The sequence below is a fragment of the Hevea brasiliensis genome, chromosome 2, assembly GCF_030052815.1.
Source record: "Hevea brasiliensis isolate MT/VB/25A 57/8 chromosome 2, ASM3005281v1, whole genome shotgun sequence".
NCBI classification, from domain to species: Eukaryota; Viridiplantae; Streptophyta; class Magnoliopsida; order Malpighiales; family Euphorbiaceae; genus Hevea; species Hevea brasiliensis.
The window spans coordinates 3,836,551-3,908,639 of record NC_079494.1 but is presented as its reverse complement, the minus strand read 5'-3'; the positions used below and the strand labels follow the sequence as shown (position 1 = coordinate 3,908,639).

General features: G+C 33.7%; 2 protein-coding genes and 1 pseudogene across 2 annotated transcripts; 2 read left to right on the top strand and 1 right to left on the bottom strand.

Annotated features, from left to right (window-relative positions):
- Positions 1–14,069: 14,069 nt before the first annotated feature.
- Positions 14,070–23,387, bottom strand: LOC110638106 (sugar transporter ERD6-like 6). Its single transcript, XM_058132644.1, has 18 exons — positions 22,956–23,387; positions 22,665–22,727; positions 22,498–22,587; positions 22,351–22,410; positions 22,183–22,248; positions 22,025–22,090; positions 21,823–21,898; positions 21,042–21,106; positions 20,841–20,933; positions 20,628–20,708; positions 20,436–20,520; positions 16,872–16,918; positions 16,686–16,748; positions 16,534–16,593; positions 16,341–16,406; positions 16,195–16,254; positions 14,577–14,691; positions 14,070–14,335 (listed from the first exon to the last, which is right to left on the bottom strand). The coding sequence occupies exons 1-18, from the start codon at positions 23,148–23,150 to the stop codon at positions 14,223–14,225; spliced, it is 1,464 nt and encodes a 487-aa protein (XP_057988627.1). The 5' UTR covers positions 23,151–23,387; the 3' UTR covers positions 14,070–14,222.
- Positions 23,388–34,179: 10,792 nt separating this feature from the next.
- On the top strand, positions 34,180–39,839 carry LOC110638098 (alkylbase DNA glycosidase-like protein mag2). The gene is made up of 2 exons (XM_058132643.1): positions 34,180–35,563; positions 39,548–39,839. The coding sequence occupies exons 1-2, from the start codon at positions 34,410–34,412 to the stop codon at positions 39,567–39,569; spliced, it is 1,176 nt and encodes a 391-aa protein (XP_057988626.1). The 5' UTR covers positions 34,180–34,409; the 3' UTR covers positions 39,570–39,839.
- Positions 39,840–40,648: 809 nt separating this feature from the next.
- On the top strand, positions 40,649–69,826 carry LOC110638111 (uncharacterized; annotated as a pseudogene).
- Positions 69,827–72,089: the final 2,263 nt, after the last annotated feature.

The following is a 72,089-nucleotide window of genomic DNA, read 5'->3' as shown; positions in this document are numbered from 1 at the left end:
TCTTTTTTTTCTTCAAGAAGATTTTTATGCAAGATTTCTTGAATGTTAGTTTTTGTTGTTTTTTTTTTTCAAGATCTATGCCATGTAATATTTAATTTTATACTCTTTGTGTAACATCCCTAATTTTCAAATAATTATTTTATATATATATATATTTTATTCTAATCCTAGTATTGTGGACTTCGCGTATGTACTTTCATTTTGTGAAAATTCGATCGTCGCCCAGATCTGCAATTTCGGGCCGAGCAGATAAACTGCTGGAACCATTTCAGAACCGAGTTAAGATTATAAGCTACCCCACCATTTTCAGACGTTCTGGACGCATTCTAGTTGTCAGATTTGGCATAGGTAATCTCGAACTCTACATTACTCAATTTTTGCCTTGTACTGTATTAGAATAAAATTTATAAAATATTCGTTGATGATAAGAAAATTACGATTCCTATTGCAATAACCTTATAATATTGTTAAGGACCGCGGGGCAGGTTTATAGAATTTTTAAAGTTAGTTTAGATAGTTTTTGAAAAATATTAGTTTTGAAGTCTAATAATTGAGTTGTCTGATGTTGTGATTGTTGACTGTTTTGATGGACCCAGGAGGAGCTATGTGATGTGATTGAGTTGTGGGTGTGTGGTTTATAGATATAGAAGTGCGTTTTAAACCCTTTTGCAGGTTAGGTAGGTCCTAGGTATAGGGGAGACTCTACCAGATTTTCGGCATGACTTAGGATATTTTTGATCTTTTCTTAGTTTGTATTGAGTCAAATGTATTAAATAATTATAATAAAAATTATCAGGTGAGCCGGGACAGCCTTCCTCCTCCGCCCAGCAGCCACAGTGACTTTGGTTAAGTCTGTGAGTAAAATATTAATTTTAATTGTAATTTCGATATTACTATATGTTCAAGTATGCCCATGCATCACTTATAAATATGTATCTATGTAGTTAAACACTAGGCACATTTTATATTGCATTCATAAATGTTAAAGTACCATGGATGTTGTTTGTGGTAATTTGGAGCAGTGTGTGTGCATGGCGTGCATGTGGTATGGTATTGGATATGGACAGGACGGGTAGACACGGCTTGAGAGATACTCATTAGGACTCGGTCCTTCGGGGTAGACACGGCTTGAGAGACACTCGCTGGAACCCCGCATTTGGTTTATTAAGCGAAAGTCCGGCTTGAGAGACACTCGCTGACAGAGGTTGGATTAAAAGGGCTGTATAGGAGATCAACTCCCATATATGTATTGTTTGACAGTGTTTGGTGTGTGAGTGCTCTAAATTCCCTTTTTGATGTGATTTGTATGATATTTATGACGATGTTATATTTCACTCCACATGGTGCATTAGCTTTAAATAGCTATAGAGATTATAGTTAAAATTGATATTTTACTCTCTGAGTCGAACGCTCACTCTTGTTCATCTATTTTTTCCAGGCTACAGGAGGATTATTTGTTATGGCTAACATGCTCTTCTTCTTCGCAGGTCCTTTGATAGTATTTAATATATTTTGTATAATTGAGTTAAATTTTTAGACTCCGCATGTGTTAGAAGTACTTATTTTATTTGGGCCTGTATTATAAAAGTTATGTTAGACTTGTAAAATTATTACTGTATGCATGATGAAATTGGATGAGGGAGCTGAGCTCCCATTTGAGTTATGACTTTTTTTTATTATATGGAGGGTGAGCTGAGCTCCCCAATTTATTATATATTGTGCTTGCAGGTAGGGCGAGTCAAAAACTCTCCATTAAATGGTCCATTTTATGGCCGGACTCTGTCTGGTTGAATTCTTGAAATTGGGCCCAAATGGGCCTTAGAGTTGGGTTGAGGAATAGTTAGGTTTACTACGGGCCTCGGGGGCTTTAGACTGGCCCAGGTCCTAGTGCCGGTCCTGCCCAATTAAAGTTAGAATTCTCAAAGTAATGGAACTAGTAATCAAGATAAGACTAAGAAATTAAAAAAAAAAAAAAAAAAGAAAGTTAAAGTTGATAATGGGATGGACATCCTTGTTCCTTGAAGGAAAATTTATAAGGGTGAGATAGGACTAAGATTAAAGAATAAGTACAGCATGTTGAAAAGATATCAATGATAGCAGAAATAAGAAAAGAAAGTGGATAAGATCTAAAGGACAGAAAGAAAGCTCGGTAGAGCTAGTTATAATGATGAGGATAAGAAGGAATATGTATGCTAGGAACACACTAAGAGATGTTTGAAACAAGTTATTATGAGATGATAGATTAAAGGAGCAGTAGAGCCTCGATCTAAGTGCCAATGTGTCAGAAGTAGGCCACATACTAAGAAGCTTTAGGAATAAGTCTAGATATTTACATTCCATAGAAGGAGTGGGAAATGATAAAGTTGCATTAACTGGGTTGTCAGGGAATACAAAAACATTTGTCCTATAAGAGAAGAGACCCAATTCACTTTCCAATATTGATAAGTGGTGTAGGGTACGCTTGACACTTGGATGGAGCTCTACATAACTAGTTACATAAGATGGACAGGAGCTAGTCTAAGGAACTTAGTAATGACACAAAAGAGATTGAAAATTTGAAGTATCATGAGAGTGAGAAGATTTATAGGTATTGACCATTGAGGTCATAGGACAAGTAAAGATTTCGAATGAGATGTATATGATAGGTGCTATAGGAAAGCATTTCATAGGATACTATAGGGTAAGGAACATAAGTCATGTTTTGGGGAACAGAGATTATTGAAACAAAGGAATGAGGAGTGAAGTCACCAAGAGACACGTTAGGGCATAACAAAAGTGAGGTAAGCACCAAAGTTGATTAAAGTTATTAGATATCAAGTCGAGAGTAGTGGAGTTATAATGAGTACTAGAGATGATAAAAAAAAAAGAGAGGTAAACGAGTAGTTAGATGTGATGGTTTAGAATCAGAAGGAGGATGGTAGCTGGCATACTACGACAGGGGCAGATAAACAAAAAAATTTTTAACCATCCATGTAGATCCAAGGCAGAAAGATATAAAATTTGCAATGGGTGACCGTGTTCTTGAAGGTTTCTCCTATGAAAAGGGTTATGATATTTGGAAAGAAAAGGCAAATTGGCACTCCATTATATAGGACCTTTTAAGATCATTGACAGAGTGGGAGCAGTTGCTTATCAGTTAGAGTTGCCACCAAGCCTTTCTCATGTCAACCCAGTATTCCACATTTTCATGCTTAGAAAGTATGTTCCCGATCTTTCTCATGTGCTGTGACCAGACACAATGGAGTTAAATGAGAATTTGATCTTTGAGGAGCAACTAGTAGCCATAGTAGACTATCAGATGAGACAACTTTGGTCAAGGCAAATCCCTATGGTTAGTCCTGTGGAGGAGTTAATCTATGGAGGAATGCACTTGGAAGTTAGAGCGGGATATGCATAGCAAGTACTCATAAGTTTGATATGCAACTATGTGCTATTATTCTGCCTTGTATAAAATTCGAAGATGAATTTTCTAGAAGGGGGGAAGAATGTAACATCCTTAGTTTTTAAATAATTATTATATATATATATATATATATATATATATATATATATATATATATATATATATATATATATATTTTATTCTAACCCTGGTATTGTGGACTTCGCGTATGTACTTTCATTTCGTGAAAATTTGATCTTTTCTTAATTTGTATTAAGTCAAATGTATTAAATAATTATAATAAAAATTTTCAGGTGAGCTGGGACAGCTTTCCTCCTCCGCCCAACCGCCACAGTGACTTCGGTTAAGTTTGTGAGTAAAATATTAATTTTAATTATAATTTCGATATTACTATATGTTCAAGCATGCCCATGCATCTCTTATAAATATGTATCTATGTGGTTAAACACTAGACACGTTTTATATTGCATTTATAAATGTTAAAGTGCCATGGATATTGTTTGTGGTAATTTGGAGCAGTGTGTGTGCATGGCGTGCGTGTGGTATGGTATTGGATATGGACAGGACGGATAGACATGGCTTGAGAAACACTCGCTGGGACCCGGTCCTTCGAGGTAAACACGGCTTGAGAGATACTCGCTGGGACCCCGCATTTGGTTTATTAAGCGAAAGTCCGGCTTAAGAGACACTCGTTGGCAGAGGTTAGATTAAGAGGGCTGTATAAGGGATCAGCTCCCATATATGTATTGTTTGACAGTGTTGGGTGTATGAGTGCTCCAAATTCCCTTTTTGATGTGATTTGTATGATATTTATGACGATGTTGCATTTCACTCTACAGGATGCATTAGCTTTAGATAGCTATAGAGATTATGGTTAAAAGTGATATTTTACTCTCTGAGTCGAACGCTCACTCCTGTTCATCTATTTTTTCCAGGCTACAGGAGGATTATTTATTGTGGCTAACCTCCTCTTCTTCTTCGCAGGTTCTTTGATAGTATTAATGTATTTTGTATAATTAAGTTAAATTTTTAGACTCCGCATGTGTTAGAAGTACTTATTTTATTTGGGCCTATATTATAAAAGTTATGTTGGACCTGTAAGATTATTACTGTATGCATGATGGAATTGGATGAGGGAGCTGAGCTCCCATTTGAGTTATGACTTTTTTTTATTATGTGGAGGATGAGCTGAGCCCCCCAATTTATTATATATTGTGCTTGCAGGTCAGGCAAGTCAAAAACTCCCCACCATTTTACGGCTGGACTCTGTCCGGTTGAATTCTTGAATTTGGGCCCAAATGGGCCTTAGAGTTGGGTTGAGGAATAGTTAGGCTTATTATGGGCCTCGAGGGCTTTAGACTGGTTCAGGTCCTAGTGCCAGTCTGGCCCATAGGTTGGGTCGTGACACTTTGTTTTTTAATTTATCTTGCATGTTCATGTGGATCATGTAATCATGTTTAATTTGAGGGGATACACAACTCTGCACATATTCAGTTTTCTGTCTCTCATATTTTTATTATTTTTTATTATTTTCTGAATCTGTAAAAATTTTAGGAAAATTATATTCACATTCTTCATAAAATTCTATTAATTTTAGGCTCAAGAATTACTGAAAAAGCTTTTGTATTTTATAAGTTATGGCTATTTGAAGTTTGAGTTCATGCAAAATCTAATTTGCAGTATACCTAACTTGTGAAGCCCACATCTCTCTTATTTCTTAATAATTTTGTATGAATCTGGTGTCTAAAATTAATTTTGTAATCTTATGAATCTTTTCCAATTGGTTTCACATTCATATCTGTTGTGGTTAATGAGTTATGAATTTTATAAAAAAGTAGTAAAATTTTGTCACTTAGAAAAATTACAATTTATATAGACCATTCGGCTAAAGTTTTATTTGATCTATAAATTTTGTGGTCTTGTATGATATTTTATCTCTGTAATTTTTTTTTATAATTTTTAGGCATGTCTAACTATTTTTCAAAAATTAAATTTCTTACTACTGTTAATCTATCAAAATCTGAAAATTATATGTTTATGCATATTCTTGTGTGTTCTTGAGTTCTAATTGATATTTGATCTATTTTTATGTGTTCTTTTAATTTAAGAGGTGTTATGAAGTGTTTAAATCATGTTAGAAGACTTAGACTATTAGTTAATTGTAATTGATTAGGAATTTTAACCCCTTTATGAGACTAGAGTTAGAATTCAATGTGAATTGTTATTAGTATTTTCTTATTTTCTTTATTATTTTTAGTTTTTTTATTTTTTATTACAAACAAAATTGGGAAGTAGCCCTAAGGTAAGTACCAAAGAGGGCATTTGTGTAAAGCTTACATGGAGCTAAACAGGAGTAAGCCAGGGATATCATTGCCATACTATAAGAGGAGACCATTTTTTAAGGATAGCTTGCCCAACTAGCAACTGCAATTACTAACAAGTAAGTTATCTTAAATTCCCAGAATAACTATTGGCATGAAATTGTAGTAATAATAGGATTTTTATTTGGTAAATTAAAATTAACTTTGTTTTAAATTTAACTGACTTTTGCTTGTAATTAATTTAAATAAATACACTGTAAATTAAAACTAATCTTATTTATAAATTAAACTAACATTGGCATGTAAAATAAATTTGCATGTTAAAAATCTTTATTAGGTTGTAATTATTTAGGTCATATGTGATATTAGAATAAATTATATGTGTACATAATTAATTTAGTTTAATTATCCTTAGGGTAACTTGGTGAAAAATTAATTAATTAGGTTAAATAGAAACTTAGGGTTGCTTGAAATCGAATTTATTTGTAAATTAAAATTTCAATAATAAATTAATTTTAGTCATTCAGTAAATATCATTTAAATAATTAACAACCCCATAGATAGAAATTATTTGTGCATGAAAATTATTTGTAAACAACAATCTTTATATGAATTACTTGCATGTGTAGGATTAGAATTACATTTTTATGATAAAGTTTAATTGATGAATAATAAACAAAATTTCTAGAAACATTAGAAGAGGACTGACACTCGAATTAACAAGGTTAGACCAGACATAAGGGGTGCCTAACACATTCCCCTTACGGTACACTATCCCAAACCTAGATATTGGGCTATGATAATGACGGTTGTGAAAACTCTGTAAGGAGTAAATTGTCATCCATGACCCTCAGAAGAAATACTGAATATGTCCCAGTTATTACTCGGATGGCTATTCCTGTCTATCTATATTTTCATGGCATAAATTTTTATTACTGTGGTAATATTATGGGAAGACGGTACTTACTAGTGGTTTGATTCTATTAGGATTGTATGAAGTGCATGTCTAGAAAATGCTGTCTAAGGAAGTAGAACTTAAGTGATACCATTGTAACTCCACCATCTTTTCTGAGTATTACCTAGTGCATTTTATATAATTATAGTAGATGATATTTCACCTCGCCCCCAATCTCACAATGTTATTTTAAAAAATTTAAAAATACTATATAGAAGATAATGAAAATTTATGATTGCCGAAAAGTTTAAAAATTCAATTTTACGAAAACCCCAAAGAGTTCAAAAAATAATAATAATCAACAAGAGAAGGAAATAAAATTGTAGATAACAAATTAGGAAATTATATTGACTTTCAATTTTAGGCATAATTACAAAAAAAATTAAAACATTTATGTCAATTATCAGTTTTAATCGAATTTTTTAATTTTTCAATTTAATTATAACCTTTTCATATCATTTTCAATTTTAGTAATAAATTTAATTGAAAATAATTAAATTCATCAATTAACAAATTATTCAAATATTTTCATTTATATATTGTCGATTTTGGCTAATGTATTTAATTTAATTAATTTGTTCAATAATTTTAACATTTTCATTAATTTTAACAAACTTCTTATTGATTGAAAATATAATAATGGAATAATATATCTACTATATATTGTTATCTTAATTTTATTTTTTTTCTTTTTCTATTATACTTGTAATTTACATATTTTTCATCATTTTATCTCGAATTTAAGGTCTAACAAATAAACGAAAAATCAAATGTTTAAACATAAAATATTAATAAATAATATAAACAAAAAAAAATCTAATTATAACTTTCAAAACAATAAGTATTTGATTTAGTAAAATAATAGTTTTATTTAATTCATTTGAAAATAATTGCTATAATGATTAAACAAATTTAAAATGATTGATTAATTAAGCTTATTGCTAAAATTGCTAAAATTGATTAAGCTTATTGCTAAAATTGAAATTAATGTGAACATTTGAAATTAAATTAATAAAATTAAAAAATTTTACAAAAATTGAAAAAAATTGTAAATGTTTGAATTTTTTTTAATCATTTAGCCTTAATTTTGTTATTATTGTTTCTTGAATACTAGTATAGAATTTAATATTTTATTTTTGAGCATATTTATTATTATATTTGCTATCATGGTTAAATTCCTTCTAATAATATATGGTATATTTTAAATGCAATTATACCACAAAAATATTATATTATTATGAATGAATATTTAAAAAAATTTTAATCATTTAAAAATGAAATTTTAATTTAATTTAATAAACATATAATTGTTCAAAATTTAATGCAAATTTATATTGTATTTAATATAATTAAATAAAAATTTTAGTACTAACAAAATATAATAATAAGATTTTGAAATACAAAATATAAAAATAAAAATAATATGTACTGATTATAAAATATGATAATATCTGTACAGTAAATATCGTGTGGTAATATTAAAAAAAGTTATTTACATATATATTTTGGGTTAATTGCTAAAAAAATTTTGAAGTTTGGTAATTTTTGCAATTAAATTATAGGTTTGTATACTAATTAAACTTTCACGTTTAATTAATGTCTCAAATTAATTAGATCGTCAAAAAATCATAAGTATACTTAATGGAGTACCACGTCAGCTGCCATATCAGCACTGTAGAAGCCACATCAAAAACCCAAAATTATGGTTAATTATCAAAAAAATCATTAACTTTACTAATTTTTTTAATTAAACCTTAAATTTTGTATAATTACCAATTAAACTCTCACATTTGATTAATGTCTTAAATTGATTCAACCGTTAAGAAACTATTATTATAACTCTGTAATTTGCACCTTAAGAACATTTATCTGTTGAAGTAAATGTGTCAATAACTCATTTTTTGAGCCATTGCAAAGTAGATCAAATCATTAGAAAATATAACAGTCATTTTCCTTAATCAATTATCCATTAATATCAAAATAATTATAATATATAACTCTCAACAAACTTATAAAGTGTAACTCTCAATCAAAATAATTAAAAGAAAAACTATTACAATTATCTCTCCAGCACTATATATTAATAATTTAATTGGTCCATCCGTCCCTTCATCACGTAGATCTCTGAGACGGATTTAATAAATCTCCTAGCTATCTTTGCTTACCATCTTCAATCCCTTAAATATAGCGATCCCTGTTTTGGAAACAATCATTATTTATAAAAGATAACGCAAATGACTACTGTTTGGGAAACAATCATTATTTATAAAAGATTACGCAAATGACTATGTATTTTGCATCAAATAAAATGTTATTAAATCTCTGCGCAGAAAGTTATGCTACTAATTAATTTAATTTTCATCAGGCGAAATGCAATACAAGATTTTTTAATAGTATGGTTTCTCTAATGGTGTAAATTGGGTGCATTAATATTAACTCGATTTTATATGAAAATAAGTTTAATAATTATCAAATCAAATATTAATATAGAGTGTAACACCCCAAAATTTTAAATTTTATTATTTTATGAGTATTTTTGGTATTTTAATTTTATTTAAATTTTAAGAAATTATTTGAGAATTTTCCGATTTTAAAAATCGGGTTCGATTTTTCGAAAATATAAACTTTGATAATTTTTAAAAATTAATTTAAAGGCCACGTGGCAAAACTAAAAATATATTTGGAGTCTACGAATTTTTTCTGAGTTTTCTGAAATTTTTTTGGAATTTTTGGACTTCGTTTTCGGTCCCGAGGCAGAGTAAAAAATTTAAAATTTTGTATTTCGAATCGAACCGGCCGAATCGAACCGGACCAGATTGGACCAGTCGAATCGGACCGGCTCCCTCCTCTTTTTCTTCCTCCTGCGCGAGTCTCCTCCTCCTTCTCTCTTTCTCCCGTTTTCTCTCTCCTCCCGCTGACCCGGCCACCTCCCCGCCACCCGGCTCTCGGCGCCGTCCCACCTCCTTCCCCGTGGGCGCCCAAGCAATGGGAAAAGCGCGCGCGAACGTCCCTCCCTCGCGCGCGCGATGTTTCGACTTCCCGGCCAAAATCCGGCCAATCCGGCCACCAATCGGACCAGGTCTTGTGTCTAAAATCATCTACTCGTCGAGAGCTTTCCATAGACACTAAGAACGCCGAAATCCATCGAGCGGTTTGTCCAATTTTTGCCCGGGAAGTTTTAGCCCATTTTGACTTTCGGGCTAGATTTCTCGCAAACCGTGAATCCCACGAGAAAACCGAGAGTACCAGAGCGCTCCACTCGTCGAGAGCTTTGCGGCAACATAAATTTTGAATTTTTCCGACACCATTTTTCGGTGGGTCCCACGGAACTTCGCAGTGTTTTTTCAAGCATTAAATGAGCTTAGAAAATTCTGAAAAATTTATGTACTAACCCCCGTGTTGTGGGCTTCGTGCAGGTATCCTCAATTCGCGGAAATTCAACAGTTGACCGGGTCTGCAAATTTCGGGCCAGACAGACCCGTTACCGGAAAAGTCTCCGAATTGGACCGAGGTTTTGGCTACCCCCCATTTTCAGACGTCCTGAGCGCGTTCCCGAAGTCGGAATCGGCAAAGGTAAACCTGAACCTTGCTTTTTCGTAATTTTCTAGTACTTAAATAGGATTAAAAATTCATAAAATATTCGTGGTAGCTCAGAAAATTATGATTCTTTTTGCAATAGCCTAGTAATATTGCTAAGGACCGCGGGGCAAAGTTTTAGAATTTTTAGAGCTTGTTTGGGTAGTTTTTGCAAAAATGATCAATTATAAGGACTAAATTGAAATTTACATATTGTGATGGATGACTGATTTGATGGGCCCAGGAGGGGCTGTGTGATGTGATTGAGTTGTGGATATATGGATTATGAATATAGAAGTGTGTTTTGAGCCATTTTGCAGGTTGGGTAGGTCCTAGGTATAGGGGAGACTCTGTCGGATTTTCGGCACGACTTAGGACGTATTTGGTCTTTTCTTGATTGTATTGAGTCATTTGTATTAAATAATTGTAATGTAATTGTCAGGTGAGCCGGGACAGCCTTCTTCCTCCGAGCAGCCGCCACAGTGACCGTTGTCAAGTCTGTGAGTAAAATTTTAATTTTAATTTTAATTTCACTATTATTATATGTTCAAGCATGCCCATGCATCACTTATATGCATATATCTATATAGATAAACTTTAGGCACGATTTATGTTGCATTCATAACTGTGAAAGTGCCATGTATGTTGCTGTGGTAATTTGGAGCAGTGTGCGTGCGTTAGCGTGCGTGTGATGTGGTGTGGACTATGGATAGGACGAGTAGTCACGGCTTGAGATCTTCGCTGGGACCCGATCCTTTGGGGGATAGTCACGGCTTGAGTTCTTTGCTGGGACCCCCGATTTGGTTTATTAAGCGAAAGTCCGGCTTGAGTTCTTCGCTGGCACCAGGTTGGATTTAAGAGAGCTGTATAGGGGATCAACTCCCATATATTATGATTGATATCACTGGGTGTGTGAGTGCTCCAAATTACCTTTATGATGTTATGATGTGAAAACGTTGTTGATGTTGCATTTCACTCTACAGGGTGCATTAGTTTTAGATAGTTATAGAGATTATGGTTAAAATTGATATTTTACTCTCTGAGTCGAACGCTCACTCCTGTTCAATATTTTTTCAGGCCACAGGAGGATATTTTTGAGATTAACCTGCTTTCTTCCTCGCAGGTCGATTATTAACGTTTGTATAAACTTGTTAAATCTTAGAATTTCCGCTTGTGTTAGAAAGTTTTATTTGATATGGGTCTGTAAACTCAATTATTATTTTGAATCTGTAAACTCAATATTCTATGTATGTTTGATGGATTGGATGAGGGAGCTGAGCTCCCATTTATTTTTATGCTGATGCGTATGTGGAGGGTGAGCTGAGCTCCCCAATTGAGTATTTATTGTGTTTACAGGTCGGGTGAGTCAAAAACTCTCCGTTGAAAGGTCCATTTTATGGCCGGACTCTGTCCGGTTGATTTCTTGAAATTGGGCCCAAATGGGCCTTAGAGTTGGGTTAAGTGAATAGTTAGGCTTACTACGGGCTTCGGGGGCTTTAGGTTGGCCCAGGTCCTAGTGCCGGTCCGGCCCATAGGTTGGGTCGTTACATAGAGATTTATGTAAAATTTATTAAAGAGTACATGAATTTAAATAAAAATATTTAATTTAATGATTGTCAAGTTTATTTTCATGTATGTTCGAATTTTCTAGGATCATAATTGTATAAGGTATTTATCAAAGTTCATTTAATGCATTTTATTAATAAATGAATTTATAATTCTAATGATAAATGCATTCCACTAATATGAAAAAAATGTATATTTATCGTTAAAATTATAAATCTTTATATTAATTAAATACATTAAATGAATCTCAAAAAGTGTAAATTGTGCGTTAAATAAATCTTAATATAAGCATAATTACCTCCATTAGAAAAATGGAGTGTTTATGGAGGGCTCGAACTCATATGAGAATGAGTGTATCCACCGCTAAATTAAATTTTTATATGTAAATTCATGCACTTTATATATACACTTTAATTAATTATGTATATATATTAATACAAATATTTAATCTAATGATAATTAAGCTAATTCTTATATGAGTTTGAGCTTACATTAGATATGCCCTTAGAAAAATCCTAATAAATGGAATAAATTTTCTACTAATTAATCTCGTATAGTCATGTCTTCTATATGAAGATACATAATAGTATATTTTATGGTAAGCTATAATTTAGCTTTTGAGTTTTGAAAAAATTTATAACATAGTTTTTATATTTTTTAAACTAAATAATTTAATCACTGAAATTTGACAAAATCTATAACTTAATCCATGTTATTAGAATTTTAATTAAATTACCATTAATTCTAGCGAAAATGATCAAAATATCTTTAACTCAATTTTTAATATAAAAATAATTTAGTACTTGAAGTTTTATTTTAATAACAAATTAAGTGCAAATTCATATATTTTTTTATATATAACAATATAATATAATACATGAAAATATTATATATATATATATATATATTACAAAATTATATAACCTTATTTATAAACAATTATAATATTTAAGGATCAATTTGTAAAATATATGGATGATTTTGTAATTAATCAAAATTTTTAAGGATCTCAAAGTAATTAATATATATTTTAATAATTTAAAATTAAAATTTTTTAATTTAATGGGACCAAAAATTTAAAAATATGGAGAATAAATTATTAATAAAATAAAACCCTAAAAACTAAATTATTAAGAAAATAAAACTTTAGGAATTAAATCGTTTTTATATTAAAAATAAAGATAAATGCATCATTTTGATTAAAATTAATAGTGATTTAACAGAATTTTAATTGTAAAAACTAAGTTATAAGTTTTATAAACTAAATTACTTAGTTTTAAAAATATAAAATCTAAATTATAGATTTTATTGAATTTTAAAGATTAAATTATAATTTACGTATTTTATATATATTTGAAGCGGTGCGAACTGCGAATGTGAAATGCATCCATAACATTTCAATCCTATTATCTATTAGTAAAATTTGGAGATATATTTTTTTGCTTTTCTGGAAAGGGGCTAAAGTCCTAGAGTTTATTAAACAATTACCTGAATATAAAACTTCTGACAATATCATGAAAAAGCCAACTCAACATTTCAGCTCATGGGTCTTGAAAAAAATTGGACAAATGAAGATAATGAATTTGCATTAATTCAGATAATTCAGCTGGTTTAATATCATTGAAAAACCAGCCCAACATTCAGGAATCCTGAGTTAGGAGGTGAATGGATTAAGATTCTCGGAGTTTGGGTGAGCATGATATATCAACATGATAAGCTCTATTGAAAGATGAATATCATTCAAACATGCTAAGTTATATTTCTGTGAATACCAGAGAATCCAAATTCAGGATGAAGAGCAGCGAGCAGTGGGGGTGAGTAATGATGACTTGCTATTCCCCATTCAAAATTAATTCAACAGTCATATCCAACCCTAAATTTGAGGCCCAATAAGTTAATTCCAGGCCATTTCTCCAATAATTGAGCTTTCTGTATTAAGTCGTTGGGATAGCATCTTGAGCAATTAGCTTTCTGTATTCAATGCACCATCTTACCACCACCTTGTCACATACAAGTGTTCCACTCCCACAGCAGTCCAAGCAAAACCTGATATGATATTCTACTCCAAAGGCAATCCACAGTATTTATTTATTTGTGTTACAATTCCTATGAGACCATAGAACATAATTATGGGTCATTGCCTATTTTGGCAGGGAGCTCCTTTGCTTGTCTAGAGATATGATCTCATTTAGCTAATAACACAGTGAATACAGAGAAGTGAAGCCATACAAACCCAAGAAACCCAAGGTGCCAATAGGAACAAATGCTTCTTTCTTTAATGCTCCGAAAATTCTTACATGTTCATTCACGCAACTAAAGGACATTATAAATGGGAAACCCTAAGACTGGCTTTTTATGTTACAAAAAATGAATCTCATCAAACGAAAACAACGTCGCCTTCTCATCTGAAGGAACTTTGAATTTCTTCCAATGTTCTCCCTTTTGTCTCAGGAACCCAAATAGTTGTGAATGCAATAGTGAATGCACTGACAATCATGTAAATGGTAAACGTTCCTGTTGAAAGTGGAGAAAGTCCAGGTAAGATGGAAACAAATATAAAACCATAGCAAAACAGATGTAACAGAGTGCTCTGTTCTTTAGCAAAACCTTCAGGGCTACTCTTTAAATTATCAGAATATATATCCAACGAGTTGGTTTGGAGGCATGCTGCAAGTTCCACCTCATTTTATATATGCAGACAGACACACACACACACACAGAGACACATACACACACGAGTAGAAGAAGGCCAAACCTCCACTGCTCCAATTCAAAAGCAAGTTTGCAGTCATTGTAACCCCAAATGAAGAGAACCAATTGGCAAGTGTCGCCACGCTTCCAGCAAGGCCCTTAATATTGATTGGAAGAATCTGCATTCATGTACCAAATGTATCAAAAGCCACAGATCATGGTTATTCTTTCTACATATGAAGATATAAAGTGAGGAACGGATCAGTAGTCAATGCAGGAGTTTCAAAGCATGTCCACAGTAACATATTTAATGATTTCATAGGATAAATTTTGACAATTATCCCTGAACTTATCTAGTTGTAACATAACAGTCCCTTAACTTAAAAATGTAACATAAAACCCCATCAACTTTCAAATTTTGCAAAGTAAAATTCTTCTAATCTACAATTACCAGTTTTTTAGTTAGAAGCTGATCTGGACAGTTTCAGTATAGAGTTTAATCAGTATTTCTCTTTTCTCTCTCAAGTCATGCGTAAATTGAATCATTTTTTTCTCTATAGACAGAATAATTTTTCATGCATAAAGAGAATAATTTTACACTTTGCATAAGAGACGAAGAGAAAAGTTGATTAAGCACCGTGCGGGAGCTATTCACATCAATTTCTAACTGAAAAGTCAGTAATTGAAAGTCAGATGGATTTTACTGTGCAAAATTTAAAAGTTTATCGGGTTTTTATATTGCATTTTAAAGTTAAAGGACTGTAGTGTTATAACTATATAAGTTCAGGAATAGTTATTGAAATTTATCCTGATTTAATGTTTCAATTTGCAAGGTGATGAAATAATTACACGTAATTTGATATACAAGGTTATGTGAACACTTTTACATAGATATAGAATTATGGTTTACATTTTGAAGCAAGCATAAAATATGCCCAGCCCAGCCTTGTTGTAAATTAGTTGTCTATGGAAGGTTCTATACATCACAATAAAAATACCAGCTGTGGTCTCGCCAAAGCAGGGTCAAATAAGCCATAATACATAAATTGCACTCAAGTGCTGTCCTTTAATTTCTGGAGTGAGTGACCAGGCTTTTTATATATATATATATATAAAATCCAACAGCAGATCAGTGACTGAACTTCAACAGAATGTTGAAGCTTAGCAAAGAACTTGGCATTCAAGAAGAAGCGTCATCTTCAACCTATCCGTATCTTCAACCTATCCATAGCACTGAAGATCAAGAAAACATTGGAAACACGGCTACTACAAACTAGGGGAATTTTATCAAGAGTTTAATAGAAAAACTGCCATAGATTCAATTCAAAGTGTTGTTATTTTAGCCACTAGTCCTACCAGTCTGACAACAAGAAGCAAATAATTAGGGACTGTGCATTTGATCAACCAACCTGAAATTTTTATTAACCATAATTTCCAAAACTCACACTACTTAACTGAACAAACTCATATAACTTACATATTATTAATGAAATAAAATAATTGGTTATTTCTATTACAATTTTTAGGTAAACAAACCGAACTACGAATCAAAATTCCCTAAATCAAAATAATTGAATTTCATTAGTTTGCTTTAATTTTTAATAATGCTCACACAGTCAATATCACAGAAAATTGTGAAATTGCTATTGCACATAAATTGAATAGTAATAACATAGTGATACCTCAGACATTATAATCCAAGGAATGGGTCCAATACCCAAAGAGAAGGCAACTACCATCCCCTGCAAGAAAGAGTGGATAGGCAACACATGACAAAAGTTTGATTCAGACAAAAATATGCAGATAATGCCCCAGAAATACCACATACCACTACTCCAACTATTGATAAGATCCCCAAAATGTTATATACAGTAGATTCATCTGATACATAATCCTGGTTCAATTAACAAAATAGAGAAAAAGGAAAATTAGGCTGATGAATAACCATTGCAAGAAAATCTTTCATTTGAGTATTATGATTGCTAAAAAGTTGTAAGTTGGAAGACTCATTATGTACATGCCTGTACAAAAAACGATACTGCAACCAGTAGGAGGCTGACAGTCATCCCAGAAGAGGAAACCTGTGACAAAACAAAAGAAAACATCATTCTTTTCTATTCCTCCAAGTGGAAAATATTGACTCACAAATAAAAGTAGTTTTCGGACGACTCACAATAAGTAGAAGCCTGCGGCCTGCCTTATCAGCTAACCATGTAGTGACACCGGTAGCAATAACCTAGAAAACATAGATCATGTTCAGTTACAACTAATACTACATAAAACTTTCTCAAAACACATGGCAATTCACATTGCACTGTGCAAGGGCATAATCAATTTGCAAGTTTTCCCCAAGTTGTACCTGAACGGCACCAAGCCCAAAGGTAGCTGCATTACTATCGCTAATGCCTGCTCAAATTTAAGGCAACTAATTAAACATAGGAAGTAACAGACCCATTAGAATTGAAATATTAAACATAAGTAGTTGCAGAACCATGGCTAATTAGGCACATAAAGTAGTTTTTCTAGAAAATGAACCACAAAAGTAATTTAAAGCTAAGACATCAAATATAAGCTGAATTAATACAATTTCTTTGTACGAACACAAATTTCTATGGTTCTGATAAAATAGCAAAAGAGAGTTCCAAATTGCCCCTAACTTTAACACTTTCTAAGGGGAAAAAGAAGATAAGAGGAAATAATGAAGGGATATTTCCACTTTTCAGACTTACAATTGGCAGAGAGAGATAAATTAACTAACAATGATAAATTCCAATGTTTTTGTTACAAGAACTTGACAAAATGCTTTAGTATGAAACAAGCTTTAAAGCCCCACACGATGCTACAGGTTTTTTTTTTTAATATTTATCATGTTAATATAAGTAATAATAAAAAAAATATATTTATATTGAAAACATATCCAATTCCGTTTTATAATAATGTAAAATATAAAATTTACATCCTATAAATAAAATTATTATTTATCAACAATTATTAAAATCATTTAATCAATTCACTTGAAATAAAATTTTAATCATTCACTATATTACATATTAGTTATATGTATATAGTCAAATTAAGACCAATTAATATAATATAACATACGACCGGCTATGTTATATGGTAGTGAGTGTTGGGCATTGAAGGAGTCGTATGCGTCTAAGATAAGAGTTGCAGAGATGAGAATGTTAAGGTGGATGAGTGGCCATATTAGACTAGATAAAGTCCGTAATGAAAGTATTAGAGAAAAGGTAGGAGTGGTACCAATTGAGGATAAGTTGAGAGAAGGGAGATTGAGGTGGTTTGGTCATGTGAAGCGTAGACATACGGAGGCTCCAGTTAGACAAGTAGAGCACATTAGGTTAGAGGATAGAAAGAGAAAAAGGGGTAGACCTAAATTGACTTGGAGGAGAGTAGTACAACATGACCTAGAAGTATTACAAATTTCTGAGGATTTAACCCAAAATCGTTTAGAGTGGAGAAAGCGAATCCATATAGCCGACCTCAAATTTTTGGGATAAAGGCTTAGTTGAGTTGAGTTGAGTTTATTTCCTTATTATGATACAATGAATAAAATATAATTTGATAATAAAAAATATTTAATTATAGAGTCTAGTTATAAAAGAAAATAATAGTAATACCAATTAAAAAAAGTAAATTAATCAGCCCATCCAAAAAAAAAAGCCTAACACAATTCTTATGCTAATAGATTTAGCATATAAAAAAATGTATATTTTCTTTGTTCTAAAATATTTTTAATTATTAAAAATAAATTAAATATATTGCAATTGCATCAGAATTTAAGAGCAATGAAAATTTAATTATTTGTTATTTATAAATCAAATTTATACATTTAATAGACTAACAACGATAGATAGATATTATGAAAAGTCTATAGATACTATTTTTTAATATTTTCTAGATGACCAACAACAACAACAACAACAACAACAATAATAATAGTAATACTGTCAATCAAAATCTTACTATTTCAAAGTAGTATTTATAGCAAAAAAAAAAAAAATTAAAAGTTGCAGGAAATATTGCTAAAATATATCAACAATTAGTTGTTATTTTACTTTCCGTGTATTAAAGAAAAGGCAGGAGTGGTGTCAATTGAGGATAAGTTGAGAGAAGAGAGATTGAGGTGGTTTGGTCATGTGAAACTCAGACATACGGAGGCTCAGGTTAGGCAAGTAGAGCACATTGGGTTAGAGAATAGAAAGAAAAGAAGGGTAGACCTAAATTGACTTGGAGGAGAGTAGTACAACATGACCTAGAAGCATTACACATTTCCGAGAATTTAATCCAAAATCGTTTAGAGTGGAGAAAGAGAATCCATATAGCCGAGCCCAATAAATTTTTGGGATAAAAACTTAGTTGAGTTGAGTTGAGTTAAGTTACTTTCCGAGTACTGAGTTGAGAGTTTCATATTTCATTAATATAATATTAGTTTATAAAGTAAAATTCATTTTATCATAAAATAAATTTATTTTAAAGTTGGTTTAATAAAGATAATAATAATTAAAGCATATTCAATCATTAAAAAAATTAAAATGAAAATAACAGAAAAATAAAATGGTAAAAAGAAATAATTTGAATTCCTATATGAACACTAAAGTAGTTAAAAATTAAAATAAATAAATATAAATTTCAAATTCAATTAATAAAATAAAATTCTCAATTCTTTATCTCAACTAAGCCTTTATCCCAAAAATTTATTGGGGTCGGCTATATGGATTCTCTTTATCCACTCTAAATGATTTTAGGTTAAATCCTAGAAAATGTGTAATGCTTCTAGGTCATATTGTACTACTCTTCTCCAAGTCAGTTTAGGTCTACCTCTTCTTTTCTTTTTATCCTTTAACCCAATGTTTTCTACTTGTCTAACTGGAGCCTCCATATGTCTACGCTTCACATGACCAAACAATCTGAATCTCCTTTCTCTCAACTTATGCTTAATTGGCACTACTCCTACCTTTTCTCTAATACTCTCATTACGGACTTTATCTAGTCTAGTATAGCCACTCATCCACCTTAACATTCTCATCTCCGCAACTCTCATCTTAGACACATACGGCTCCTTCATTGCTCAACACTCACTACCATATAACATGGCCGGTCGTATGGCTGTATGGTAAAATTTTCCTTTCAACTTATTGAGAATCTTGCGATCAAATAAAACTCCTGTGGCCCGTCTCCACTTCAACCATCCGCCTTTAATCCTATGACTAACATCCTCCTCACATCCCCCATCTACTTGAAGGATTGAGCTGAGATATTTAAAGTGATTACTTTGGGGCAATACCACTCCATTCAAACTAACTCATTCCCTATCACCAGCTGAGATAGGAAAATCTCTTGTGTCTCCTCCCACTGTGCGCACAATAATAACTCAAGCGTTCCTTCTAGTTAAAAAGATTTAACTAATTGAAAAGAAAAAAAAAAAAAGGAATAACAAGTCGAAAGATTTCAAAATATATCATGTAAAAATTAAAAAAGAAAGGCATTATTTTTAATAATAAAATAGTAAAAATTTTAAAAAAAATAAAGACACCATTAATAAATAACTGCAACAAAGTAAAATGATCATAATATTGTTGTTAGAATATTGAATTACACTTTATTACAAAAATTATTTTAATAAAAATAACAATTAAATAGTTTAAACAAAAATGTGAAAATACATTTATCACATAAATTAATTATTTTTTTAAATACGCATTAATTAACTAGTTAATTGTCGTCCTTAATTACAATCCACTTCTCATGTCAAGTAAACCAAAAAGGAATAACAGCCCAAATAGGTGGGCTGGAATTTAGAAAGATGGGAGGGGTATGAACATACTTTTACTATTCTGAGGAACAATAAAAGTAGATTCTCTTTCAGTAATAATGTAATAATTGTGAATAATATTATCCTCACCAGCAGATTCAAAAATGGTGCTGGAATAGAATAGAACACCATTAATTCCACTAAGTTGTTGCAGGAAAAGTAATCCTATCCCAATCTGCAGGATATTGATAAATAAATACAAATTAGGCTTCACTACAAAAAAGTTTGAGGCAATAATATAACCGTTACGGAGACCAAAATTTCTGGGTGATAAAACATTACCATTAGTGGGAGCCAATATTTTCTCCGTTTAAGTTCCGCAAACCGGATTGTAGTTCTTCTGCTTGTTGAAGCTACGGACCTCTGCATAATTGCAAGGTTGAAGGTAAATCATCAAAGATTGCGATTCAATATAGTTATTTTTAAAAGAGAAGAAAAAAAAAGCAGTTTAGAACTTTGTAGTTAATAAACAGCATTGCAACCCCATTTCATTACCTTAATTTCATTCACTTCAAGTGAAATATCAGTATCAAACCCCCTAAGAACTTGCAAAGAAGCTTCAAAATCTTCTGTCATACCCATTTTTGCCTAAATTTTGGATTTGAGAGAGAGAGATAGAGAGAGAGAAAGAGTTGCTTCAACAAATTATACCAATCATTCTCAGATCCAGAGAGGTGCATATCTCATAAAGCTTACCAGCCACCGAGGAGATTCTGGAATGAAAAATAGGCCAGGTATCAAGACTACACATGGTAATATACCTGCAAAAGAATTAGAGTGAAGTTGTAGCATCAGAAAATCTTGTCATTGCAATCATTTGTTGAATTATATTAAATCACACGTTAGTAAAATTTCCTCTTTTTTTTCCTTAACATAATGTGGGCCTAAAAATGATTCAAGACTTTGAGATCCTCTGCAGAAACAGAGTTGGATTGCACAATTTTCAAGTCCACCTGGTTATCAATACATGATAGACACAAGTGAATTCATGTGTCTGAAGGTGCATTTCAATTGGGTGTTGATGAAGAAAGCATATTGTTGCACTAAAATATTTGCAGAACAAATATATGTGTAACAAGTCAAACATGTTGCAACCTTCTTTAATAATCTAAGTTCTTGATTAAGAGCTCAAAGAAAATACACACCTAGTTGACTGTCTGCCTTACATTGAATCAAAAAAGGCTTTGCATCTCATATCTTATTAATTTTGAAATGGAAAGAATTTCAGGACATACATTGATGGATATACACAGACCAAGGTTTGAAACTTAGAAAATCAAACAACTCCTTTGTCAAGCACCTCTAATTTCTAATCACTTGCCACCTAGACTTGGACACAAGGCCATCTCATACCATTTTTGTTCAAGAAACGACCAGTGACCATCAGCAAGAGAAAAAGTATTTGGAAAAAAATAAATGAGACATGAGAATTTTAATTAGTGATGAGGCCCATCAGAGATAATCTCCTAAGGATTACCCAAAACTGCAAGTATTCTCCATTGAACAAAAAGTCCAAGCAGATAAGCCAGCATGATTCCGATTGTGACAGAGAGCTACATAAAAAATTATAAGGAATTTAATCAGCTTGTGAAGTGATAAAATCAGTTATTAGCATCCAATGGTGAGAATACTACTGGTTCGTGATAAGAATAAGCCTAGAAAGTAGAAACACAACCAACCTGATTCACAGACCCCAAAGCCCCTCTCAAGTTTTGAGGTGCTATCTCTGCTATATATACAGGCACCTATATACAGATGATAAACAAAATTGATATTGTAAGTATTATTGTAGCATCAATTTCCAAACTAGAACGACCAAAATCAACCTCAAAATTACCGTGTATGAGATAATTCCTACACCAAAACCTTCCAATAACCTTCCCATGTAGAGAAAAGAAGAATCCTACATAACAGGCTAACGCTTAGATATAGATTAACAGGCTTATGTCAGCATTTTACGCAAGCCTAAAATTAGTAATAAAACTGCTTCGTCATTGAAACTCACTCTAGCAAAAGATATAGCAAGCCACCCAATAATATTAGGAATAGCAGCGATCATTAAAGACTGCAATTTACAGAATAAGGCATAATTTAGTAATTCAAAAACCCAAGGAAAAATAATCAATATATATGAGTAGTGGTTCATCCGTACTCCTTTTCGTCCAATATACTCGGAAATCTGACCGCTAGCTATAGCCCCAACCATAGCACCCACATTGGATAGCGAACCAAATAGAGAGTACTGACCCAATAAACGGCATTAGAACTAGACTGAATTAAACCAAGCGAAAAGCAGCAGCAAGAAATAGAGATGCTCACCTCCGAGACAGAAAGTCCAAGATCTTCAGTGATCGCACTTTGGGTTGGAGACGAATAACCAGACTGCGCAAGAAAACTTAAAAGCAATCACAAAAGAGAAACTCAAAACTTCCAAATTTTCATCGTTGAAGCTAATGAATAAAAAGAGGAAAACAGGACGTTATAGAGCTTGAGCTGATGCTTCTTCCTTCTCGAGAGCTAGAATTACCAACTATCTAACTCGCTTGAAGGTTATTAGATTCCAATTAAAATCTAAAATTACGAATAAAGAGATTGGATTAGCTGGCCTACAGTGAAACCGAATTGAATGGGACCCAAAGCGACGATCATCACACAGGCGACAACAGAGATGGAGCTATCGCGAATGACCTGGGACGACCCCATCAAGCTGGATTGCCTGGAGCCCATCCGGTACCAACTTCCTGTGTGTAAAAACGGTTTCCGTAAATCCCCTCTCACATCTTCGGTATCTTCTCTGAAACTCATTCTCCGCAATTATCTTCAGAGCTCACTTTGTAATGCTTGCTATGTGAATATCTATCTCACTTTGTAATGCTTGCTATGTGTATGAGGCAATGGCTATAACAGGAAAAGCAAAGTTAGAGAAGAAAACAGAAGAGTTGAATTATAGAATTAAGAAAGGCCGGTGAGAAGAGCAGACAAGCAAGTGAGCGAGAGGATATGAGTAGCTTTCTCAGCTTACTTTGATTTTGGCTAATCTTTGAGCAATGTCATAAAAAACTATAAATTAAATTTATATATTTAATTTTTAAAATAAATTATTATTAATTTAGAATAATTTTATTTTATCAATAAAATAATCATTTAATAAACTTTTTAATTTTAAATAATATTTTAAAAATAATTATATATATTATATTTTAATTATAATTATTTAAACTAAAATTTAAAAATATAATTATTTGAAATTATTTTATATTAATAATAAAAATAATCAAATTTCATAAATTAATAATGTAAGATTAATTTATAATTTATTTTTTTAATAAACAGGTGTTACTAAATCATTCGCTTTCTGAATTTGGAGTGCCAAGCTGTATCCATATGACCCCAGTCCACCTCTAGAATTTGCACAGCTTACATTGGACAAAGCTAAATTATTAAGATTGGCATTTTTTTTGCACGTTGAGAATATAGGGACAAAGCTTGCTCTGGAAAACACTAGATTTTTTTTTTTTTTAACTTATGGAGTTTATTTTTTTAATTAATATATAAAAATATAATAAAATATTTAAAAAATATTCTTATGATTACACTAACGAGGTCTAATACTTGAAAATTATCAAGGATTATGTTGTTATTAATATTATTAAATTATACATATCTTGAATTGTTTAAATAAATATTAATTATTTGTACCAATAAATGAAAGGAAATTTGAAATGAGATAGGTCTCAAATTAATTTCTTATTATAAAAAATATAATTAATAAATCTCTCATTTAATGCATCTTTTATTGATAAGGTAGACACCATATTTTGATCCACTATTAAATTCATAACTTGTGTAATCAATATATAATTTTATTTTTAAAAGTTGTAATGCAATTTTAATCTCATTAAAAACGTTATTCTCTCGGGTGAAATTTCCATCTAAACATTACCCGATCTCAACAAATCACTTTTCTGAACTCAGCAATGGTCCAAATTGTTTCCCAAATAAATGTTAATTTCCGGATTATTCAATCTTACACACATTTAAGTTGGGTTGTTTTTTGATCTCTTCATCATGTGTTTAAATGTTTCAAGTTTCAAGATTATTCGATCTCATGCACATTTAGGTTAGGTTGTTTTCCGATCTTTTCATCGTGTGTTCATATGTGCAAGTTACAAGATTATCTGATATCATGCACTTTTAGGTGAAGTTGTTTTTCGATCTCTTCGTCTCTATTTGTCCTGTTCTGATCGATATCCGATCTTCGGATTATTTGATCCTGCATTATATTATTATTCCGATCTCATTGTATTCAAATACCTCAAAATTTCAAATTGCGATTAGTTTTGTGATTAGTTATCTGGTCTTAATTGTGCAAACACTTATTTTAATAAAGGTTAATGTTTTATCTGATCTCTAAATAACTATCCGATCTTAGAAAGTACGAGATTGCTCATACAAAAAGAGTTATATTATTTATCTCAAAACTTCATAACTACTTCATTCAGCAGGCGGGTCTTTCCCAGCTCGATCTACAGTTACAACTTTAGTAGTTACTCCCTCCTCTCCCTCTTGTTCACCCTCACTCTCAACCTTGACACCTGGGGTGAGCTTTTCCAGCCAGGTGAAGTCCTCTTTGGGTAGCGCTTGACCAGCTCGGCCAGGAGATCACTGTGGGCGTTCACGTAAGCGCTAGCTTCCTTCACCAGAGCTTCATCCTCCTTTGCCTTGATCTCTTCAGAGAACCTAGCCAGATCAGTAGCTCGACAGGCCCGGGCATCTTTAAGTTCCTTTTTTAGCTGAGTTGTCTTCTCTTCGTGAGACCTCACTTGTCCCTCTAATTTGACGATCTGTTCATTCACAGCAGAGAGTTGGGTCTTCGCAACTGCAACATCCTGGACCACCTTTGAGATCTCCCTTCGTAAGAGGAGGGCCTTTTCTCTGAGCACATGTTGATTTGCAACCGCCTCCAAACCTAAGCTAATTGTTTGAGTAAAGAGATCCTCCATGCTCTCCAGGCCCATCTGAGTTCGATCTTTATAGAAGTAGATTGAAGCTCCTAAAACTTTGGCTAAGTTGATATTCCCCTGTACCAAGCGGTTCCTCTCTAGTGATTGAAGCAAGACCTGAGCACGTCATGAGAGTGGTCGCCTGGCTGGGACTGCCTACCATGAGGACTCGCCCTCTGCAGCAGAAGAGACCAGAGGTTGGGAAAGAGGTTTGACGAGTTGAGTAGGAGGCTTCAGAGTGAGGATCTGCACTTCCAAAGTTGATTGCTCTTGAGTTCGGACTGGGGAGCTCAGCACTTCTAGCAAAATCCGTCTCTAGGCCTTAGCAACGGCAGCAGCCTCCTTTATTTCCAACACCTTCCTCGTGAGCTCCCTTTTCCGTTTCCTACTTTCTTTTGCGGCCTCACCTCTTATCATACTTGCACAGAAGAACAAGTTAGTGAGTTTGCTAGGACTAAGTGAATAAAGATTTAGGTTTTACTCGTTCCGGGACTGAGATCAGAAAGTTGCAGCTGGATATTCTCATGGGCGATCACATTCATCATCCACCACTTCAATTTGGCTATGATCACGTCCAAGCACGAATATTTGCGAGAGATCACCTAGCTCTTAAGCTCCTTCACCATGGCACTCTCGACATCATTTAGGGCGATTCTTTTCTCAAGCCTTTAGACCAAATAATTCCAAATTCATGGGATCCCCTTGAAGCCATAGGGATCTTTACTCTGGAGGATGAAGAACTAATTTTTCCAATTTTTTAGTGAAAAAGGGAGATTAGTGAAGAGCCCACAGTGCGGTTTCGCTTGAAAGAACCAAAATTCATTGTCTTTTCACCAAGCAAGTTTGTGTAGTTCGGTGAAGACTTTCACTGTGGGCTCGAGTCCTTTAGCTTGGCATAATTCTCTGAAGGCCACCAGAGTTCTCTAGGAGTTTGGATACACTTGGGCGACGCAAAATAGGTGGTATCTCAAGACATCTTTGTAAAATTGCTCGAGAGAAAACCGCAGCCCAACCTTCAATTATTTTTCATACACTATAATCAGATCTGCTTCCTCAAAGAAGTGATCGGCTCGAAAATCCTCATGGCATCGAACAAGCTCGAATGAGTCATTTGGAAGGTTAAACTCCTGGCTTATTAGCTCGAGATCGAACATTCTAAGGATTGAGGTGAGTTCATCCACAAATAGAGGCTCTCTTTTGATGAACGGAGCCTGCTGTCGGCTCAACCCGGCTTGCTGACTAGTGGTCAAAATGATAGCTATAATAGTTTCAGCTCGCCCACTCGGTCCAGCCTTATCACCTTCGGTAGAAGACCACGAAAAGTGAAAAGAAGGCGGACTTGTAACTCTCTGACCCTTGGTGCTGCTCATTTTCAGGCAGTGAAGGTAAAAGATAGCCAGAAAAAGATTAAAACTATTACTTGATCACAAATCAGCTCCAGAAAAGTTAAGAAATTGAGAAAGTCTTCTAGAGGCTTGAGAGGAATAGAGAATGCAATAGTGAAAAATAACTAAGCCCCTCCCCTATTTATACAGGTCCAGGCATTAAATGCTTACGAGACCCTAGGCACTGCATCAGTCAGTTAAAAATTTAATTGTATCCCAATTTTCGATGCACTAGACGAATGAAATAAGTTGAAAAGGTTATGATTAGAGGTCGGATAGGAGAGGGGCTGGCTAAAAGAGATTGGCTGAAGAGTTTATAAGATAGGAAAAGGATCGGAAGGACAATCAGAGCAACACAAATAATAAAGGATGTAATAAATAAATAAAAATAGAATAAATAAATAAAATAAGATTGAGCTTAAATAAAAGTCCATTTAATTTCCAAAAAGATCATATTACATCATTGGGTGGTATTCCCCAACCCGATCATTAATTACATACGTACCTATATTCTACCCTACATTTTATCCATCTTACTTTCACAGTTTGGACACCTCCACATTTCGAGCACCTCCCGATCTCAAGATGCCATTTAAGAGATATGTGGAGATAGGGAAGGTAGCTCTCATCAACTATGGTAAAGACTATGGAAAGCTCGTTGTCATCATCAATGTCATCGACCAGAACCGAGCTCTAATCGGGACCCCTGAGATGGTTAGGGGCCAAATAAACTTAAAGAGGCGATCACCGATATCAAGATTGAAATTAGCAATCCTCTTACTTGAGATCGGTCTTTGGCTCAGACCAGTAGGCCTACTAGAGATCGAAATGGTTGTTATTTAGGTCCCAGATCGACTGTTTAGTCCTGTTCTCTCACCGTCATCAAATGACATTCTCGTAATTCTCTGATCGTCGGTGTCATCCATTTTTAGGTGATAGGCAAAGGAAGTTATTAAAAAAAGATCAAGACAGTTGTCATGATGAAAATCGGCACCGGAGATGTAAGGCATGGAGGAAGAACATGTCGAAAATTGACGGGAGAAGGAAGGTGGAAATGTGAGAATGGTAGCCTACCACCCCCCAGTATGTATAGGCCTAAGCATTTAATATTCACAGAACTTGAAGTGGCTCATCGGTAAGTGGAGAATTTAATGCTTCCCCAATATTCAATGTTCACTGACATAGATCGAATACAGAGACGGGTAGAAAAGAGATCATGAAGCAAGAAGAGATCGAACATAGAAAGGGTTGGTATAAGAGGTCGGGCGAGAAGGTTTCAAGTTGCCAACCATAATGAGAGATCAGGTAGGGAAATAAGATACAGAGATCAGGTAGATCGAGAAATGGCCAATAAAGATTAGAAGGTTGGGAAAATTAAAAGTTCAGAAGTTAATTTTAGTTATAACCCTTGATTTGCAAGATCAACTCTCCCATTGTCAGATCTAAGTTAGTTAAAGCATTTGGAGTATGATCCAATCTCCACCATCCACCCCATTTGTAAGGATGAACCCGAACCATTGGATCTGAGGCAGTTAAAGAATTTTGGTACGCCTCAATCCACACCATTGATTTCATTGCTAAGGACAGATTTTAGGCCATTGGATTAAAGTAAATAATAGATTTAGCACCTTACATTCCCAGCCTTTGGATCCATTCTATAAGGCAAAACTCCCAGCCGTTGGATTAGAGAGAAAAGGACAAAAGAGTCCTGAGCTAAATCTCAGCCTTCAATTCTTGGTCTATTTAATTCCTAACCTTTAGATTTGATCCCTCTAAATCCACACCCTTCAATCTTGTCATTTGAAATCCTGGTCGTTCATCTGAAGACCCCCGCTCCCTATAAATACCTGAATGCTTCATTATAGAAGGGGTCTTTAAGAGCTTGGAGTATGTCTTTTGATCTGGAGTTCTTGGTCTTTGAGGTGTCCTTCATACTTTGATATTCCGTCTTCAAGTTTCAATCTCTGTTTTTTTATCTTTCTCTTGAAATATAGAGTCACTGCTACAAAAAGAGGCTTTAGAAATGTGTTTTTTAAAGAATCTTGTCTCCAGAAGTCCTAATATTCTAATCCCCTTCTTCAGTAGATTTGTTCAACAGCTCGGTGGTTTGGTCTTGGTTCGTCATCAGGATCTCGCCCCCCGTCACTTTCATTATCTTAAAAGGCACTCTTAGTCAGCCTAGCCTTAGCGACCCCATTTTGACGAGAGACATCAGCACGGGCTCTCCTGTCACCCTTACAACTCTTTACAGGTATATGCCTTAATAGTCCTTCCTCCGATTGAGTACAATTAGGCTATATTTGTTACGTAAGCTAGAATCCAAACTTTTAGAGCACCTAATCATGCCGAACTTTTAGAGTGATTAGGGTTAGATTGGCCTATCTCATAAATATTACTTTTTGCCTATTACAGTAGCACATACATCATTTCAGAAGTATATTTCTCTTTACTTTTAGTAGTGTAAGAATAAGAGTTCAGGTGTTATAAGTGTTGCTTAAAGTTCGGAAGAATAGTAAAGAGTTTGGATAGGAGGAGTGAGGTAAATATGAGAGGGTGTTGACATCGAGAGTTCGGATTTGATTGGAGAGATCGAGAATAATGAAAGTGAGGGTCTGACATAATGAGTTTGGCTCAATATAAAGAGTTTGGATTTGATTAGAGAGATAAGAAATAATAAGGGTGAGAAGGCCGGATATAATAAGTTCGAGTAAATATGGAGAGTTTGAATGGCTAATAGGAGATCGAAAATAAAGAGAACGGAAAAGGAATCCAGATAATGACGAAGAGATCAAAATATAGTATACATTTAGTCATTCGCGTATTCGCATGTAAAAATTAAAAAGTGGAACTCTATTCTTTACTTTATTTTATAAACTTTCCTATCTTTTATCAAACTACAGTGTTCAAATAATAAAAGTTCAGGAAAGAGTCCTCTCTCAAAGTGCATATTTATAGAATTGGCATCTGGTAATGTTTTTCTAAAATTTTTTATGAGGGAGAGTCCTTCCTCTAAAATTCTCTTAAAAAGAACTGGGCAATTTAACATCATGGGTTCACGAGAGAGTCCTTACGTGAGCCTCATGCTTTATAAATTTTATTCGGATCCAATGGAGAGTCCTTCTTGGAACCCTTGCATTTGTGATCTATCTAAATATGAGGGAGAGTCCTCCCATAAAGAATATCTAAAACTAACCAACTATTTCATAAACACGGAAATAATTTGGAAGTGGATTAATGCCGGTAATGCCTTATGAATAATTATGCTTATGATGGGACCTTTCTTTATTAATTGAGAGTCCTCATTAATGAAGAAAACTTTCTAGGTCATAATTAACACATCCCTTTTGAATTAGAGTCCTAATTGAAAGAAATGAAAGTCTTTACCCACATTAATCCAATTTCCTTACACACACATCACACCCTCGATTATTTGGACATAAATGACGAGATGAATAATGTGTGAGCTGAGAGTCCTCCTCACTCATTGTGAATCTCTAAGGACCAAATAATACCTCTTCAGGATTAGAGTCCTAATTTCGGGGAGGGAGAAATTTAATAAAATACATTTATATATAATGAATTTAATAAACACAACCTCAATTCACTTTAGGATTGTCTCATTTACTTATGTTCTTGGGACAACTCAAATAGTGAAATATCAAGCGTTCCTCTAATGAATACAGGAACCAACATAGTAATTTAAACCCTAACAATATTATCGGGGATAGGTTGTAAAGAGCACACTCTTAAATCTACTTGCCCTTTTTGAGCAATGATGTAGGGTGCCTAACACCTTCCCCACACGTATACGGACCCTGAACTTAGAATCTCTATCTTAGAAGTAGTCAAATCTTTTCCAAAAATAAAAATAATTTTCTTTAATTTTTCTTAAAATTAAAATGGTGACTCCTTACTTTTTCACTTCGGTGAGAATCGTCTGGCAACCACAAAACCCTTGTAACAGACCATGAAAAGGGTATCTATGAAAATTATAATATCTTATGCTAAATTAATATATTCAATAGTTAAACTCATCTTAAATTCAATTAAAATTTAGCCTAAATTATTTAAATATGTTCCAAGTTCCATTATCATTACTTGAATAATATTCATTGACACGGCATGAAGCTTAACAAGATGACACATTCACATACGAGTGAAAAATTGAAAGAAATTCTCTGCTGAAAATTTTATTAATTGAATTTTTTATGTGAAATACACAGCTTTAGGAGTATTTGTAGAGTTTTTAGACTCCCAAATCTAATAAGAATATAAATCTACTTTTTAGGAACTTAAAATAAACATAAATACGATAGGAAACACCTTGGGGATGAGTACTATTTTGTGAAGACATACTTTCTTGTTTTGGACCATAACAACACCATTTCATACTCCCTCACTTGGATAAAACTCGTCCTCGAGTTAGAATTCTTCTACACTAATCTTCCTTGTTAAGGATGGCAATGGGTTGGATTTTTGTAGATACCTGACTCGACCAAACACTACAAGGACGACTTTAGATAGTATATAATCGAGTTTGAGACTGGTTTAAGTTTAAGGAATAATATCTGTTATAGGTTCGGATCAAATTCAAGTTTCACATACTGGATATCTGTTATCCAAAATAATTTATGTAAACATTTATTTAAATATAAATATGTTTTTTAAATAATATTTATAAATTTTATTTGAAATAAAATCAAATTTAAATATTTTAAGAAATTATTAAATTTCTAAAATATAAATTATTAATAAAAAAATAAATTTGTATATAAATTATTAACTAAAATATAGAAAATTAAATAGGTTTTGGTATTTTTCGAATAATGATAATTGAATTTGGGACTCATTCTGGTAGTTGATAATAAATTTTAATCGAGTTCGGGATAGATTTGGATTTTAAGAATATTAATCAGATTTAGATTCGGATAGTATGATTTTCGCAAGTACCCTACCCGTTACCATTCCTATTTCCTACTTGAAATAAATTTGCCTTTGAACTTTAAAGTGTTAAGAATAAAAAACTTTATCAGAAAAGTACCTCATATAGCCTTTATAGATAGTATCAATAAGATGGACCTAAATAAAATAGATTTGAGGAGCTTAATGTTTTCTTTTGTATTTGCGTGAATATCTTGACAAATAAAATAAACAAAAACAATAAGTATTAAAGAGTTAAATAGATCTTTAACTTCCATCAATCCCATGATTTGAGTTTTTTCGATCTTTGTTATTATACCTTGGATTTTTTTTTCGTCAGCTACTATTGAAATCTTTATGGATCATATTTGTTATTTCCTTTTACATGTTTCTTTAAACTTTTCATCTCTAATTATAACTAGAGAAAATTTAATCAAAACTTCTATTTTTTATCATTCGACATTAGTTTCCTCAATTTCGAGTTGAGTTTCATATGCAAGTTGCTCTTGCATTTTTTCCCCTTCCACTAATAGATGTTTAGGTTGGGTGTCCTTGCACTCGGCTATAAATCCATATTGGGCTTGAATTATGGTTGGAAAGACCCTCCCATCATATCCATACCCACCTGTTTCCTGATAGTCGCTATTCCATTAATGCCTTTTGTACCTAATAGGTTCCAAGTCATCCTCCTCCAAATTTTCTTCATAAACACATTGTCGACGGTTGATATCCACCTCTTCTTCTATATATTTCATAGCATGGATGTCCATAGAGCCTTTTTGGCCTGTTGTTATCTTCCTTCTCCAAGACTTTCTCGTAAACATTTTATCTACATGCAAAAAAAGGTCTATTGATAGGGTCATCATGAGCTATCTTTATTGTTGGCCTTTTATCATCATACTGATCCCTATTTATATCGATCACCAAAGCATCAAGAAAATCTATATTTTCTTCAAAGCATCTCTCGATATGCTTGGATTTGAGATCCGTTTGTTGCTCTAAACGTTGATCCAATCATTGCAACTTTGTCCTCATGATAAAGGGCTTTAGCTTCCCCATCAACGTCGCGAGAACTATTATAATCGCCTTCATGAAGGTAAGCCATATCGATTGAGGCGATTTCCCTTACTCTAACACCACCTGATGTTGTGTGAAACTTAATAAGACAACACACTCACACACAAATAAGTGAAAACTTGAGAGAAATCTTATGCTGGAAATTTTGTATTGAATTTTAATTTGAAATATATACCTTTAGTAGTATTTATAGAGATTTTAGACTCCCAAATCTAATAGGAACATAAATATACACGCATAAGTGAAAATTTAAGAGAAATTCTATGCTGGAAATTTTGTTAATTAAATTTTGATTTGAAATACATAGCTTTAGGAGTGTTTATAAAGTTTTTAGACTCTCAACCCTAATAAGAATATAAATCTACTTATTAGGAAACTAAATTAAACCTAAATACAATAGGAAGATATAAAGCAGGAAACTAATCTCTACACCTAATCAAAATAGGAAAATAAAAACAAATCATAATTAAAATAGGAAAACACCTAAGAAACTAAATCTGCAGCCGTCTCTTATCAAAATAGGAAATACAGTGTACCTTGGATTGCTTGTAAAAGAAATCTGGATTGAAAAATCCTGCGTCGTGTTGCTGGACGGAGGACTACACGGCTTAGGCCGTGTACTATTCTGCCAAGACACCCAAACAGTATTGTGTAACGAATCAATTTTATATATTTTAATTAATAATTTATATGAAATATTTTTTTTTATTAATAATATATATTTTAATATTTTAATAATATTTGTTTTAATTATAATATATAAAATATTTATAAAAATTATTATAAAAAATATATATTTTCTATTTAATTAAATTTTTTATTTAAATATATTTCTTATATAACTAAATATTTTAAAATACCTAATTTATTGCCATTTCATCCCATGGCACAGGGGCATGTAGCCACCCTTTTTTAAGGCCCGAGTCGCCCGACACTTGTAGCAACCTAAGTGGCGTGTAAAATATATCGCGCATGATCAATATGTAGAGTAAGAGCGGCCATATTTATAGATTTGCTGTATACCCAAGGGCCCCGGAAGAAGGGACGGCAAGATATCACGGTCTCACCTTGTGGATGTAAGGAAGACACATGGCCCGGCCATGTTCGAGGAACAATGAATGCCAAAGGTTACCCAGCCAAGTTACACGACCGTATATCTACTTGTGTGCTGTGATCTTGCTTCAAAAAATCACACGGTCTGGGCGTGTAAAACCCCATCACCGTGTTCACATCATTGTTATCCACAAGATCACACGACCTACCCGTGTAAAGCTTCACGGCCATGGTGACGTCATGTGATACAAAGCATTATTGTCCAGAATGGTATTTTTATTTTTACTCTGTTTCTACGTGGACTTTTATTTTTTTGATTTCACTTATCCTTTTCAACTTATACACGTTTAAAATTATTATCATTTAAAATAAATAAATAAATAAAATAAAGGAAAGTGAAAGTGAGACCGTCGATGGGAAGTCAGTCCCTGGTTGTCTCTTTAAAATCAGCCAGTCAATAATCCTACATCCGACACTCCACTTTCCAGGCCTGAGCAAAACCCCATGACTCCAGCTCACTGTTCTTAAGCCACAACCGCCCTCGCCACCGTCACTGTCACCACCGCAACGCACGACATTTACACTGTTGGCCTGGTCAATCTCATCATCAATTTCTGTGATCGCACATGGGCGAGCAAACCCAACACCATCCACAACCCCTTCCTCAACTCCAACCCCAACCCCAACCCCGGCCGCAGCCCCAATCCCAATCCCAATCCCAAATCCAAGCCCAGGTACAAACGCAGCCGCAGCCCCACCATGACGCTATCACTTCCTCTACCGCCACCACTGAATTAATCAGTATTCCTCGGCAAACCATCTCTCCTCCAGCCAAAATTCCCCCTTCGCGGCCTCGCAAAGTCCGTAAACTCTCTCCCGAGGATGCTGCAACCACCGGTAACGACACCAATTCTTCGCAAATAACCGCCACCACCAGCGATCCCCCCCAAACCACAGCGAAATCCGCCAAAATCAAAGCCACCCAACAGCGAGCCCTTGCCGTCGTACCCCAGCGCATCATTGCGAGATCGTTGTCCTGCGAAGGCGAGGTGGAGAACGCGATTCGCCATCTTCGCAACATCGATCCACTTCTCGCCTCTTTAATCGACCTTCACCCTCCCCCTACCTTCGATTCTTTCCACACTCCTTTTCTTGCCTTGACTCGAAGCATTATCTACCAGCAGCTCGCATTTAAAGCTGGTACTTCAATCTACACTCGCTTTATTGCTCTGTGTGGGGGAGAGGCCGATGTCCTCCCGGAGACAGTACTTGCTTTGACACCCCAACAACTGCGACAAATTGGGGTTTCGGGGCGTAAAGCTAGTTATCTTCATGATCTTGCTAGAAAGTATCACAATGGGATATTGTCCGATTCCGCAATTGTAAATATGGATGATAAGTCCCTTTTCACTATGCTTACTATGGTTAATGGGATTGGTTCTTGGTCAGTGCATATGTTTATGATTTTTTCGCTGCATAGACCTGATGTGTTGCCCATTAACGATCTTGGGGTGCGCAAAGGGGTGCAGTTGCTGTACAATTTGGAAGAATTGCCCCGTCCGTCGCAGATGGATCAATTGTGCGAGAAATGGAGGCCGTACAGGTCAGTGGCGTCTTGGTATCTTTGGAGATTTGTGGAGGCAAAGGGGTCTCCTTCAAGTGCTGTGGCAGTGGCAACTGGTGCTAGTATGACACAGCAACAACAGGAGGAACAGCAGCACCAGCAGCACCAGCAGCAACCACAGCTTCTTGACCCAATTAATAGCATTCTCAACCTCGGGTATGTATAATCTTCTCCACTTTTATTCCTAGTTTGTTCCAGGTCGTTTATTTTCCTTTCTGTTTTATCTTGTTTTGTACTCTCTTATCTTTTCATCATAAATTGTTCATTTTCATTTGGTTTAAGTACGCCACAGTTTTCGGCTTTAAACTTTCTCATACTGTTTGTGATTTGTGTTTGCTTGTTGTTGGTATAGTTTCACTATACCTATCCAGTGTGGTTAGACCTTGCAAGACTATCTGTGATTGTAGAGTGTGATTTCAGTTCTAACTTATAAAGTTCTGTTAATTGCTGAATGGGGGTAGTTGTGTTCTTGTCTAGGAATAGGGAAAATGTGCCTCACAAGACTCTGGTTTTGAACAATTGTTCTTTAGGAAAGTTAAGTTCTTGTTTCAAGAGTTCAACACATTATTCAACATTTGAGCTTCCTATGTCAAGACAGTGTAGCTTCTTGTTCCACTTGAAAAGAATAACTGCAGCCTTTAACATGTGAAACACATCCCAGTGCTTGATGAGAAAGAATCCAACACTTATGTTGGGAAAGAGCAGAAGAAAACAATAAACAAATAAAATTACACTTTCCTATTGAAGAAAAGAAGATAAGGATCCAGGATATGGATATGTATTAGATTGACATGTCTTGTCTCTGTGTTTACACTGAAACAAAAGGAAAACTTTTAGCCCTTAACAGGGTTCACTTTCTAATTAGAGAAGCCGAAAAATCTGGGTGTGCACACTTGACATGTATTTAACTGTGGCATTGAACTTATGATATTAATCTATGGCCATATGTTCGTGCCATATATACAGGAAGGAAAGAAATGCCTTCATGACTGAAAGAAACACATTCAAGAGTATTTAGCATGCTTTAGTCTTAAGAATAGGATGGATAGACCAAGGTTGTTAGAATGGGAATCCTTTCTTTAACCAGGGAAGAGGAGAGACTCTCCTCAAGTACTGAGAATTGTAAGATTTTACAAACTTGAGAAATTAATCATTAGTGATACAGGTATGTTCATGAATGATGCATCTTAAATTATAAAATCTTTTAGAAAGAAATAGATTAAGATTTACAATTTTGCATACATAACCATTAAGCTTGTTAACTAGGACTTGCAGTTCAAATTCAAGTGGTACTTGGCAAATTATTTGTCATATATTATGTGAGAATAGAACCTTTTTAGTAATGGTTATCTACCTCTTTGTTAACCTCAATGGTACTTAGATAACTTCATGTTTCTTCCTTTGGCATATTGGGGAAAGTGTGTTCCAATGGTCATTGACCTTTTTGTTGTTATTCTAACCATTTGATCATAAAACATATGAAATAGCAAATGTGGCTGGATGTTTGAAATGAAGTGGCTTAGAGTTAGAGGTTATAGATATTCGCAATCTTATTTATTTTTCTAGAAGCATTTAAGATTACCTTCCTTTCCACCTTGAGAATTCTCTGTTTTTGAACTTTTTTGATCTTCTATTTCAATGCATTGGAAAGACTCATCTAGATAGTATGCCTTTGTCAAGTGATGGATAGCCTACTCTATGAGCTTAGAATTATTTGTTGAGGTTATAGTAAGTGGGACTACATGTAGGACATATTTCTTTGATGTGGAAATCGTCTTTTTGGATATAGTGATGATGTGAACCGAGTTGGTGGGCATGTGTTATGGATGCATTGTGGGACCCCTTGGCAAAGCTAGTTGAATTTTCGAGATTTACTTTCTATTATTATTGGATATTAATTATTGTTTTAATTAAGAGTTATTTCCTTTTCAGAATTGTAATCCCTCTTATATAGGATTGCTATTATTTTAGGACTTCTAATTCTAGTAGAATTCTAATAAATCTTGTGTAAACCTCTCTTATAAAAGGAGTCACTTGAATTAATAAAATTAAGCAGAATTATTTTCAACTAAATTGAGATCTTGACTCTTTCTTCTCTAACGAGTCTAAGGTTAGAGCTTCCTTTTAACGAGCTCATGTTTTTAGCAATAATAGGTCAAGGAACAATTGCTGAAAAAGTGAGCTCGTTAAAAGGGAGCTCTAACCTTAGACTCTTTGCAGAAGAGAGAGTCCAAATCTCAATTTGGTTAAAAATAATTCTGCTTAATCCGATCTTCCATCCTTGATTCAATCTATGCTACTCTTGCTTCAGTCAATGCTTGTGCTTCTTGGAATAGCGCCCTCAATTCTTCTCTCGGATCTATATTGTCCATGACAATCAGCTCTGATACCAAGTTGTTGTGATCTCTCGCCCAAAATCGAGGTAAAGCAAAAGGTTCAGCTTTTGAATCAGATTTTACTATTAATAGGCCCATGATTCGATCCTAGGAGATGGATCATAACTACTTGGTATCAGAGCCTATTCTTGTGATCATAACAAATATTCATCCACAAATAAGCTTTGATACCAAATTGCTGTGATCTCTCGCCCAGGTTTGAGTCACGGGCCTATTCTTTCCTCGACCTATTATTGCTGAAAATGTGAACTCGTTAAAAGAGAGCTCTAACCTTGACCTTAGACTTGTTGGAGAAGAGAAAGTACAACTATCAATTTAGTTGAAAATAATTTTGCTTAATTTTATTAATTCAAGTGACCCCTTTTATAAGAGACGTTTACGCAAGATTTATTTGAATTCTACTAGAATTAGAACTCCTAAAATAAGAGCAATCCCTATATAAGAGGGATTACAATTCTAAAAAGGAAATAACTCTTAATTAAAATAAGAATTAATATCTAATAATAATAGGAAGTAAATCTCAAAAATTTAACTAGCTTTGCCAAGGGGTCCCACAATGAGTTCATAACAGCATGGTGATGATGATAGTTGAATTTTTTGATTGATTAACAATTAGAAAGATTGTGGTGTGAAAGTGAGAAATTAGAACTTTGAAATAGTGATTACTGAAGAGTTATAACAACACAGAAACAGGAGGAAGGTAATTATTTATGCAGGCTAAAGAAGAAAAAGGATCAACTGTTAGAAATTAAAGATAGAATAGGCATAGCAGCCAGCCATAGTTTCTCAAATACTCTCCAAAGAGTTGATTATTCTCCCATTTACCGTATGTATTGGTCAAAAAGCATAAAAATTTGATGACAATACATTCTGTATAGTTTAACCTGCAAGGGGATGACATAAATCCTTAGTAGGCAAGAGTGTTAACACTTGTAGGATTTGGATTCAAGATTCATGATCAAGACTTCGATTTCTTTCTCAATATATCCCTTTTAAGTTGTGTATTGCTTACTTTAATAGTCTAGCATGTTGCCTTGTAAATTTTATGTTAAGTATTACTGAAATATTATTCTTTTGCTACTTAATTTTCTGGTATGTTGTTATTTACTGTTCTATTCTTTTTTCCCCTATGATTTGCAAGCAGATTAACCTCTTTTTTTAATACTGCTTTTTGTAGTTATTCCTTTGCTACTTTGATTAAATTCGGTACTGCTTTTCATAGTTTATACTTTTCTCTCTTTGAAGATTCAATTCATTCTCCCCTCCTCTGGCCTCCCCATCCACACACACACACACACACACACACACACACACAAAAGAAAAAGAGAACAACTTCACAACAAATTTTTACCAATTAAATGAGGATTTAATTGTCACTTCTACCAAATGCTGGACTCACTTTCCTCTGGGTATAAGCTGCTAATTGTAATTTTATGTGAAGGCCATCTTGAGTTACCTTTTGGTCTCTTTTCCATCTGTTAATTGATTTACTGCTTTCTTTCTCCTCAGTGTCCTCTGAGGATATTAGGAGCATGGCATTGAAATGACTATTTAAGTTGCTTAGCAATTCCACATGATGAGTACAATCTCAAATGAGATTATGAAGCATAAAATATGCATCATGGTATACCGTATAGGAAGAATCTATGCTTAAACTTTTCCTTTTTGGAGTGACTTATATATGTCTCATGATGTTTTTATAACATTTTTCCCCCTTTTCCTACCATAATGTCATTTGATGCAGGGCCTGTGCTTGGGGACAATGATTGGGACTTGGGATGAATTAGTTGATAGCCTTTATCAAGCAATCTGTCTGAGAAGTGTTTACAGAGCGGTGCAAATAAGTTACTGGTTACTCATAGTAGGTTGGACGTGCGAATAGTTTAGAGAGAGGTGTATTTTGTCTAGCAAACATGCTTCTAAATTAAATAAGACTACATATGTTGAAGTTCTTTTGTCTTTGTTAAGAGAATGTTTGTTATCAAACTCTTGCAAGACATTATAGAGTTCAAAGAGCTTCGCTGTTTTTGCCTTTATTGTGGTTTGGGGTTTTTGTGCTCTGCATTACAATTTGAATCAGGCTTCTAATGTGACAAGCAATTGAGGCTGTATCAGTGGGGAAATAGGTTTTTGCATTTTGTTACACTATCACACGGATCAGGTTGCATGGGCGAATGTCACTCTCCAACAATTGACAAAAATGGAGGTGGGGAGAGATAAAGAATCGCAAGGAGCCATCTTTAAGTTGTGTTGGAGTGGCAACTTAAGCATGGGGAAGCTTGGCTACTATTCCCAGTTGATTCATGATTAAGTGCTGATACCTGTGTTTTCCTCAGTTGATTCATCGTGGTTTAATTTTTATCAATTTGGTACCTTTGTTTTCTTCCATTAACAAATATGGTTCAAATTGTTATTTACTATTAAATGATGTTAGTGTGGTGTTAATGTGGCAACACATGAGCGACACATTAATGCCACATAAGTGTCATGTGGGTGTTAGGAAAGCACCATGTCCATCGTGTATTGCTACATAAACGTCACATGTTTGTCATATCATCGTTGTTTGATGATAACTAATTGCTTGTACTATATTTGTTAGTGGAGGAAAATATTACAGTTCCTCAAGTGTCAAAATGTGAAATGTGTCAAAGTGTCAAAATGTGAAATGTGTCAAAATGCTAAGCTACATAGTATTTTATTCACTTTTCCCCATTTTTAAATCATCCTTATTCTGGAATAGGAAAAAAGAACTTTTCAAATAATTCAAGGGGCCTGGGGTTGGTTTATTGCCCTGCCGAATTGGATCACTGTAGCCCAAAAATTTCCACCTCTTGCCTTACGGCTGATGATAGATTATGTTTCAACTGTGGAGCTACTGAGCCAGGCTCAAAAATTGCCTCCTTTTCCTGGGAAAGATGAGCTGAGTTCGACTTGGCCGTCGGTTGGTCCTATTCATTGGACCATTATTGTAAAAACTGGACTGGGTTGGCAGTTGGATCGGTTTAATCGATAATTGGATAACTGAGTGGTCTGATTTTAATTAAAAACCATTTTTTATATGAACCAAGGTTGACCCAATCGACATGCTCGGATAACCAATAAACTGGTGAACTCGGTCAAGTCTAAACTCAGTGCACCGTCTTATTAAAAAATGGTTTAATATTTGGTGTCGATGGGACTTGAATTCTAGAATGCATTTGAAAGCTTATTCAAATTAAGTCTTAGATTAGACCTATATATTTTAATATACTATACGCAAATTATTTTTCAATTAATTTAAATTATTTTATATTAATATAAAATAATTAAGAACATGCCACAATTTCAAAGAAAAATAAAGGTTTGTTCATTTTATCAACTTATTTCTTGAAAAATTATTACTTTTAATATATCAAAATTTATTTTCTGTAGAATAAATTTCTTATTATGAAAATTTTATTCTAAGTATTTTTAATATAAAAAATTATTATATAAAATTTAAAATGTTAATTAAATATTTTAAAAAATATTACATATTAAAATTAAATTATTTATAAAAAAATCAAACTAATGATTATAATAATACATTATCATTAATTGAATGAGACTTTTTAATTTTAATATGTAATTACTATTTACTCAATAGTATACCGATTAAATCTTGATTTGATCTAAGTTGAACTTTAAATTCTTAACTCTCTGTCTTCACTAATTCAATAACCGGGTTATATTTGAAAACCTTGGGCCAAACCACTTAAGATCAATTTCTATGGGTTTTGATTTCGATTTCAAGCCATGATTGCTTTCAATTTTGACAGGTTTTAGTTTTGAGTCAGTGAATTGATAAGTGATTTAGTATGATTTCAATTTAGTTTCAAATAAATTCTGATTTACAAAAAATAAAAATGAAATTTATATGTTTAGGACAAAATTATTATATATTTTTTATTTTAAAGGAGAGAAGAAAAATGTATTTGTAAATATTGTAAAAAGGAGAAAAAAAAAAATTAAAGGATGTATTTTATAAAATTTGAAATCTATTGTACATATAAAGTTTAATTACAATAAGCAAAAAATTATAAGAATTTATAAATAAAAAATTATATCTAATTTTTTGAATTACAAACAAAAAATATGGAATTGATTTTATTACATAAAGGTAAAAAAATAATACATTAATTTTATTAAAAAGAAAAAAAAAATCCTTGAACTTAATTAGTAGATAATTAGGTTGCTTATTTATTCTCTTGAGTCAAGGAATTAAAATTCAAATAATTCTATACATATATATAAATATTAATTTCTACTTATTCTTCATTAGTTTCTAATATGCCTTTGCTTGTGACATCGCTTATTTGTGCTTTCTATTATATTTTTTTTTTATTGCTATTAACATTTTTTTAAGAAATAAATTATTTAGCCACTTGAATTTTAATATACAGAATAATTTAGTATTTGTAATTTAATGTTTACAATAATTTTATCCATTGATAAAAGAGCTAAATTGTTTTATATATTAAAATTATAGGGATTAAAGCGTAATATAATGTAAAATTTAGAGATCAAATAATTAATTTTTAAAAATTCAGAGACTAAAAAGTAATGTAGTGTAAAATTTAAAAATTAAATAATTAATTTTTTAAAATTTATGAATTAAAGTATAATATAAGACAAAATTCATAAACTAAATTATAAATTTTCCTACGTGAATTGACCATCCACCAATGTTAAAGAAGATCGAGTTGTTTGTTGAACAATTTGCACAATGACTTTAAATATAATAAAATTGGATAAATATTTTTAAATAATTAAGTATTTTTTTTCATATAACCAAACGATTCCATTAATTCAAAAGCATTTTTATGCTATTTTAAAATTGTTACAATATTTAGAACTTCAATAAAAATTATGTGTGAAGTTGGTAAACATGAGAAAGTGTAAGTGTTAAATCATTAAAAACTTGCAAAACATTATAATTTTTTTTTTACATAAATTTCAATTATTGTGGTCACAAGAAAAATCAAGAAATGAGATTCAACAAAGAAAACATAATAAACTTATATGACAATAAGTTTGATTTAACATTTTATGGGTAGAATTTAACATTATGAAGGCGTTTTTAGCAAGTTTCTTAAGATACATAATACACAATTAACACATTGTTTGCAATTTTTAGAAAATTATTTGGTTGGTTAACTATTTAGAAAATGCAAGCATGTCAAATATTGAGTGTATCAGATATGCACTTTTTGACTTCTGGCAAACGGTTGTAGGAAATTAACTATACTGAACGTCATTTCGTCAAAATTTCATACAGATCGAACAGTAAATAGAAATTGTATTGATTGGTAAAAAGTTGAATAAAAAATTTGAAAATTAAATTTAAGGCTTAAAAAATTAAAAGATGGATAAAATAAAAATAAATAGACTGTTGGAATACGTTGTTGTTGTTGAATTAGTTGGAGTTTTTCCATTGCATAGCAGAAAGTATTTATAGCTGCACCTGATGTCTCTGGAAGCATTTAGAACCATCACACTTTCACATTTTACACGTTCAGCAGTTTTATATAGTTACCATCCATCACCTATAGTTACCTTTAACTTCTCTTATGCAGATGAAATTTTAACTTTGCATTACTTAATAACTTTCTATCACTTCTAATTAATATTAATTTTCAATAAATAATCACTAAAAATATCCAGTAAAAAAATTAATTAGACCTCATAATTAAATTAATGCAATAAAATTAATTAAATTAATTTTGTAAAAAACTAATTTAATTAATCATAAGACTGAACACAAAAATTTACATCTTTGGTGTAAACACACATAACAAGTACATATAACATGAAAAATATATCTCATAATATTTGTTGAAATATTTGTATTTGCATGATTATATCAAAACCAATAGAATTTTTTTTCACTGATAAATATTCATCTAAATTATTTTTTTTATTAACCTATAAATAGTTTAAGTAATATGTCTATTATTAAAATTTAAAAGCTAATATTCTTTATTGAATAAAAAAAGTTATTATCCACCCAATTACAAGTTATTTCCACGTATAAATTAATCTTTCAATGATGGGACCAAATATAAGAACAATGAGAAAACTTTTGCCTTAGTTAACCCACCAAAACATTGAACTAAATATTCTTTTTAAAATATTCCTTAGAATCCTTTTAATTTTAGGGTTTAAATCATTTTGACAAAAATTTTGAAATTATAATTTTTCTTGAATGAAAAACAAAGAGGTGTTCTATGAATACCAACATGGCAAGTTCTTTCTTCATCATATTGTTGGAATATTTGAAAGTTGTGGTAGTTGCAAAGAGATAAATTGATTAATATGCTTTTATTTGGTTTTGGTGTCAATCGTTATCTTAGACAGATATTTATTTTGAAGCTATCGCATAAAATTCTCATAGCTGTCTTATTCCTCAACTTCAAAAATTTATCCGTACTAATTGCATTTTACTTTCATTTCATTATTTAGATGATGATAATAAAATGAACATTAAAGATATCAACTTTTAGGATTTCTCTCTTTGTTTCAGTTAAGTTGGAGCTTCGTCTTCATACTCATTCAAGTTGATACGCTCAGTTTCTTGAGTTGATGGGTGAATGAAAGTTAACTTCTGAATAATTCATAGAAAATATTGGCTTCCATAGGGTGAAAGTTAAAGTCAAAAGGAATATTGGATTTTTTTAATTTTTCATTTGTCATTGTCATTTGTATGGCACATTAAAGAATATTCACTTGACATTTTTCTTAAAATGAAAAAAAAAATAATTGAGGCAGAGAGTGTTGAGGTAGTGGGTGTTAAATAGGTTTTGAGGCATGATTAATCACTATCTTTAAGGTATTAATTGACCCCACTAGATTGTTGTAAGGTTATGGTAATATACTTTCAAGATACAATAAAGTCTGAAATCTGTAGACAACAATTTCTGAAAACTTTCCTTAAGAACTTTTTGTACAAATTAGATTTAGAGAGACTAGAAGAGAAAAAGAAGAAGATGATAGATGTAATATATAACATTTGAACAACTCATCCATATTTATAGAGAATGAAAAGTCATAGCACATTTTTCTAAATAAATATATCTGTCTATTTCCAACAAAAACTACTGTTTATTTTTAATCGACACATCTTCTAACAGATGTGACTATATTCATTTACTAACAGATACATCTGTTATGATACTTCTCATAATAGTCGTAATTGTTTGCATTTAATAAATATGTTTATTTATTAATGGATACATTTACTTGTTAACAAATGAGATATTATTTTATTTCACATATATACGTGCCAAGTGCTATAATAAAATATTATACATTTATTTAAATATATATAATTCTATATATTTCATTTTTTTTTACTTCTTCCTTTTCTTATATTTTAACAATGTAGGAATTATTTCTCTCTCTATTATCTAACATATAAGCTATTTATAACAATCCCCCACTTCGCTTATATTGTAGAATCCCATTATTTCATGCATAATGAAGAATATCTTTTGATTTAAACTTTTACTTAGTGTAAGTATTTCAAACTTTTAAAAAAATCATGGTGGCCTTAGCGTAAACTTAGATTCCTATTAAATAGAATCGAAAATACTACAGACATGAACCAATTAGTTCGAATTAAAAGTTCATCAAAATTTCAACACAAATATGGCCTTTTGCTATCTCCTATTTCATGAACATCAACAAAAGTTATTCTAACTTTTTGTTGAAGCAGCACCATTTTCTATATTCATATAGGTAAAGTTTCATTTGTATAAATATTAAACTTCATTGAGAGTATAAATACTCATCCTCATTCTATTAAGTTAGTACATTAAATACTTAATTATAACATTTACTAATGTTTTATCGCTATTCTTTAAATTTATTTAGTAATAATACTATAAAGTAGGTTTCCCATCATTAGTAAATTTAATGAAATTTTTTTAATTATAAATCAAACACATGTACTTATAATCATAACTCTCGAGAGATCTTTTATTAAAAAATCTGCTAGATTATTACAGGATTTAACATAAATATGGTGATAACACAAGCAGAGACCAATTGTCTCAAATATTATTGTCTATCATAATGTAAAGAAGTAGATGGCATCGGTTGTGGCCATAACTTAATATTCAGTAATAAGTTTCTTAGCCATTTTATTTCTTTACCTGCAGCTACCAAAGCTATAAACTCGGATTCCATTGCAGAATATGTTATAGAAATTTGTTTCTTTGATGTCTAAGAAACAGCACCTCCACCCAAGGTGAACACCCAACTAAAAGTTGACTTATCATCCTTAGCACTAGTTATCCAACTAGCATCTGTATGACCCTAAGATCTCTACTATATTTACTTCACTAGTTTACTATATAATCATATGTTTATAACATGAATGATATACATAATTCGCAGTCTAGATGACTACCTTATTTGTAGAAATAGATTACTCCACAACTTGTTTAAAATGAGAGCCTCCAAAATTAAGAACCAAGCCAAACTTGGACACACACAAATGCACACTCATTTGTGTTTTTGTCACTCCTTGCAAATGACTTGTAAGGCTCTTATATTTATTACTAAAAGTGTACCAACCTTTTGGCCAACAAATTCATCTCTTCATCCATGTAACTATTAAAAAGAATTGCATCTCTTCATTCAGTTACATCTTTTGGCCTATGGACATAAATCTTTGTATGGATATAACTCTTTATATAGTTTTAACACAATTGGAATTTTATTAGAGAATATTTTATAGTTTATAGTTTTTTTTTTATATATAAAAAAACCCTTAAAATTTATTTCCCAGTTTGAATACTAGGGTTCGTGGTATATCTTGATAATTTATATATTACAAAAGCAATATCAGGTTTATTATAATGCATAGCATACATTAAACTACCAATAGCACTAGCATACTCAATTTGAGTAATTACTCTACCAATATTTTTAGTCAATTTGCAATAAATATCATATAAAGTATTTGCTTCCCTTAATATAACAAGATTGTAAAAGAGCAAAACCTTCACTGTGTTTCTGCTGGGTAGTTTAGGTAGATCCCTCCAAGATAATAGCCCAAATAAAATTCTAGACAACAATTTTAGAATGCTCCCAAGAATGAATTAAAATAATAATAATAATAATATTGATTGTAGAAAGAAATGAAAAGAAGAGATAAAAGAGAAAAGTTAATAGATTTTTATTCAAAACTGTTATTTATACAGCATTAGCATCTATATCTCTTCAAACATATACAATAGTTCTCTTTGTATTTATTAGAATAATTGCATCTGTTCACTTACACTTTTTAGAATAAATATAACGATTCACTTTATATCTCTTAAAACAATTACATTTTTTCACTTATATCTTTTATAACAAATAAAACCATCTACTTTGTATCTCTTAGAATAATTACATTTGTTCTCTTATACCTTTAGAACATATACAACAGTTTACTTTGTATCTCTTAGAATAATTATATCTATTACTTATACTTTTTATAGCAGATATAGCCGTTCACTTTGTATCTCTTAGAATAATTATATCTATTCACTTACATTTTTTAGAGCAAATACAATTATTGATAATAAATGGTTCGTTTTGATGTTTTTTAATAAACAGACATAACTCTTTCAATATTAGACAACTTTTCCTATCACTAACAATTTCTAACAATATCCCCTACTTTGTTAGTAATAAATACAATCAATATAAATTAAAATTTATACATACAAAAGGCATCTTTCAACTTGTACACATAAATCTTATCAATTTTTTTAACACATTCACTGTGAGCTTTAGCACCATATATAGCCTTGTATTTTTCTCAATTATAAGCATATCATCGATAAAAAGACAAATTATCACGCTAAAAACTTATTCAATGTGCAAGTGTTTCTGAATCTATTTAAGAGAAAAGTCTTATATTGTATGCAATAATTTCTTCTTATAAACATTTAAACTAGGAGTAAGTTTTGCTATTATCTCTCCTACTCGCAATAATCCAGGAACTACCACTTTTAAATCCTTAAGCTTTTAAACAAAGATATGTAATTCATGGACTTTATCCATAACAGACACATTATCAACCATTAGGAATTCAAAATGTTTCATAATGAGAAATTATCCACATCTTTTTTTTTCCTATGTTGTATTTGAACTTTAGCGAATTTCAGATTTCCTTTGGATATTTGACTGAGGTAAACAGATCATACAGTTTTTCTGATAAGTTGTTAAGAATATGACATTTTCACAACAATTCATCTTCTTCACATTTTTTCTTTCAATCTGCTTTCACCTTTTTAGTGAATATAATTTGTTTCTTTAAAATGATCCAGTTTCATGAACTCTTAATTCATCATAGAAATAACCTTTGACTCTATTGTGATTAATACCTTAAAATTGTTGAGGCAATTGGTGTTGAATAGGCTTTGAGGCGTGATGAATCACTATCTTTAAGGTATTAAGATTGTTGTAAGGTTATGACAATATACCTCTAATATACAACAAAGCCTAAAATTTACATATAGCAATTTCTGAAGATTTTCCTTAAGAACCTTTTATATGAACTGGATTTAGAGAGACTAGAAAAGAAGAAGAAGAAGAAGAAGAAGAAGTTAGTAAGAAGAAAAAAAGAAGAAGAAAGATGTAGTATATATAATTTGAACAACTCATCCATGTTTATATAGAATAAAAAGTCATGGCATCTTTTTTAGACAGACACATTTATCTATTTCCAACAGACACGGTTATTTGTTTTTAATCGACACATTTTCTAATAGAGGTGACTATATAAATTTATTAACAGATACATCTGTTATCACACTTCTCTTAACAGTCGTAACTATTTGTGTGTAATAGATATGTCTGATCATTAACAGACACATTTACTTATTAACAAATATATCTGTTTATAATTTATATATGAAAACTAAAATAAGATATTATTTTATTTTATACACATACATGCCAAGTGCTATCATAGAATAATATATATTTATTTAAAATATATGATTTTATATATTTCATTTTCTTTTCACTTCTTCCCTTTCTTGTATTTTAACAATGTGAGAATTATTTTTTTCTCTATTATCTAACATACAAGCTATTTATAACAGAGAGAATTTAGGGTGTTGGAGAATAAAAAACTATTAGGAGAGTAAAAAATAGTTGAGAAAATAGAGAGAATTGAGAGTGTTTTAGAAATGAAAATAAGCGCATTTGTTAAAAAAAATGCTTAAAATATCATAATTTTTACTTTTATTGGTAAAAAAAATTATAAACTTTAACTTTTACAAATAATTTTAAAAATAAAAAAATTTAAAACACAAATCAGCAACAGTCAAATGAACATTGTTGGGCAGTGATTTTAAGGCAAAGGTGCATTTGGATGCTCCATAATATCGCATTTATTACGTGTCACGTGTTTTTTTTTTAATTTTTTAAAAATAAAATCGAATTGAATTGAATCAACAAATTAAATAATCAGTTCTGATTTAATTAAGAGTTGAAAAAAGAGACCAACCTTCTAGTACCAATTTTAGAAATCATTGATCTATTTTAAACCCAATTTTAATAAAATCTATTTTGATCTAACTTTAAATTCGCCATATAATGGTTGTAGGCCAAATGAAGTGTACCTGATTCAGTACACTTTAGATTCTACTAGGATTCCAAACTAGTGCTAGTAACCAGAGGATTAACTACTCATAATGTAAGAGTAGTAAGAAAAGCCTATGACCTTCATCTAAATAGTGTTATAGTGTCTTGGTTGACTCAGTACCATGATTGTGTCCTTTAGTTTTTATTACTTATTGTTAGATCTGGTGCTATATGTTTGCTAACTTGTCACCCCTCACCCCTCTATAAGGCATGACATGATCCCGTAGAATACCTAATGAACTACTGAACGTCACCTACAGATAACTCATTAAGTATCCTACAAGGAATTTTAAAACCATTTTCTTATATTTTGAAAGTGCTAAGCATTTTGGTAGGAATTAAAATCATTTATTCGAAGTTTTCGATCTTGCATTAGTACATAGCCTAACCCATTGTGAGAAGCATCGCTGTAAACTGTATATTCTTTACCCGATGTAGGTAAAGTTAGGACTGGAGCCTCAATCAAACACCTCTTCAATTCATCAAAACTCTGTTGGTATTTATCCGTCCACTGAAATTTCACATCTTTCCTAAGCAGCTTGGTCAATGGAGATGCTAACATGGAGAACCCTTTCACAAAACAGCCATAGTATCCAGCTAACCCTAGAAAATTGCGAATCTCCGTGATATTTTTGGGTGGCCTCCAATTAAAGATAGCTTCTATCTTGCTAGGATCTATCTTAATACCTTCTGCTGATACTATGTGCCCCAAAAAGTATATCTCCTTCGGTCAAAATTCACACTTCGATAATTTGGCATATAGCTGTTTCTCCCTCAAAGTTTGCAGTACAATTCGCAGATGTCTATCATGCTCTTCTGCATTCCTCGAATAAACCAATATATCATCCATAAACACGACTACAAACTGGTCAAGGTATGGTCTGAAGATAGTGTTCATTAGATCCATAAAAGCAGCCGGAGCATTAGTTAACCCGAATGGCATGACCAAGAACTCATAATGGCCATAGCGGGTTCTGAAGGCAGTTTTAGAAATACTTTGCTCTTGTAGTTTTAGCTAATAATAATCTGATTTCAGGTCAATTTTTGAGAACATAGCTGCACCCCTCAATTGATCAAATAAGTCATCAATGCAGGGTAATGGGTATCTGTTCTTTATTGTCACCTTATTCAACTGTCGATAGTCAATGCATAACTGGAGAGTTCCATCCTTCTTCTTTCCAAACAACACTAGCGCTTCCCAAGGTGACACACTAGGGCGGATAAAGCCCTTGTCAAGCAGCTCTTGCAACTGCACTTTCAACTCTTTTAATTTTGCAGGTGCCATTCTATATGGTGTTATGGAGATTGGGTCCACACCAGGCATAACATCAATCTCAAACTGTACTTCTCTTTCTAGAGGTAATCCTGGCAATTCATCAGGAAATACACCCAAAAAGTCAAATACCGTAGGGATGTCCCTCAATGCTGGACTACCCACTTGGGTGTCTATCACATGTGCCAAGTGCGCCTCACACCCCTTCCTAATCATTTTTCTGGCCAGTGCAGCTGAAATGATGTTTGATGGCAATAACTGCCTCTTCCCATGTATTACTACATCACCATACTGAGGGAGACCAAAAGTGATCTTGATCTGATCCAATTATGGCATGATGCCTGGCTAACCAATCCATGCCCAAGATAATGTCATAATCTCTGAAGGGCATTTCAATCAAATTAGACAGAAAAGTGTGTCCTTGGATCACCAGAGGACAATCCCTATGTAGTCTATTTACCCTGACCTCCTGGCCTAATGGACTAGTTACTAGCACATCATAGTCCATTGGTACATACTGAATAGCAGTAGAACACATCACACTGGCACTGACATATGAATATGTGGAGCCATGATCAAACAACACATATACATCTTGGTCAAGGATGGAGAAAATACCAGCTACTACGTCTGACGTTTAAGCTTCCTCCGTCTGACGCATTGTATACACTCTGACTGATGCGCCACTGGGTACTGGCTGGTTAACAGTACTTTGACTTCCAGGAGTGTTACCAGGACCCCTACCTCTGCCTCTACCTCTACCAGCTGGCTGTGACCCTCTAGGTGCAGAGACTTGGGTTGATCCCTCAGATGTAGCAGAAGGTCCAAATAGGCGCGGACTAGTACAATCCTTGGCGAAATGCTCGCTCCCTCCACAGTTAAAACATGCACCTGTGGCCTTGAAACAAACCCCACCGTGTGTTCTACTAAAAGTTTTACACTGCCATACTGATAGAGCTCCTCGGGGTGCTTGCTGGGTCTGCTGACCAGACCAGGGTGATCTTTGGCCAGAGAATTTGCCTCTGCTAGATCTACGAGAGCTAGATCCTCTAGACTGTTTTCTCTTTCCTGAACCACTTTCAGGTGCTTGTCCAGTAGTCTTTTCAGTCTTCTCTTTCTCTGGTGTACCCTTCTTCACTGCCCCTTTTGATTATATTCTTTCCAATTCCAGGGCCTGTGAAATCAGCTCAGAAAAATTCTGATGTCTGAATCCCACAACTTGCATTCTTAAGCTAGGCCTCAATCCAGCTTCAAACCTCTTACACCTATCTCTGGGGGTTGAGACTAAGCTTCCAGCATGGTGGCTTAGCCTTGAAAAGTCTCGCTCATACTCTGCTATTATTCTGTCCCCTTGCTTCAGACTCAAGAATTCTTGCAATTTCATATCTACATAAGCATCAGGAACCCATTTCTGCCTGAATTCCCTCAGTAAGTCTGTCCATGTCAGCACAGGTGGCTTAACCAGGCTGTGGGGGATGGTCTTCCACCATTCATATGCATCCCCTTGCAGAAGAGATACTGAATATTCAAATTTTAATTCTTCAGCACACTGTAGTTTTCTGAATACCATTTCCATTCTTTCTAGCCACTGTTCAGCCTCCAGTGGATCCACAGTATCCTTAAACTCGGTGGCCCCAAATTTCATTAATTTTTTATATTGCCGAGCTGAGGACTGTGGTTGTGCTATGGGTGCTTGCATCTGAGCTTGAGGTGGCACATTTCCTGCCATTTGTTAGAAAAACGCAGCCATCTGCTGTAAAAACTGAGTAGGAAATTACGGTGCTAGAGTAGTAGCTGGAGTGGCTGACCCACTCACGTTCTGGAGTGCTGGGGCTTTCCCTTGAACCTCAATCTCAATAGATTGTTCCACGGAATGATCTCCCTCTTCCATTTCATTTCTCAAAAATTTTTATTTCCTGAGATCAAACACAAGGAGGTTGACCTCCATTAGTGCATATTCATGATGTAAATATGTCATATGTATTAATTAAAGACACTTGAGCAGTTATACTTATCAAAGAAATATTCACGCACATAGTCAAAATTTATTGCAAAACCATGCTTTAATTGTCATACCTTATCCCTCTGTAAGGCATAACATGATCCCGTAGAATACCTAATGAACTACCGAACTTCACCTACCGATAATTCATTAAGTACACTACAAGGGATTTTAAAACTATTTTCTTGCATTTTGGAAGTGGTGAGCATTTTGATAGGAATTAAAATCATTTATTCAAAGCTTATAAACTAGTAAGAATTTTTGTCCATTTTAGTTTTACAGTAAATTTTATAAAAATTGTCACGACCCAACCTATATGCCGGACCGGCACTAGGACCTGGGCCAGCCTAAAGCCCCCGAGGCCCGTAGTAAGCCTAACTGTTCATTAACCCAACTCTAAGGCCCATTTGGGCCCAGTATCAAGAAAACAAACGGACAGAGTCCGGCCATAAAATGGACTTTCCAACGGGGAGTTTTCGACTCACCCGACCTGTAAACACAATAAATACTCAATTGGGGAGCTCAGCTCACCCTCCACATACTCATATCCTCATAATAATAAATGGGAGCTCAGCTCCCTCATCCAATCCATCAAACATGCATATCATTATACGTTTACAGGTCCAACATGATAATAATATTACAGACCATAATCAATAAATACTTCTAACACATGCGGAAATTCTAGGAGTAAATAAAATTACACAAATATTGATAAACAACCTGCGAAGTAGAAAAGCAGGTTAACCCAGAATAAAATATCCTCCTGTGGCCTGTAAAAATTTTTGAACAGGAGTGAGCGTTCGACTCAGAGAGTAAAATATCAATTTTAACCATAATCTCTATAACTATCTAAAACTAATGCACCCTGTAGAGTGAAATGCAACATCAACAACATTTTCACATCATAACATCAAAAAGGTAAATTTGGAGCACTCACGCACCCTGTAACATCAATCATAATATATGGGAGCTGATCTCCTATCTGACTCTCTTAAATCCAACTTTGGTGCCGTGAAGAACTCAGCTCGGTCTTCCAGTTAATAACCTATTCGAGGGTCCCTGCGTAGTACTCAAGCCGTGACTACCGCTCGAAGGATCGGGTCCCTGCGAAGAACTCTTTCCGTGACTTCCAGTGCTATCTATAGTCCACACCACATCACTCTCAAGACAACGCACGCTCACTTCTACAAATTAACGCAACAACATTCATGTCACTTTATCAGTTATCAATGCAACATAAATCGTGCCTAGAGTTTAACTACATAATTATATGCATATAAGTGATGCATGGGCATGCTGACATATAATAATATCGAAATTACAATTAAAATTAATATTTTACTCACAGACTTGACGGCAATCACTGTGGCGGCTGGGAGAAGGAAGAAGGCTGTCCCGGCTCACCTGACAATTATATTACAATTATTTAATACAAATGACTCAATACAAATCAAGAAAAGACCCAATACGTCCTAAGTCGTGCCGAAAATCCGGCAGAGTCTCCCCTATACCTAGGACCTACCCAACCTGCAAAAGGGCTCAAAACACACTTCTATATCCACAATCCATATATCCACAACTCAATCACATCACACAGCCCCTCCTGGGCCCATCAAATCAATCATTCATCACAATATGTAAAATTTCAATTTAGTCCTTATAATTGATCATTTTTGCAAAAACTGCTCAAATAAGCTCTAAAAATTATAAAACTCTGCCCCGCGGTCCTTAGAAATATTACTAAGCTATTGCAAAAAGAATCGTAATTTTCAAAGCTACCACGAATATTTTATGGATTTTCAATCCTATTTAAGCACTAGAAAATTACGAAAAAGCAAGGTTCGAGTTTACCTTTGCCGATTCCGACTTCGGGAACGCGCTCGGGATGCCTGACAATGGTGGGGTAGCCAAAATCTCGATCCAATTCAGAGACTTTTCCGGTAGCTAGTGCTTCGGCGGAAATTCACGCATCCAGGACAACTGTCGAATTTCCGCGAATTGAGGATACCTACACGAAGCCCAATAATAATATATAAAAAATCAGGGGTGTTACATTCTTTCCCCCTTACAGAAAATTCGTCCTCGAATTTTACACAAGGCAGAATAAAGCACATGATTATACATTGAACAGATAAGGGTACTTGCTACACATGTCCCGTTCTAACTCCCAGGTGCACTCTTTCACTGACTGACTCCTCCACAAAACCTTAACCATAGGGATCTATTTTGATCTCAGCTGTCTCACTTGGTAGTCCACTATGGCTACAGGCTGCTCCTCAAATGTCAAGTTCTCTTTTAGCTCTATCACATCCGGCTGCAGTACATGAGAAGGATCGGGAATGTATTTCCTGAGCATGGAGATGTGAAACACGGGATAAACGTGAGAGAGGTTGGGTGGTAGCTCCAACCGGTAGGCAACTGCTCCAACTCTATCAGTAACCTCAAAAGGTCCAATATACCGAGGTGCCAACTTGCCCTTCTTTCCAAATCTCATGACTCCTCCATTGGAGAAACCTTCAGAATACATAGTCGCCTTGCAAACTCCACATCCCTCCGTCTGGGTGCATAACTCTTACGCCTCGAAAGTTTTGATCGTTCCCTGATTAAAGGAACTATCTCTGAAGTGTACTGCACTAGGTTTACATCATGCACCTTCGCTTCCCCCATTTCTGTCCAACACAGAGGAGACCTACACTTTCTTCCATATAGTGCCTCATAGGGTGCCATTCCTATGCTGGAGTGATAACTGTTGTTGTAGGCAAACTCCACCAAAGCTAGCTGATCATCCCATTGACCTCCAAAATCCAAAACACTCATGCGAAGCATGTCTTCCAGTGTTTGGATTGTCCTTTCGGACTGTCCGTCTGTCTGAGGGTGGAAAGCCGTACTAAAGTTCAACTGTGTGCCAAGTGCCTCCTGCAACTTTCTCCAAAATCGAGAAGTGAACTGGGGCCCTCTGTCAGATATTATGGAAGCCGGAACTCCATGCAATCTGACTATTTCTCGAATGTAGAGCCGGGCATACTGTGCCACAGAGTATGTAGTCTTCTGAGTAAGAAGTGAGCTGATTTGGTCAAGCGGTCTACAATTACCCATATCGAATCATATCCTCGCGTGGTACGAGGCAACCCAGTCACAAAATCCATAGTGATCATTTCCCACTTCCATTCTGGGATAGGGAGCTCTTGCAGCTTCCCTGACGGTCTCTAGTGTTCAAACTTCACCTTCTGACAAGTCAAGCACTTGGACACAAAGTCTGCTATGTCTCTCTTCATGCCATTCCACCAATAGCTATCTTTCACATCATGGTACATCTTGGTGGAACCTGGGTGGACACTGTACAGTGTGTAGTGTGCCTCTCGCATGATTTCATTCCTGAGGTTGTCCACATCGGGCACACATATCCTAGAACCTTGCACTAGGGCGCCATCATTGGCAAATCCGAACTCACCACCTTCACCTTGTTGTACTCTTTCTATAATCTTCATCAATTGTTGGTCTCTGTGCTGGGAAACTCTAACTCTGTCCCTCAAGTCTGGCCTCCTTTGAAAAGTGAGCCAACAATACCCTCATCTGAAAGATCTAGGATTAAACCTTGATCCATCAACTCATGTACCTCTGAATCAACGGTCTCTTCTCTGCTGAAATGTGCGCGCATCGCGGAAGATTTTCTGCTTAAAGCATCTGCTACTACATTGGCCTTCCCAGGGTGGTACTGGATGGGGCAATCATAGTCTTCCAGAAGCTCCATCCATCTCCTCTGTCTCAAGTTTAAATCCCTCTGTTGGAAGATGTACTTCAAACTCTTATGGTCGGTGTATATCTCGCACACTTCACCATACAGGTAGTGTCTCTAGATTTTTAGTGCAAAGACTACAAACGCCATTTCCAAATCATGGGTGGGATAGTTCTGCTCATGCCTCTTGGTGCTTTGAAGCATAAGCCACTACTTTTCCATTCCGCATCAAAACACACCCTAGGCCAACTCTGGAGGCGTCACAGTACACAGTGTATCCTTCACCGCTCATAGGTAGTGTTAACACAGGGGCAGTGGTTAGACACTCCTTATCCTCATCATTATAACTGACTCTATCGAGCTCTCTTCCTGTCCTTTGCATCTTATCCACTTCCCTTTTCCTATTTTTGGTATTGTTGGTATCATTTCAACCTGTTGTACTTATTCCTTAATTTTAGTCCTATCTCATCCTTACACCTTTTCCTTCAAAGATGTCTATCCCATCATCAACTTTAACTTTCTTTTTATTTCTTAGTCTTATCTTGAATACTAGTTTCATTACTTCAAGAATTCTAACCCTATGATTTACTCCTACCAGCACATTCTTCACCTTATGTAACACTTATAATTACCCATAGAAATTTTTTTTTTTTTCTTGTATCCCCTTTTTTCCAACTTAACTATCAGAACATTATCATTCCCTATCAGCCTTAGTAGGAAATTGCTTATCCTGGATGAATATGAGCCCCATAAACTATAAGTTCCATCTGAACTAACACGGCTGTAGGAAATATGTGTCATGCCTTAATTCCAAACAAGATACTTCACGTGTTCATTCTCCTTAATATAATCATATATACTGCCCATAGCTTTCTAAACTTCAACCTCAAATTACCCATCAGCAACAATTTCATCTATTGAATCTCAACCATAAATAGTACTTCCTCCAGCTCATAGTTTAAAACAGTTGCAAGCCTTAGTAGCTAACTCAATTTAACTCCTGTCATTACTCTGTTCGTCCTTTCATACTTAATACTAGGTATGCACTTCCTGTCATTCTCATATCAGGAAATTATGTATGAATTTGTGCCTACTAAACTCTCAATAACTAGGTCTCCTTGACTCAGTTTTGTTCCTTATATAACCTTCTAGAACCAAAAGCACAAGCTAAACTTGAAAAGAAAGAAAATATCCTCTTATATTCAACTACACCCGATTGTCATATTATAACGTTTCACCTAAGTTTCTTGGTCTTTCTCTCCAAATTTCATCATCTCCTAGCACAATTATGCTCTACCTATAAGGTATCATCTGCATGAACCCTTTACCGTACCATTTTCCTTCTTGACATAATATTTTATAATTTATTAACTTTACTTATACTCGACCTATGATTCATATCTATCATCGTTTTTATTGTGCCCTTAACTTTTGTTGATTCCTGAAAGATTTCTCTCACTAATAAATTCTTCCAACACTAATTCCACCCTTATCTAGGGTCATTAATTTGATCCTTGAACTTTCTAGTGATTTATAACCATCCAGACTTGTCACTTTTCGTTCTACCCCTACTATTGTCCTGTCGTTATTGCTTCACTACAAAGTGATTCTGTTGATCACACTAAAAATGTTTGCCTGACATTCATAACGAACCTCTAACTACCTTCTCACTATCTCAAAAGTCTAACCTAAAACCTATGTGTCATTATCTATCATTCTTTTCCTCTCATCATACCTATTTGATCCCTTAGACTGACTTTTATTCAACTTACTGCTTATTAACTTCTCTTTCTCTACCTATTTAGGTAGTCCGCAATACCATCGCACACCTTCTAATATTTACTCATTATTATTGTATTCCATACCTCCATCACTTTTCTCACTAATGTGGTCCCATTTTGGGTTTTCCATCCTTGTCACTCTCCTTGCCAAGAATAACACTTATATCTTAACTTTGTTCCTTTTATTATGCGCTCTTTAGGTTGTCCTTTCATTTATTTCCTTTGTCTTACCCAAAATAGAACTTGACTATTCTATCCCTGGTTCCATTCTTCTTCCTAACATAATAGATGTACTTGCTAACTATATCTTTCAGAGTCTCTATCGCGTTATCATATGTCTGTGCTACTCAGATTTGGTCCTTTGACCACTCTAGCTAGTACTTCCACTAGCATTTAGATTATATTGCATCTGCAATCAATTGCCCAAACTTTCATTCTGCACTTTCTTTATCCATTGGCCTTCTGTGATTTATCTTCGCTAATTTATTACTCTTAACACTATTATAATTAGATTATACTATTGTTTTGAATAATTTGAAATTAGAAAGGAACTCAAAGAAATTACTGATCATACTTTTATTGTATGATCTCTATTCTTATCCTTTAGCTTACATAATACCCTTACTACCTAGAACCGATTCTACAGTAATTTTATTTATTATTATTTTTATTATTATTATTATTATTTTCCATGTTTACTCAATTCCAAAACTTAAGATTTCGGGCACTCAAACCCGTCATCCAATTCAAAGGATTTACATCCATCGTGATCTGATTATATATGATTCCTATAATGGAACTTGTATCCTCTCCAGGATACCCGAGCCAACTACTATCTACCACACTCTACAGTCCCATCTGGGACACTATTCCATAAGTCATCATTATCAGTAATAACCTTCGATCCATTCTGAAAAGATAGGACTATATCCTAACTTGCTGCAACAAAGGTACTACATCTACCACCTTGCCAGAACCATGTCAAGTTAATGACTCTTTTATCATATCATAGCTCTATAAATCATCAATTCATAGTTTCGACCTTCTCTAGGTAGTAGAGTTGTACTTTATTCCATACTGATACACACAAGGTATACTATTCTCACTCTATAAGTGTCACCTTTACTTTGCAACTAGTCCAAACCTGCAGTCCGATAGCAACTCTTGATGTATGTCTAGGTCATGATGGGGTAACTGAGTCTCTGACTATAGTTATCACCCAACTGTGAGCTTTCTTTATTCTAACTCTTGACTCTTATCCAGGATTTACCAACTACTCTGCAAATATAGAACTACGCTGCGCATAAGCGTACCAAAACGAAGCCATCTCAAACACCCTCATTATGGAGCACCACGGGATGCACGCAGCTCTACACAATAATCTCATGTGCATCAGAATCTGCAGCTACATGAGCGGACATCGAGAACATTGTATAGTTACTACGATACGTCCCGTGCACTAGGTCTCCTAATTTCTTATCTCTCCCGAATCTTCTATTATCACAAACTTATTACGATTGGGTCATCTACCGATGACCGCGAGTGGTATCGTCATCCTTATCTCGGTCAACTGTACTTTTAAGACTCACTTTTATGTACTCGTGTCTTACACGAAATGGGCACACCATTTAAACCCATACTGACAAATATATAACATTTCTTGGAGTACGTATCCTCATGATAGATCTCACATGTCTACTAACTCTATTTCACATTTCATGTACTCCACGAAAATCAAGACACTAAGCGAGGTAATCTTATATTTCAGAGGTATAACGTAGAATCTAGAAACAAAGAATTATAGGAAAAGACGAACAGAATCCTATACTCCGCATGTGACTCCTAGTAGACTCTTCCCAACACTTAGATAATTTTTCCTATGAATCTGAGCCTAAGCTCGATACCACATTTGTCACGACCCAACCTATATGCCGGACCAAGACTAGGACTGGCCAGCCTAAAGCCCCGAGGCCCGTAGTAAGCCTAACTGCTCATTAACCCAACTCTAAGGCCCATTTGGGCCCAGATCAAGAAAACAAGCGGACAGAGTCCGGCCATAAAATGGACTTTCCAACGGGAGTTTTCACTCACCCGACTGTAAACACAATAAATACTCAATTGGGAGCTCACTCACCCTCCACATACTCATATCCTCATAATAATAAATGGGAGCTCAGCTCCCTCATCCAATCCATCAAACATGCATATCATTATACGTTTACATGTCCAACATGATAATAATATTACAGACCATAATCAATAAATACTTCTAACACATGCGGAAATTCTAGGAGTAAATAAAATTACACAAATATTGATAAACAACCTGCGAAGTAGAAAAGCAAGTTAACCCAGAATAAAATATCATCCTGTGGCTGTAAAATTTTTGAACAGGAGTGAGCGTTCGACTCAGAGAGTAAAATATCAATTTTAACCATAATCTCTATAACTATCTAGAACTAATGCACCCTGTAGAGTGAAATTCAACATCAACAACATTTTCCCATCATAACATCAAAAAAGTAAAATGGAGCACTCACGCACTCGTAACATCAATCATAATATATGGGAGCCGATCCCATACTGACTCTCTTAAATCCAACTTTGGTGCCAAGAAGAACTCACTGGACTTCCACTTAATAACCAAATCGAGGGTCCCAAATAAGAACTCAAGCCGTGACTACCCCTCGAAGGATCGGGTCCCAGAAGAACTCAAGCCGTGACTACCCGGCCCTATCTATAGTCCACACCACATCACACGCACGCCAACGCACGACACCGCTCCAAATTACCGCAACAACATTCATGGCACTTTATGATTATCAATGCAACATAAATCGTGCCTAGAGTTTAACTACATAATTATATGCATATAAGTGATGCATGGGCATGCTGACATATAATAATATCGAAATTACAATTAAAATTAATATTTTACTCACAGACTTGACGGCAATCACTGTGGCGGCTGGGCGAAGGAAGAAGGCTGTCCCGGCTCACCTGACAATTATATTACAATTATTTAATACAAATGACTCAATACAAATCAAGAAAAGACCCAATACGTCCTAAGTCGTGCCGAAAATCCGGCAGAGTCTCCCCTATACCTAGGACCTACCCAACCTGCAAAAGGGCTCAAAACACACTTCTATATCCACAATCCATATATCCACAACTCAATCACATCACACAGCCCCTCCTGGGCCCATCAAATCAATCATTCATCACAATATGTAAAATTTCAATTTAGTCCTTATAATTGATCATTTTTGCAAAAACTGCTCAAATAAGCTCTAAAAATTATAAAACTCTGCCCCGCTGTCCTTAGAAATATTACTAAGCTATTGCAAAAAGAATCGTAATTTTCTAAGCTACCACGAATATTTTATGGATTTTCAATCCTATTTAAGCACTAGAAAATTACGAAAAAGCAAGGTTCGGGTTTACCTTTGCCGATTCCGACTTCGGGAACGCGCTCGGGATGCCTGACAATGGTGGGGTAGCCAAAATCTCGATCCAATTCAGATACCTTTTCGATGACCGTTCTGTCTGGCCGGAAATTCACAGATCCGGACAACTGTCGAATTTCCGCGAATTGAGGATACCTACACGAAGCCCAATAATAATATATAAAAAATCAGGGGTGTTACAAAAATTTTGACAGAGTTCTGTTTATATTTTGAGAAAGCAGTTCTTCAAATACCTGTGAAAAACACTTCCAATAATTTTACACAACTCCCAACCACCAAATAATTTCAAGTCAACTCAAAATTTTGAAAACAAACCATTTCAAATAATTCCATCAACATAGTATGCACAAATTAAATTTATAGATATAAAATCCAAAAATAATATTATTATAATTTATTATACAACTGCTCACTTTACATTGATACTTATGACATTACAGTATTTACATCAAAATAATTACAAGGGTATAAAACAATACCCGTACAAAAATGATCAAGAATTCTTGTCAATCCCGCAGCTCATTCTGCTGTTTTCTCTTTGCTCTAATCTACGACAGCAAAATAAGCTATCGCTGAGTATAAAAATACTCAGTGGTGCACAATAAAAATTTAAAATATAATACATAAATCATTCATTATCAAGTCACAATTTAAATATTTCTCAATTACATTTCACAGGTTACTAAAATTCATAATAACACAATTTAGTCAAATAGTTCAATAAACACAGTGTTGCCAAATCATACACAACTTAAGCCATGACACAAAATTTTCCGATCAATGCCGTGTTGTACACCACGACAAAGCAATCTATAACCCCACTAATTGAAATCAATAAGGGAGGTGGCTAGCTAGCTAATGAGTACTCATCCGATCTCGACCTCAACTGGTAAGCCAGAGAGGGAGGAAAATGAACGATCTCAATCCCATAAATGGAGGAGGAATAATGTGATACTGTCATGCTAAGTGTGAACACAAAATCAATTCAAAACAATTTATTCAAATAATTTATGAGAAATCTGATCAATTTTCAAAGTCATATTCACAATCATAAATGGCAACACAATTCATAATTAAATAAAAAAAAATCAAATTTTCAGGAATCATATATTTAAATAAAAATTACTGTGCACAGACCTGATGTGAGTCGCCTCTAGGCCTTGACTTAGTCTCTTAGAGCTTCCAAGTCTTTTTCAGCTGAAACACATAGTTTCACAGTATTTCAGTATCATAACTTAGCATAAATCCAAAAATAAATTTAACTTCACTTTTACCTAGCTCTAATGTGCTAAACTCGACGTTCTTGAAATTTTTGTGTTTCGGGTTACTATTCACTATACTATTCAAGTCAAATTTTTTACTTTCTAAGGCTTAATAGGTATGGAAATTCTAACTTCACCCACATACCACATTTTGGTTACTAAACTTGTTAGTTTTTGTCATTTTCTCAACACTTAAGTCTTTTAGGCAAAATTGTCAATTTTCAGTTTTTGGTGTCTAGGTTGCACCATTCCATTGGTCATTTTACTATTGGAATTTGGCAAAACTTCCTTCATAGAAAATGTTCCTTATTGTCTTAAGTTTATTTTCCTTTTTGAATCACTCCAATTGGAGTTTTGTAGCTCAAGTTATATGCAAATTACGTTTACTGTTCATACTGTAGAATTTTGTTCTGGCTGATTATTGATTCCAAATTCGTTCAGTAATTTGATCAAGTTAGGTCCATAATTTGGTCTAATTTTCTTCATATGAAATATTCTACTATGCCTTAGGTTTCCATCAGTTCAAGAATCACCTAAATCGGAGTTTTTAAGAGAGAGTTATAGCCATTGAAACTTTACTGTTTATATGATAAATCTGCAGTCTACAGATTCAGTGATCCAATTTTGCTTAGTAATTTGACTGGGTTAATGGCATAATTTGGATTGGTGTTCTTCATGAAAGTTTTAGGTCTATATCTCATCTAACCCCTGGTAAAATTTCAGGTCATTTTAATCTGCCTAGCTTGAGTTATGACTAAATGAACAAACACTATTCATTTGGTCAGTTTGTGCAGGGTAGCCTGTAATTTTTCAACTTTAATCAATTTGTTCCCTAGGTTTTAGTCACTTTTTGGGCATGCTTCCTAAATGAAAATTGTGTCATTTAGTGCCTATTTTTATCCTCAATTGGTCCCATACCAATTGGACTTGTAAAATTCCATTTTTGGTCTCTCAAAGTTGACTTTTGGTCATGGTGCATACCCAATCTGAATTTGGCTTTGATTCAAACACTTCTAACACACTTAATTAGGTCACAAATGGCCATTTCTTTCCTTAAACTATGTCAAAGACATCATTTAGCACTTCTTCACATTTTTGGTCCCTAAACCCTAATGTTCAAAACCCTAATTCATGTCATTTATTGCATTTAGCTAATTAAACACTTATAAACATGCTCCCTTAACTCAATTAAGCTTCGTAACATGATTAGCTCAAACAAATTTATACTTTGTCCAACCAAACCCTAGCTGTCCAAAATTCTATATAATTCCTCAATAAATTTTCTTTCCATTTTAAGTTTATTTACAAGCTCAATAAGTTAGAAATGTAAGAATCAAACTCAAATTATCAAATTTGATTACTAACCTTTTATGTAGAATTTCTTTTTCTTCAAAACTTCTTCCTTTCTTTTTCTTTTTGTTGTCAAGCTCCTTCCCAAGTGACTAGAACAAGTTTTTGTGACACAAGTATGGAAGGATTTGAGGTCTAATAGTGGTTTCAATGCTTGAAGCAAGCTTTAATGGAGGTTTGCAATGGTGAGGGAGAGAGAGAGATGGGAGACGTCCACAAGAAGAAGAAGAAGGACTTTTTACTTTTTTTTTTTCTTTCCTTTTGTTTTTTTTTTATCCTTATGGAAGACCCAAAAATCTAAATAAGTAATTAAATTAATTTTATTCTTTATGGCATCATGCATGAGGTCATGCATGATGTCATCACCTTTTGACTTTTCCATTTTCTTCTTTTTTTTTTCTATTAGTTCTTTAATTTAATTTTCAATTCCGAAATTTTCTTTTCTCCTATTTTATTTGACAGTTAGGTCAGGAGTCAGCCCTTAGGGTCGATTGGCCAAATTGCCCCTCGCCGGTTCATCCCGATTTGTAAATAATTCAATATTTCTTCCGGCTCTCTGACCTAATTATTTGACTGGCTTAACAGTTCTTTTTTGTGATTTCTCTTTTCCATTGTGTTCGTAATGGTCCTAAGGACAGCAGCGTCACATTTTACGGTTCGAAATTTGAGTTTAAAACGGCTTCGCAGTCGTTCCGAGAAGGTCACCCATCGCTGTGACTCTCGGCTCCTTTAACTTCTTATGTTCTGTTTTTCTTGTTTATACTTAACTAATTGGACATTACTAATTATTTGTATTTATGGTTTATCTAGTTGTCTTAAGTATGGTTCTAATCCCTTTAATTGTCCGGACCGACTCCGGTTACCGGAATAGTGAAATATACCAGGCTATGCAAATAGGGGTGTTACACTAATACCACTAAAACATGTCACACCTCACCCCTCTGTAAGGCATGACATGATCCCGTAGAATACCTAATGAACTACCGAACTTCACCTACCGATAACTCATTAAGTATACTACAAGGGATTTTAAAACCATTTTCTTATATTTTGAAAGTGGTAAGCATTTTGGTAGGAATTAAAATCATTTATTTGAAGTTTTAAAACTACTTAAAATTTTTTTTCCCATTATATTTTTCTGCAAATTTTATAAAAATTTCGGTAGAGTGCCGTCTGTTTTTTGATAAAACAGTTCTTCAAATATCTGAAAAAAACACTTCCAATAAATTTTCACAACTCCCAACCTCCAAATAATCTCAATTCAACTCAAAATTCTCAGATCAAAACATTTCAAAATAATCCCTTCAACATTACATTCAATAAAGCTAATTTACATTCACAAGTTTAATTTACAGATATAAAATCCAAAAATAATATTATTACAATTTATAAATACAACTACTCAACTTTACATTAATACATATGAACAATATTTATTTACATCAAACTAAATTACTCTAGGTATAAAATAATACCCGTACAAAATCAGCGAAGGCTTTTCCAGTTCAGCAGCTCACTCTGCTACTTTTTCCTTGCTCCTATCTGCGACAGCAAAATAAGCTATCGCTGAATATAAAAATACTCAGTCGTGCACAATAAAGATTTGAAATGCAGTACATAAAACATTCATTGATAAATCACTATTTAAATATTTCACAAATGATCAAAACTCATTATAGCACAATTTTGGTCAAACCATTTAATAAACATAGTGTTGCCAATTCATACACAATTTAAGCCATGACACAAAATTTCTGATCAATGTCGTGTTGTACACTATGACAAAGCGATCTACAACCCCACTAATCGAAATCAATAAGGGAGGTGGCTAGCTAGCTAATGAGTACTCATCCGATCTACAACCTCAACTGGTAAATCAGAGAGGGAGGAAAAATAATCGATCTCACCCCATAAATGGAGGAGAAATAATAAGGTACTGTCATGCTAAGTGTGAATCAAAAATCTATTTCAAACATTTTATTCAAATAATTAATGAGAAATCCGATAAATTTTCAAAGTCATAGTTTCATTCGCAAGGTGGCAACACAATTCATGATTAACATCAAATTTTCATAAATCATACTAAATCAATTTTTCAATGACAAAATGCTCAAATAAGGTTTATTGTGCACAAACCTGACATGAGTCGTCTTTAGGCCTTGACTCAGTCTCTTAGACCTTTCGGGTCTTTTTCAGCTGAAACATAAAATTTATAGTGTTTCAGTATCTTATCTCATAATAAATCTAATAATTAATTCATAAATACTTAATTATAGCCCAAATATGCTTAAACTAACGTTTTCGGAAATTTTTGTTTCGAAGTTACTATTTACGATACTATTTAAGTCAAAATATTGACTTTCTTATACTTAAAAGGTATGGGAATTCCAATTTCACCTACATACCACATTTTGGTTACTAAATTTATTGGTTTTGGTTGTTTACTCAAATTTTAAGTCTTTTAGGTAAATTTGTAAATTTTCAGTTTTGGTGTTTTATGTTGCACTGTTCTATTGATCATTTTTCTATTAGAATTTGGCTAAGTTTTCTTCATAGAAATTGTTCCTTATTGTCTTAACTTTATTCTTCTTTTTGAATCACTCCAATTGGAGTTTTTTAGCTCAAGTTATAGCCATTTGAATCATGGCTGCCGGATTAGACTTAATCCAGATTTCTAGGCACCAAACTGGTTCTAGCAGTTTTAGGTCACCAATTTTAGGTGGCCAGACGACTTAGTTAAGGGCATAATTTAGGTTTGTGTTCTTTATGAAAGTTTTAGTTCTATATCTCATATTTCTACTGGTAAAATTTTAGGTCATTTAGACCTGCCTAGCCCAAGTTATGGCCAAATGCACTGTTCATTTGGTCATTTTTGTACAGGTCAGATTGCCTAAGTCCGGATTTGGTCAATTTGTTCACTAGGTTTTGTCACTTTTTGGGCATGATTTCTAAATGAAAAATGTGTCATTTTGTGTCTAGTTTCATTCCCAATTGGCCTCACACCAATTGGGTTGGTAAAATTTCAGTTTTGGTCCCTGAAAGGGACCTTGGTCATGCTGCCTGCATACTGTCCATAACCAGTCCAAATTTCCAATTGGTTCTAACACTTCCAACATACAACAATTGGTCACAAATGACCATTTTTCACCTCAAACTAGGTCAAACACACCATTTGACCAATTCTCCAATTTTTGGCTTTCAAAACCCTAGGTCCAAACCCTAATTTTCATAAAATTCAAACCTAATGCATTCTAAACATCTATCCATTGTCTACACATATAATTCAACTTAAACAACCATTCAAATGCATCAAATTCATTCATTCTCAACCCTACATACTGCTGGCCAAAATTTATATAGTCCTTTAACATATCATTTTGTTTCATTTTTCAAAAAATCACCACTCAATCAAGTTGTCTAAGTATAAATATAAAGATACAAAAAGAGAAATCAAACTAACCTTGGAATTTTTCACCTCTTCAAAACTTCCTCCTTTCTTTTTCTTTTTGTTGTCAAGCTCTTTATCAAGGTTTGAATACAAGGTTTAATGATAGAAATTTAAGTTTTTATGGTGAGATTTAGAGTTTAATCAAACTCAAAATGAGCTTTAATGGAGTTTTAAGGGTGAGAGAGCTTTGGGAGAGAGAGAGAGAGAAATGGACGAGAAAGTAAAAAATGGAAGATGACCAATTTTTTCTTTTCTTTTTGTGTATTTATCTCTTAATTTGACTTAGTCAAATTAAGTAATTAAATTAAAATTAAATATGAAGTCATGCATGATGTCATCTTGATGAGGTCATTAATTTATTTTCTTTTCTTTTCTTTTTCTCTTGTTTTTCCATACTACTTTAATTTAATTCTATATTTCAAAATTTTCATTTCTCAAATTTTATTTCACAGTTAGGTCAGGAGTCAGCTCTAAGGGTCAATTGATAAAATTACCCCTCGCCGATTCGACCTGGTTTGCAAATAATTTAATATTTCTTCCGGATCCCTGACCTAATTATTTGACTGGCTTAACAATTCTTTTTCATGATTTTCTCTTTCCCACTGTGTTCGCAATAATCCTAAGGACTGCGGCGTCACATTTTACGGTTCGAAATTTGAGTTTAAATCGACTTCGCAATCCTTCCCGAGAAGGTCACCCATCGCTGTGACTCTTGGCTCATTTAACTTCTTATGTTCTATTTTTCTTATTTATACTTAACCAATTGACAATTACTAATTATTTGTATTCAGGGCTTATCTAATTGTTTTAAGTGTGATTCTAATCCCCTTAATTATCTGAACAGACACCGGTCATCGGAATAATAAAATATACTAGGCTATGTAAGTAGGGGTGTTACATAACTTCATCTGCAGCATTTGTTACCAGGCTTAGGTTATGGCTGGGGCTGATCTCATAGTTCAAAGCTACTTGCACTCTAGTTCCACCTTCAGATTGCCACTTATTATCAAGCGCGGTGAGGTTGAAAAGGGAACTTGACCTATAACTCTATGGAGTATAAAAAACTTAATCGTGATTAACATGCCAAATTGCAATTTATCAATTGAAGAGTTCATTGATGTGTTTAAGCCTTTTAGGCTTAACCCATCATGCATTTCCCCATCTTATGGCTTAGTAGAGAAATGTACCTTTGTTTCAACAGCGTGGAAAAGCAATAACAACTTTCGTAGTTTTCCATCTCACAATAAGCTCTTACCTATTGTAAGGCCCACTTCTCAATGTAAACAAGATGAAGAGGACATGGACATTATAGTTGTAAATGAAGACACACATGAACCAGTTATGGATGAGATTGAAGGTGAGGTTTGGATCTCATCTCCAAGCAATTGTTCTTATTACCTTGGCCACCCATCTTTAACTCGCTAGATATTTCAAGGGAGACCTAGGAACAAGGTGAGCAGATGCTTTGTTAGCACCAACAATAGAGTGATCATGGGAGGAGAAGAAAGATATATGTACATGACTAGACAATGTTCAGACGTTATAAGATTCACAAATAGTCAAGAAAAACACCCACACTATATAAAAATAATGGCTTATAATGGTTACTCAAAGTTTCTCATAGGAGGTTGCCTAGCTGTAATAAAGATTTCAAACACAGTAGCTCTTATTGCAGAGATGAAAAAAAGTGAAAAAGATGTTAGTGTTTGAGGCAAATATGTGAAGGAATAAGAAAGGTTATTTTGGAGGAAAAAAGAGCTAAAATTGTGTTGGAGAAAAATTCAAAGATGGGCAACCAAAGAAATGCTTATTGGAGGCACAATGATGAGTATAGTTATGGAGGTGCTATTTGACAATAACAATAATAACTATAATAATGTTATCTCGTGGTCTTCGTCTGGGACATTGGTTTAAGCAAATAAGAGTATAGAGGAAGAAGGAAATGCAAGATCGCTGATAGCTACAGGGGGAGAGGCGATCTTTCTAATGCTTTCAAGCACTGCAACTTATTCCTCCCTGATGTCTCTTTTGTGAGAGAAACATTCTTATACATACTTTTTGGATTATGTAAAAACCTTTATGTTTAGTAACTAAACCTCAAGAATCTTGCTTATTTAATTTCAATATATTTAAACTATGCTTGGCTTAAGTTATGATAGCATATGTATTCTGAGATCATAATTTCTTTAGTGAAATGTCATGTACAATGAACTAAAATTAATTTTTTTTTACAGGGGATTGGGGTGTGGGGCTCAAACATAACACCTGTTAAATAAATGATATGCCTTTAGTTACTAGACCAAACTAGGACATGCAACTGAAATTAAAATTTAATCATTATTTTAATAATAATTTGATCAAAAGAATGATGGAGTTTATAATTGTGATAAAAATAAAGTTATGACCCCTAATTGAAACAATTTTAAAAATTGATAAAATTGTTAAAAGTGTCAAGGTATGTAAACATTTTTTTTTCTTTTTTTTGGGTCAAACAATAGATAAATTTCATTGCACAGAAATAATATTAGAAAGCTACGGGTCCAAAACTTGTTAAACCCACCAAAAGCCCAATACATGAGAAAAGCTAGCCAGCCACAACTCTCGCATCAAGTTGCTAAATGGAACTCAAGCCACAAGTGCATCTCCAAATTGGAGTTTGAAAGGCCATTAAACACATTGAAGAGGAGGGGAAGAGGGGTGGGGGGGTTGGGAGCTTCCTCTAATATGAGCCCTTAAAGCCTTAATTTCCTCTAATATGAGCTTCCTAATAATTATACTCATAAGAACCAACTGCTTTATGAATCCTTTAGAAACAATTCAAGTTCAAGTAGCCTTCTTGTATGATTGTGTATTTGCCTCAAAAACGTAAATAGACAAGAAATAGCTATGGAGGTAGAATAATCCATTACTTATAAAATATAGAAGGTAATCTATCTCAGGTAAAGAAAAAAGATACACAAATATTAGTTTAAGATGATTATGTGTTCTTTCATATGGATTTTTCTCTAAACCTCTTGTTTAGTCGTCTCTCAGTTCAATCAAGTTTCTTTCCTTTCGATGGCCTTCCTTCCTCCACCCACCCCCTCAGGTAAGAGAGGGCCCTCCCTTCCCCTAATCTAGTATGGGCAATCCTTCTTCACCCTGAGTAAAGGTGCGTATACCCATTTTGGCTTGACTATCAGATCTTAGTTTATTTGGTGAAGGACTTTTGTAGAGATCTGTGGTTTGCGCATTTAATGTTAACCATGGCCAGAGTAAAAAGGTTGGCTTGATATGTTTCCTGAGGAAGGCAACCAGCGGGGATTAAACATGTTGAAGGTAGAAGGTCCCAAATGTCATCAAGTGCCCCAAGTGATGTTCGACTTTGTTTCCCTTTTTTTTTTAGTGGTGGCCTCTGTGAGATCACAACAATAGGTATTTGGTCTAGAGATGAGCTCATCCTTTTTCTTAGGTGATAGAGGAGATGGTGGCTTGGCTACTAGAGTTGCCCTCTTCAATTTTTTCTTAGTATTTGTTGTGATTTGTTTCTTTGTTTTTTGGAAATGGTTAGGGCTATAGTGTTTTTGTGTTTGACATGTAGTGATATTGATGCTCATGTTTTGCACAATGGGTGCTTCCTTTTCCTGTTGTGGAGCTTTGCGGTGGTCTAGGGTTAAGGGTTCTAGACCTTCTCCTAGAGAAGGTTTTTAAAGCCTTTCTCCTAGTGGGCCCAGCTCTTAGTTGTTTTAGTGAATTTTAATTTTTGCTCTGGTTGTTGGGCTTGGTTTCACCTTAACTCACCTCTGTATTTCTCCTCTAATTAATAAAATTATATTTCACATTAAAAAAATATTTTTTTAAGATTTCTAATTAGAGAAGAAGGGCAAAAAATGCATCTATATAACTATATAAAAGCAAAGGACAAGGATATTTTTCTCTTTCTTACTTGGCTTTCTATGAGTTTTAAATATATTTTTCAATTTTCATAAAAAAGTAAAAAATAAGATAATTTTCTCACTCCTATTTGACAACTTTTAATTGAGAGAAATAAATGAATTTTTAATTTAAATTGATTTATTTATTATTTGATAACTCCTTTTCCTTCATTAATTTTCTTTACTTTATTTGGACTACACTATTTTTTTCTTCAAATTATGTTTACTTTACATTTTTTTTCTCAAATGATGTTTATGGAATTTTTTTCCTTTGATAGATTATTTTCCTCTAATTTTTCTCTAAATTATATTATAAATTACTTTATGTATAATGTGAAATTAGAGAAAAAAATATATTTTAAAAATTAGAAATAAAACATAAT

Excerpts from the sequence above, each read along its gene's own strand:
- LOC110638098 (XM_058132643.1), top strand. The coding sequence starts at position 34,410 with ATGGGCGAGCAAACCCAACACCATCCACAACCCCTTCCTCAACTCCAA. Across the intron at positions 35,564-39,547 it reads AATAGCATTCTCAACCTCGG|GGCCTGTGCTTGGGGACAAT; the intron begins GTATGTATAATC and ends CATTTGATGCAG.
- LOC110638106 (XM_058132644.1), bottom strand. The coding sequence starts at position 23,150 with ATGAGTTTCAGAGAAGATACCGAAGATGTGAGAGGGGATTTACGGAAA. Across the intron at positions 22,588-22,664 it reads TTGGACTTTCTGTCTCGGAG|TACTCTCTATTTGGTTCGCT; the intron begins GTGAGCATCTCT and ends TTATTGGGTCAG. Across the intron at positions 20,709-20,840 it reads TTGAAGTGAATGAAATTAAG|AGGTCCGTAGCTTCAACAAG; the intron begins GTAATGAAATGG and ends GCAATTATGCAG.